At 45.9% G+C, this 72,089-nt stretch overlaps 1 pseudogene; it reads left to right on the forward strand.

Annotated features, from left to right (window-relative positions):
• The first annotated feature begins 28,255 nt into the window (after positions 1-28,255).
• Positions 28,256-30,518, forward strand: LOC141271679 (uncharacterized; annotated as a pseudogene).
• The last annotated feature ends 41,571 nt before the right edge of the window (positions 30,519-72,089 follow it).

Genomic DNA, 72,089 nt, shown 5'->3' on the forward strand with positions numbered 1-72,089 from the left:
AACACTTTGATAAGTCACAAAATATTTTGCTCAAAAATAGTGCAGCACCTCTGCATGTCAGTTGTCAGAGGTGCTGGATTCATTAACCCCTTAAGCCCCGCGGGTGGTTTGCACGTTAATGACCGGGCCAATTTTTACAATTCTGACCACTGTCACTTTATGAGGTAATTACTCTCGAACGCTTCAACGGATCCCCCTGATTCTGAGATTGTTTTTTCGTGACATATTGTACTTCATGATTGTGGAAAAATTTCTTCGATATCACTTGCGTTTATTTGTGAAAAAAACGGAAATTTGGCGAAAATTTTGAAAATTTTGCAATTTTCAAAATTTGAATTTTTAAGCCCTGAAATCAGAGCGATATGTCACACAAAAGAGTTAATAAATAACATTTCCCACATGTCTACTTTACATCAGCACAATTTTGGAACCAAAATTTTTTTTTGTTAGGGAGCTATAAGGGTTAAAAGTTGACCAGCGATTTCTCATTTTTCCAACAAAATTTACAAAACCATTTTTTTAGGGACCACATCACATTTGAAGTCACTTTGAGAGGTCTTTATGACAGAAAATACCCAAAAGTGACACCATTCTAAAAACTGCACCCCTCAAGGTGCTCAAAACCACATTCAAGAACTTTATTAACCCTTCAGGTGCTTCACAGGAATTTTTTGAATGTGGAAGAAAAAAATGAACATTTAACTTTTTTCACAAAAATGTTAATTTAGACCCAATTTTTTTTATTTTCACAGGGGTAACAAGAAAAAATGGACCCCAAAATTTGTTGTGCAATTTCCCCTGGGCACGCAGATACCCAATATTTGGGGAAAAAATACTGTTTGGGCGCACGGCAGGGCTCGGAAGGGAAGGAGCGCTATTTGACTTTTTGATTGTAAAATTTGCTTGAATAATTAGCGGACGCCATGTTGTGTTTGGAGAGCCCATGTGTGCCCAAACTTTGGAGCTCCCCCACAAGTGACCCCATTTTGGAAACTAGACCCCCCAAGGCACCTATCTAGATGCATAGTGAGCACTTGGAACCCCCAGGTGCTTCACAAATTGATTCGTAACAATGAAAAAGTGAAAAAAAAAACACTTTTTCATTTTTATGAATCAATTTGTGAAGCACCTGAGTGTTCCAAGTGCTCACAATGCATCTAGATAGGTGCCTTGGGGGGTCTAGTTTCCAAAATGGGGTCACTTGTGGGGGAGCTCCAATGTTTGGGCACACAGCGGCTCTCCAAACGCAACATGGTGTCGCTAACAATTTGAGCCGATTTTCCGTTAAATTTGTTAGAGGACACCATGTTGCATTTAGAGAGTCCCTGTGTGCCCAAACATTGGAGCTCCCCCACAAGTGACCCCATTTTGGAAACTAGACCCCCCAAGGCACCTATCTAGATGCATAGTGAGCACTTGGAACCCCCAGGTGCTTCACAAATTGATTCGTAACAATGAAAAAGTGAAAAAAAAAACACTTTTTCATTTTTATGAATCAATTTGTGAAGCACCTGAGTGTTCCAAGTGCTCACAATGCATCTAGATAGGTGCCTTGGGGGGTCTAGTTTCCAAAATGGGGTCACTTGTGGGGGAGCTCCAATGTTTGGGCACACAGCGGCTCTCCAAACGCAACATGGTGTCGCTAACAATTTGAGCCGATTTTCCGTTAAATTTGTTAGAGGACACCATGTTGCATTTAGAGAGTCCCTGTGTGCCCAAACATTGGAGCTCCCCCACAAGTGACCCCATTTTGGAAACTAGACCCCCCAAGGCACCTATCTAGATGCATAGTGAGCACTTGGAACCCCCAGGTGCTTCACAAATTGATTCGTAACAATGAAAAAGTGAAAAAAAAAACACTTTTTCATTTGTATGAATCAATTTGTGAAGCACCTGAGGGTTCCAAGTGCTCACTATGCATCTAGATAGGTGCCTTGGGTGGTCTAGTTTCCAAAATGGGGTCACTTGTGGGGGAGCTCCAATATTTGGGCACACAGCGGCTCTCTAAATGCAACATGGTGTCCGCTAACAAATTTAACGCAAAATTGGCTCAAATTGTTAGCGACACCATGTTGCGTTTGGAGAGCTGCTGTGTGCCCAAACATTGGAGCTCCCCCACAAGTGACCCCATTTTGGAAACTAGACCCCCCAAGGCACCTATCTAGATGCATAGTGAGCACTTGGAACCCCCAGGTGCTTCACAAATTGATTCGTAACAATGAAAAAGTGAAAAAAAAAACACTTTTTCATTTTTATGAATCAATTTGTGAAGCACCTGGGGGTTCCAACTGCTCACTATGCATCTAGATAGGTGCCTTGGGGGGTCTAGTTTCCAAAATGGGGTCACTTGTGGGAGAGCTCCAATGTTTGGGCACACAGGGACTCTCTAAATGCAACATGGTATCCGCTAACAAATTGAATGGAAAATCGGCTCAAATTGTTAGCGGACACCACATTGCGTTTGGAGAGCTTCTCTGTGCCCAAACTTTGGAGCTCCCCCACAAGTGACCCCATTTTGGAAACTAGACCCCCCAAGGCACCTTTCTAGATGCATAGTGAGCACTTGGAACCCCCAGGTGCTTCACAAATTGATTCGTAATAATGAAAAAGTGAAAAAAAAAACACTTTTTCATTTTTACGAATCAATTTGTGAAGCACCTAGGGGTTCCAAGTGCTCACTATGCATCTAGATAGGTGCCTTGGGGGGTCTAGTTTCCAAAATGGGGTCACTTGTGGGGGAGCTCCAATGTTTGGGCACACAGGGACTCTCTAAATGCAACATGGTATCCGCTAACAAATTGAATGGAAAATCGGCTCAAATTGTTAGCGGACGCCACATTGCGTTTGGAGAGCCCCTCTGTGCCCAAACTTTGGAGCTCCCCCACAAGTGACCCCATTTTGGAAACTAGACCCCCCAAGGCACCTTTCTAGATGCATAGTGAGCACTTGGAACCCCCAGGTGCTTCACAAATTGATTCGTAATAATGAAAAAGTGAAAAAAAAAACACTTTTTCATTTTTACGAATCAATTTGTGAAGCACCTAGGGGTTCCAAGTGCTCACTATGCATCTAGATAGGTGCCTTGGGGGGTCTAGTTTCCAAAATGGGGTCACTTGTGGGGGAGCTCCAATGTTTGGGCACACAGGGACTCTCTAAATGCAACATGGTATCCGCTAACAAATTGAATGGAAAATCGGCTCAAATTGTTAGCGGACGCCACATTGCGTTTGGAGAGCCCCTCTGTGCCCAAACTTTGGAGCTCCCCCACAAGTGACCCCATTTTGGAAACTAGACCCCCCAAGGCACCTTTCTAGATGCATAGTGAGCACTTGGAACCCCCAGGTGCTTCACAAATTGATTCGTAATAATGAAAAAGTGAAAAAAAAAACACTTTTTCATTTTTACGAATTAATTTGTGAAGCACCTAGGGGTTCCAAGTGCTCACTATGCATCTAGATAGGTGCCTTGGGGGGTCTAGTTTCCAAAATGGGGTCACTTGTGGAGGAGCTCCAATGTTTGGGCACACAGGGACTCTCCAAATGCAACATGATATCCGCTAACAATTTGAGCCGACAATTTGTTAGCGGATATCATGTTGCATTTGGAGAGTCCCTGTGTGCCCAAACATTGGAGCTCCCCCACAAGTGACCCCATTTTGGAAACTAGACCCCCCAAGGCACCTATCTAGATTCATAGTGAGCACTTGGAACCCCAGGTGCTTCACAAATTGATTCATAAAAATGAAAAAGTGTTTTTTTTTTCACTTTTTCATTTTTACGAATCAATTTGTGAAGCACCTGGGGGTTCCAAGTGCTCACTATGCATCTAGAAAGGTGCCTTGGGGGGTCTAGTTTCCAAAATGGGGTCACTTGTGGGGGAGCTCCAAAGTTTGGGCACAGAGGGGCTCTCCAAACGCAATGTGGTGTCCGCTAACAATTTGAGCCGATTTTCCATTTAATTTGTTAGCGGATACCATGTTGCATTTAGAGAGTCCCTGTGTGCCCAAACATTGGAGCTCCCCCACAAGTGACCCCATTTTGGAAACTAGACCCCCCAAGGCACCTATCTAGATTCATAGTGAGCACTTGGAACCCCAGGTGCTTCACAAATTGATTCATAAAAATGAAAAAGTGTTTTTTTTTTCACTTTTTCATTTTTACGAATCAATTTGTGAAGCACCTGGGGGTTCTAAGTGCTCACTATGCATCTAGATAGGTGCCTTGGGGGGTCTAGTTTCCAAAATGGGGTCACTTGTGGGGGAGCTCCAATGTTTGGACACACAGGGGCTCTCCAAACGCAACATGGCGTCCGCTAACAATTTGAGCCGATTTTCCATTCAATTTGTTAGCGGACACCATGTCGCGTTTGGAGAGCCCGTGATGTGCCTAAACAGTGGAGCTCCCCCACAAGTGTCCCCATTTTGGAAACTATACCCCTCAAAGATTTTATTAAGGTGTATAGTGAACATTTTGAACCCAGAGGTACGGCACATTATTTGTTTACATTAGGTCATCATATTGAATAAGTTTTCATTATTCTTGAGCGCAAGTGCTCGCTACTTGAGTTTGCATCGGGTACTCAGGTATGCACCATGTACAGCGTGTGCTCGAGTGACATGCTCGAGTCCCTGCTCCGCATGTTTCACGGTTATTAGACACCCAAAAAAAAACATGCGGGGATCGCTCGTGCATGGCAGGCAATCCCCGTAAAGTTTTTTGGCCGCGAAGCATATGGGGCAGAGACTCGAGCATGTCACTCAAATACCCACGATACTAAATGCATACCAGAGCACCCGATGCAAACTCAAGTAGCGAGCACTTGCTCTCAACACTAGTCGCCATATCGTCATCTTTTTTTCTTACTTTTGAAAAAAATCCCAACCCCAGCCCTAACCCTAGCACAACCCTAGCCCCAGCACAACCCTAGCCCCAGCACAACCCTAGCCCCAGCACAACCCTAGCCCCAGCACAACCCTAGCCCCAAACCCAGCCCTAACCCTAGCCCAATCCTAACTCAAGAGTTTATTTTTGACGCCGTTCCTTGTGCGGTATAAGTGATTAGACGACTTTATTCTTCGGGTCGGTGTGATTACAGCAATGCCAGAATCATATGGGGTTTTTATGACTGACAGCTGTCACACACTAAAAGACGCATTTTTTGTAAAATCTAGTTTTTGCATCGCCATATTTTGAGAGCTATAATTTTTCCAAATTTTGGCAGACAGTCATGTGACGGCTCGTTTTTTGCGGGATGACTTGACGTTGTTATTGGTGCCATTTTCAGGCACGTGACATTTTTTGATCGCTTTCTATTCCGATTTTTGGGAGGCAGAATAAACAAAAACCAACAATTCAGGAATTGTTTTTTTTTTTTTTTTTTTATTCTGTTCCGCGTGTGGTAAAATTGATGAGGCAGCTTTACTCTTCGGGTCAGTACGTTTACAGCGGTACCACATTTGTATAATTTTTCTATGTTTTGGCGCTTATACACAATAAAAGCTATTTTATAGAAAAAAATATTTTTTAGTATCGCTTTATTCTGAGAGCTATAACTTTTTTATTTTTCGGCTGATGGAGCTATATGGCGGCTTGTTTTTTGCGGGACGAGATGACGTTTTCAGCGGTATCATTTTTATTTATATGCGTCTTTTTGATCGCGTGTTATTCCACTTTTTGTTTGGCGGTATGGTGATAAAGCATTGTTTTTTGCTTGGTTTTTTTTTTTTTTTTTTTACCGTGTTCACTGAAGGGGTTAACTAGTGGGACAGTTTTATAGGTCAGGTTGTTCCGGACGCGGCGATACCAAATATGTGTACTTTTATTGTTTTTTTTTTATTTTTTTTATAATAATATTTATTGATGGGTACATTATATTTTTATTTTTGGTGTATTATTTTTTTTATTTTTTTATAATATTTTTGCACATTTTTTTTTTTTTTTTTTTCCACTTTCACACAGTTTATACACTTTATTACTTTGTCCCACTCTGGGACTTTCACTTTTTTTTTTCTGATCGCCTGCATGGCACAGGAATGGAGCACCATCCCTATGCCATGAAGGCTGTCAGAAGTGCACAGTGTGAAGATTGCTTGGAGATGCACTGCGCATGTCCAAGCAATCTTCCTGCTCTCTGGTGACCCGGATGTTGTCATGACGACATCGGGTCGTCATGGCAACACCCGGGAAGCCTTTGCAGACTGCGCTGGAAGCCGGAAGAGGAGGTGAGTATCGGCGATCACCTCCCCTTGCCCCCGCAATGCCGCGATCGACTTCGATCGACTTCGATCGCAGCATCGCGGGGGTTAATGTGCTGGGAGCGGTGCGTGACCGCTCCCTGCACATAGTACCGGGTGTCAGCTGTGACAATCAGCTGACACCCGGCGGCGATCGCGCCCGCACAGCCTGTGTGCGCGCGCGATCGCCATGACGTACTAATACGGGTCTGGCTCTTAAGTCCCAGGGCACAGACGCGTATTAGTACGTCAGATGTTATTAAGGGGTTAAAGGGGTTGTCTGGTACTTTTTTTTAAGTTGCCCAATGTATTCAGCATGTGGGCATAAGTATCTCTGTAAATACCTTGTGTTGCAGATAATGCCTGTGAGCGGCGCTATCACTGGCCGCGCACAGGTATCACATGACCCCGCGCTGACGTCACGACAAGTCCAGGCTGCAGCCGAGGCTCCCTCTTCCACGTTCCACCGGTGGCTGCTGGGTTGTGGGCGGGGTTACCCCCCGCATCACACCCGGCATCCACCCTGCGCTCTCCCTCTCCCCATTCATTGGGAAAGCACGCGGTGGATGTTGGGTGTGACAGAGGGGAATAACCCCGCCCACAACCCAGCAGGCACCGCGGGGACCCCATCACTGAGTCACGCCTCACTCGTCAGCGCGGGGTCACGTGATGCCTGTGAGTAGCCACAGATAGCGCCGCTCACAGGCATTATCAGCAACCCAAGGTATTTACAAATATACTTATGCCCACATGCTGCATACATTGGGCAATTTAAAAAAAAGTACCAGACAACTTCTTTAAGAGGCTTCATCTCTTATTGAATAATCAGGCATGTCTGACTAAAGCTCGCCCCCTCATGGCCCAAGAGCCTATACAGGATCCTGCTATACATTTAGTAGGGATTACTAGGCTCTTCTTTGTGTAGCACACTCCTGAGAATCTCAGCTTTCTTTTAAAGAAAGTGTGACCATTTCACCAGTAGGTTTGGATCACCTGGCATTCCCGGATCATGTTGATAAAAGTGCGTTTTCTGCCCTGGGCTGGTAGGTTTCTAACTTGTTATGGTGTGTGAATAATATCACCCTATTATGTGCCGAATCTACCACTTTCCCTTGCCTGCGCTCCGCCTAAGGCATGCAGTCTCTTATCTTGTCAGTATCATAGTTTCAATGTTCTTGGATTTGGATACGTTTTGCCATTATTAGAACAAGCAGCTATATCAGACAGAATTTTGTTGGTACGAAAAAAAAAAACCTCCCTTTATTATGGATATGCAGATGCACAAATACGCTGGGACCAATATACAACTGCCATTCACTAAGTGTCCAGCTGTATGAGCGCTACTTTGATATCCACAGTTTTTGTAACAAGGTAGAGCACTGATATATGCCCATTTGCCACCTCAGCAGTGTGTCAAAAGGAGGGGTCCTCAAATAAGCAGAGTTCCCCCTGAATGTGAGCCATGGAGTCTGCTATAGTCAGATGACACTAGTTGCCCCATCAAGTATGTCTGTGGGGATAGATTACAGGATTATCTCAAGATATTGAGTAGATCTCATTACTCCATGATCTGCAGGCCATGCTAACTTTTTCTTCCATTCTTGATACACAAATGGAAAAACTTGCATCTAGAAGCTTTTTTTAAAACACATTTTAAAGCATTTCTGCCGTCAAGTTTTATAATACAATGTGCATAAATTATTAAATAGATCTGGTGGTCCTGATGAGGCTGGTGTCTTTACCTTGAAAATCCATGTCAGAATTGTAGTTTAATCCTTATATTAAAATAAGTCCATCTAAGGCTGCGTGCCCACGTTGCGTATTACAAGAGTATATGCTGCGGAATTTCCGCAGCGTAAATGCTTGTAAAACGCATGTATATCCGCACCCCATGGTCCCCAATGGCATTCCGCAATGTCAATGCCCATGCTGCGGATTTTTCCGCAGCGTATATGCTGCGGTCAAAAATCCGCAGCATGTTCATTAATTTTGCGGAAGCGCAGCGGAATCAATGTGCGGATGGTACCCAAGTCTGGATGAGAGGAGACTCTCATCCAGACCTGGGTACCAAAGAACCTATAAAAAAAAGAAAAAATAAAGTTTATACTTATCTTCTGATGTCTTCCCGGTGTTTTCCCGCCGTCGCGCTGTTGTGTGAAGGACCTGCCACGTCATTGAGTCATGTGACCCATCACATGACTCAATGACGTCACCGCAGGTCCTGCACACAACAGCGTGAGCCGCTCAAGACTCCGGACGGGGCAGAGAATGCATCGGAAGGTGAGTATAAACTTTATTTTTTTATTTTTTACCATTCTGATTCTTTTTTTTTTAACTATTACTTGGTCACACTATATAAATCCATGCCGGTTGCATATGCTCAGTAGGAATGTGTCCAACTGTGGCCACTGTCTGGGTGGATGCCTAGGCATCTGTCCAGCAAAGACAGCCATTGCAAAATAAAATGCTTACCGTTTGGTATACATTTAAGTTTTTCCTTATTGACACACTTTGAGTCCACAATGCCTTAGGGTCAGGTTAGTGTGTTTTCCTTAGCTCTACAAAAGAACCATTTGCCTTTTTCTTGCATTTGCGAAGAGACATTTGAACATTGCCTGGCCACATACTGTAAATAGTCAGGCAGTGTTCAAATGTCAAAATAACCACTGGCGCTTATCAAGTCTAACCACAGATCACCTGCTGCAATGTAACCCTCCCAACCACCTTAGCTTAAATTATTATAATCTGCAGATAAATACTTGCTTATACTGATAAAATTGGAACAAATGTATTATAGCACCCACATATATAGCACTGGGTATCCAAGTATTTAAAACCTCATTTGTTTACCACAGATATAGAGCAGTTTGCTTTTAATTAGTAAAAGCCTATTAAGGCAGTCGGACAGACATGGTCAAAATTGTTGATACACCTCGTTTAAGGAAAGAAAAACCCACAATGGTCACAAAAATAACTTGAATCTGACAAAAGTAATAATAAATTAAAAATCTATGAAAATGAACAAATGAAAGTCACACATTGCTTTTCAGCTTCCACAGAATCTTTAAAAAAATTAAACTCATGAAATAAGCCTGGACAGAAATGATGGCACTCTTAACTTAATATTTTGTTGAATAACCTTTTGAGGCAATCACTGCAATCAAACGATTCCTGTAACTGTCAATGAGACTTCTGCACCTCTCGACAGGTATTTTGGCCCACTCCTCATGAGCAAACTGCTCCGGTTGTCTCGTGTTTGAAGGTTGCCTTTTCCAGACGACATGTTTCATCTCTTTCCAAAGATGCTCAATAGGATTTAGGTCAGGGCTGATAGAAGGCCACTTCAGAATAGTCCAATGTTTTCCTCTTAGCCATTCTTGGGTGTTTTCAGCTGTGTGTTTTGGGTCATTATCCTGTTGCAAGACCCATGACCTGACACTGAGACCAAGCTTTCTGACACTGGGCAGCACATTTCTCTCTAGAATCCCTTGATAGTCTTGAGATTACATTAGTACCCTGCACAGATTCAAGACACCTTGCACAGATTCAAGACACCCTGTGCCAGATGCAGCAAAGCAGCCCCATCTGTGAACATAGAGCTGATGTGCCTTGCCAAAAACTTCCATTTTTGTCTCATCTGGCCATAGGACATTCTCCCAGTAGCTTTGTGGCTTGTCAACATGTAGCTTGGCAAATTCCAATTTGGCTTTTTTATGATTTTTTTTCAACAATGATGTTCTCCTTGCTCGTCTCCCATGAAGTCCACTTTGGATCAAACAATAAGTAAGTAGAGAGATGGGGGTGCAATAGCGCTGTTATCCAACAACAATCAGGTAGGTAAAAGAAAATATGCTCACCTTTATGAGTTGTGTAATGCACAACTCATGTAAGAATTTGTAGCAAAGGGCTGCAGCCAGCACAGAATCCCTAGGGATCTTGTAAGGTTATCTGTAATAGGATGAAGTAGGTGCCGGGAAAAAAACCACGCTCCTCCGTGGTGAAGAAATTAGCCGAGAGATTGTGTATAATTAACAATCTTGTAGTTTATTACTAAAAGCTACGATTACTACGCGTTTCGTGGACGTCCCGTCCACTTCCTCAGGTACATAGCTGATGTAGACTGTAGACCGATTCATCAAACGGTCATATATACATAAATCCACACGGGGTAAAAAAGCCCGCTGTTATTCTTGGCGCCAAAAACAACAAACGGTTTACAGAAAAAAAGATTATTGATAAATAGATTAAATGAATTAAATTAAAATAAATATTGATCGACCAGTTACACTTTTATGGATATTTAATAAAAACCATAAAACAAATAATGTAACCTCTGGAATGGAATCATCCAAACACAAAATATAATTACATTTATATTTGAGCACATTAGATAAACTATTGTAGTTAACCATGGACCGCAGTGTATGCAATCCCAAAGTCTTGGCTCTTTTGTATCATGTGTGAAAGATCAGAGCATCCAGACCGCTATGCCAGATCTCACAACTCGTCGGCTGACAGGCAGAAAACCAAGAGCTGAAAGAATGGACAAAAGTGCAATATATTCTCTGTATAAAGGTGCAAGCCTGCTTTTAGTGTATTAGGTATGTGGTCTTTGTCTATAAAAAAGGGGGGGGGGAGAGGGGGGACGGGCATGAGGAGATAACTGTGGACCGCAAGTGTATATGATCCTGAAGACTTAGCCATTTATTACCATGTATTGAAGATCAGAGTTTCCAGACCACTGAGCTGCGCTGGATCTCACACCTCGTCAGCTGACTGACAGAAGACAGTGAACTAAAGGCCCCATCACACTAAGCGAGATAGCTAGCGAGATCGCTGCTGAGTCACAAGTTTTGTGACGCAGCAGGGACCTCAGTAGCGATCTCGCTATGTTTGACACTTAGCAGCGACCAGGCCCCTGCTGTGAGATCGCTGGTCGTGTCGGAATGGTCTGGACATTTCTTTGATCGTTGAGGTCCCGCTGGGTAGCATGCATCGGTGTGTTTGACACCATACCAACGACCTTGTTGACGACTCAGACACAGAAACACATAGGCATGCATCGTTATACAGGTCATTAAGGGAATAGAAGAATATGCAATCTAGTTTCCATGTAAAGTGCTAGTCTACTTTTGATATATTGTGTATGTTATCTGTGTCAGTGTAAAAAAGGGGGGGGGGGGAGAGGACGAGATTGGGGAGATAACTGTGTGAATGCTCAATCATTTCCACTAGCATGCTGAGATGCTCAATTCTTGTTTGCTATGTGCTACGGCATTTCTATGGATTATTAATGTGGAAGACCTCGGGAAATGTATGGAAGGCAATCGTGTGCTGTATTTCAAAGCTTGATAGGGCGTTGATCCAGGGAACTAGTCTGATTGTCGTATGGAGTCGGGAAGGAATTTTTTTCCCCAATGTGGAGCTTAGTGTTTGCCACATGGGTTTTTTTTGCCTTCCTCTGGATCAACAAGTTAGGCTATGGGTTGAACTAGATGGACTTAGTCTTCCTTCAACCTTAAAAACTATGTTACTATATGTTACTATGTTATAATCTAGCTGTTCTTGTATCTTGAATATATTGTAGAGTTACTATATCATGTATACTATGTATGGCAGGAATATGGACGATAGCCGTATTTTGTGTTATAAGAAATGTGGGGTTTGAACCATGTGTCAGAATACGTCGGGAATAATGTCAGAGACTGAAAGATGAATGCAACTGTAGATTTGTAAAAAGGTGGAAAGGAAAAAGGGGGGGGGTGACAATAAGCCAAAAGTAAATACAAGATTGTTAATTATACACAATCTCTCGGCAAATTTCTTCACCACGGAGGAGCGCGTTTTTTTTCCCGGCACCTACTTCATCCTATTACAGACAACCTTACAAGATCCCTAGGGATTCTATGCTGGCTGCAGCCCTTCACTACAAATTCTTACATGAGTTGTGCATTACACAACTCATAAAGGTGAGCATACTTTCTTTTACCTACTTGGTTGTTGTTGGATAACAGCGCTATTGCACCCCCATCTCTCTACTTCCTTAAAGTTACTACTGACTGGCTGGGGACAGTTCAGTCTGGTTGTTCTTGGGAGCAGCATCAGTGGTTCTGTATCCACACTATGGAATATTTCAATAGCCGTATGTCATCTAGAGAACGGCTAATTAGACAAGCCATAGGAATTACCACACACATTCCTGTGGTAACATCTACTGAAAATACTGTAAACTTTAATGAGAATGATACCAGTATTATGAAAAACTTATTTCATGATCTTGAAGCGCTCAAAGACGAACTACGATTGGAGCTTTGGAGGATTTTAGATTCTTACATGCAAAGTTTGCTGAAAAGCATACACACTAAAAGGTTGGAACTATGTGTGACGGATCAACCCCGTACTCCAAGATTTTGCCACATGGGGGTTGTTGTAGTGCCTATGCAGCTAATGGGACATAATGTTATAAATTGGGGTGAATATTGTGGATCACATATTGTTGGACATTTTGTGATGTGACCGAAGCACTCCTGGCCCCCACCTTCCTGTGCTCACTTAGCAGTGGCAAACAGACAATGTGCTGATTAATGGGTTGCTGCGTAACTGCTGTCTGGGAGCCTACTGTGTGTATTATCTGGTGAGAACAATGGGTGCTAAAAATAGCCTGTGTGATTCTCTATAAACCTGCTTGTGAGAATAAAAGTTAAGTTCATCTTGGAGACACTGTGCAATAGTCATATTTTATATATCCCAGTGTAAGAAAAGCCTTTCCATGTCAGGGGCCTACAGAAGAAGATTGGACATCTGCGGATGGGGTAACTCCCATCACACTGGTGGCAGCGGTGGGATTCGGTCCATCTTCTTCAGGAACCAAGGACTGAATGGAAGACATCTACCAGAAGCTAAAGAGGAATACGTTGAAGGACCTTGTGGAAGCTCGAGGGTTAACCGCCAGCAACAAAACAAAAGCGGATTTGATAGCAGTCATTATGGAGCTTGACAACGCAACAACTTCCAACGGGAACGTGGAAGAGACTGAATTCCAGAGGGAGGTAAAGAGCAGACTGGTACTTTATGCTCCCAACCCGGCAGTACAGATCATAGATAAGGTGATGGCTGATGAGCGTACTGATCTGGATAAAAAGATGGAGATGGAGAGGGCAGAGCGGATGGAGCTAGCCAGGATGGAGATGGCAGAGCTGACCAAGATAGAGCTAGCCAAGATGGAGATGGCGGAGTGGAGAGAGGAGATTCTGCGAGCAGGGGGAGCCCTGGCTTCCTCCGCGGTACCAGCACAGGTAAGCCACAAAAAGATCCAATACAATGCCTTCCGACAGTTGGGTGAGGCAGAGGAAGACACTGATGGCTTTCTGCAGGACTTTGAGCGGCAGTGTACCCTTCATAAAGTGGAGCCGGAGGATTGGGTCCAGATTCTGGCCAGTAAGCTGACAGGCTGGGCAGCGGATGTGTGGCGCCCCTGAGAGTTCGGTCACCACAGAGGTATTGCATCTCAACCAAAAGTGTGGTACCTCACTCTCAGGTAAGGAAGGAGTATGGCTCTGGATCCTAACACTACACCACATTTCCAGGGGACAGGGCGAGATTGCTCCTACGAGAGGGCACAGTCCCTGGTCCCTGCCTGGAGTGGGGGGGAACCACCTAGAGAGGGGGAGCTATGTAGTGGCTGGGGTGGAGGACGTAGATCCTGGGAGCACTGGAGTAGAAGTAGATAAAAGGGGAGAGTGCAATCAAGCCAATCAGAGGAGGAGAAGTGAAGGAGCAGGGGCTCTGTAGGAGTTCAGCTCCAGGGGCGGGCCTAGCCTGAGAGGCCCAAGCCTGAGAAGAGAGGAGTGGGAGCAGGAAGGCTCCAGGAACCGAAGGGACCCTAGGGGTACGGGCCGTGCAGAAGGCCACCCGTACGCCCGGTGCTACCAAGAGGTAGAGGGGTCAGGCCAGATAAGGGGAACTGGTCCCTCAACTAGCGGAGAAACAGCAAGGCTCAACTAGAAACCGGAGGCTGCAGCACTTTACGTACCGTAGGTCAAAAGTCCACACCAGTCGCACTAAGAAGGTAGCCACATAGGACCCAGGGGACGGAACACACGTCGCCCGCCAAGGCCCGAGGGTACCGGATAGAAGTGTCACTGGGTGTGAGGTGCAGGGAGAAGGCCAGAGAAATAACACACAGAAGGGGGTCCTGCTAAATACTCCGGAGTTACCTGGCGGTCGGCTGAACCCCTCACTGAGTGAGCACAGAACGACAAGGGCCGTTACATGGGTCCCTGTAACAAGAAATGCAACAACTGTGAGTAAAGATCTTGGGACTGCATCACACGGACTCTGTGTTCATTACTGACTCCCTGCACTACAACCACCATCATCCACCCACACTGCCCTGAAGCTACACTCTTCCTGTGGGGAGTTATAACACCCTTGCTGCCATACCATCAGCTTCAGAGGACTGTTTCGCAGTGGCGGTCTCTATTAACCGCATTCCACAGGTGGCGTAGTCGGACATTATATAAAACCCCTATACACAGATACTACCCTTGGATTGACCGCCCTGGGTCACGAACCGGGTCACCGCCACGGTGACTACAACCCCCAGTGTCTACAGTCCCGGCTCTGGGTACCCCACGGCCCAGGGGGCGTGTCAACTTTGGCGTAGTCGGCAGGATTTCGTGCCCGCTACCACCGGGTACTGTGCGCCTTCACGAACTGTGTTGCATACCGTGGTGAAGTTTTCCCGCCAATTACCGCTGTTTCCCGCCATTGTCCGCCATTTCTGGGTCGCCGCGCGGGAAGAAGAGGGGCGTAACCGTTGGAAGCACGCGAATCCCAAGCTCCGCCCCACACACCGACGCAGCGCCAGGTCCTGGAAGGAGCCCCAGCGAGCGCTGACGTCAGAAGCAAGCGACGCCAGGTCCTAAAAGGAGACCATCGCCTGCGGAACTGCGGCCTACGGAAGCAAGGTGAAAGAAGGTAGGCCACGGTTCACTAGGGGGGAAGAGGATGCCTAACATGGAGGGAACTTCAGCCATAGGCGCGGCCGCTGCCACGGTAATGCCGTTATCAATGGCATACATACCGGGGCGGCGCTGCTAGGAATCGGCGGGGCCCAAGCCCCAGCGGAGCTGCTCATGGATCGGGAGGTGACAGGCCGAGCTGAAGCGGTCGCGGGAGCAGATAGGAGTGATGTCCCTGTCCCGAACGCAGCTAGCGCTGCACCGCCCCTGGTCCTCCTGCCGGAACCGCTTATCCCGGGCGCTCACACCCCAGACCTGTACCCTGGTGATCACGTCATCTAGAAGTGTCACTGGGTGTGAGGTGCAGGGAGAAGGCTAGAGAAAGGACACACAGAAGGGGGTCCTGCTAAATACTCCGGAGTTACCTGGGGGTCGGCTGAACCCCTCACTGAGTGAGCACAGAACGACGAGGGCCGTTACATGGGTCCCTGTAACAAGAACTGCAACAACTGTGAGTAAAGATCTTGGGACTGCATCACACGGACTCAGTGTTCATTACTGACTCCCTGCACTACAACCACCATCATCCACCCACACTGCCTGAAGCTACACTCTTCCTGTGGGGAGTTATAACACCCTTGCTGCCATACCATCAAATTCAGAGGACTGTTTCGCAGCGGGGGGCTCTATTAACTGCATTCTACAGGTGGCATAGTTGGACATTATATAAAACCACTATACACAGATACTACCCTTGGATTGACCGCCGTGGGTCACGGACCGGGTCACCGCCACGGTGACTATAACCCCCAATATCTACAGGCCTGGCTCCGGGTACCCCACGGCCCAGGGGGCACGTGAGATGCCTATCGCACTGTATCGGATAAGGACTGTATGGACTATAAGCGAGTCAAAGAAGTGATCTTGCCCCGGTATACACTAACACCAGAGGCATACCGTCAAAAGTTCCGCAAAACCACAAAATGGGAAATGGATACCCACGCTGAATAGGCCTGAAAACTATGGCGGTCACTGCTACAGTGGGTACAAGGTAGCAAAGCAGGCACGAAAGAGGACGTCCTACAGCTCATCGCGTTAGAACGATTCTTTACTGGGTTAAATCCCGAGACGCAAGAATGGATTCGGGACCGACGACCGACGACTCTTGATTAGGCCGCACGGCTGACCGATGAACATTATGATGCCAGGAGGGCCCAATTGTCAGGGTCCAAAACTGTCTCAAGGGGCCCCCCCACGGGTCTGGAGGCCCCTAAACCACAGAAGCTTGGCGGGGGGACCCACCAATACCCCGGCCTACCAGAGTCCTCCTGTGGTGCGATGCCACACCTGCATCAGCTGGGTCACCTGCAGAGACACTGTCCCAACCGGACCCATTGCACCCAGTGGCCAAAACAGGAAACAGCTACCTTGAACCGGGCCGCTGTACACTGCTACCAAGGCGAAGCCGACCCGGCATCGGTGGCTATGGCTAATTATGGGATGGAAGAGATAGAGGGAGTGCTGCATGAAGTCGACCCTGCTGGGAAATGACTTGGGGCCCATGTTGCCTTCCTTCTCGGTCACCCCCCTGGCTGAGACATATCCTGTGACTACCCGGAGACAAGCTCGAGCTGCGGAGGCGGAATCACACTCAGAGGAGGCCCCGGTAAGACACTACAGCCCTTCGCTAATTCCCATAGCCAGACACATTTCATGGGACACCCCAGCAGAATTTAGGAGGGAGGTACTAGAGGATCCCTCATTGCAGGGGTATCACGGGAAGGCACAGGAGGGGAGAGGGGTACTGGAAGTTGAACAGTTTATATGGCATCAAGGACTCCTCTATAGAGTTACAGAGCAAACTCACTCAGGGACGAGCCCCACTGTAAAACGACAGCTGATAGTTCACAAAAAGTATAGGCAGGAGTTGCTGCGAATCTCTCATGACATACCCTTGGCGGGGCACCTCGGAATCAGCCGCACTAGGCATCGTCTGACACAAAACTTCTTTTGGCCAGGGTTATCCCATAATGTTCGTCAGTACTGCCAGACCTGTGACAGTTGCCAGCGCATTGGCAAGAGGGGAGATCGCTGCAAGGCCAAATTACACCCCCTTCCCATTGTGGAGGAGCCATTTAGCCGAGTAGCGGTCGATCTGATAGGGTCGTTAGCCAAACTCAGTCCGTCAGGGAAAAGGTATATATTGACAGTGATAGATTATGCCACACGGTATCCAGAGGCGGTTGCCTTACCTAACATAACCGGGATATCATCTCGGATCAGGGCACCCAATTTACGGCAGAATTGACCAGCCAACTGTGGAGACTGTGTGGTGTGAAGTCCATTAGAAGCGCCCCATACCACCCGCAAACCAATGGGTTGTGTGAGTGCTTTAACGGAGCGTTAAAACAACTCATTGGGACGTTCAGCCGGACCTACAGGGACTGGGAGAAATTCTTGCCACACCTCCTGTTCGCCTATCGGGAGGTGCACCAAGAATCTACGGGGTTCTCCCCATTTGAACTGTTATATGGGAGGCGGGTGAGGGGACCCCTAGACTTAGTGCGAGAACCCTGGGAAGGGGAGGAAACCATAGCAGGAACCCCCATCGTGCCCTTCATGCTGGAACTTTGGGCGCCAGCGCATATGGTACGATCAGAGGGCTAGAGATCGCACCTTCGAGATAGGAAAGAAGGTCCTGGTACTAGAACCGGTTAGGCAGAACAAATTCCAGGCCGCATGGCAGGGGCCTTACCGGGTACAGTGGGGAAAATAGCCGACACCACCTACAATGTCGCCGATTGTGACGACCCCAGAGTTATCCGCATGTTCCACGTGAATATGCTGAAGCCCTACCTGGAGTACCCTGAAGAGGTAGCTGCCATCTGAGCACCCGAAGCAGAGGATTTAGCCGAACTCCCCTTGCCTGATGTCTTAGGTGAGAGGACTCAGTTGAAAACCTGGGACCAGGTACACTTAGGAGAAAACCTAGGGGCCCAGGAGAGAGAGCAGGCCGAGACATTGCTGAGGCAGCGGCAGAGGATGTTCTCAGAGAGACCGGGGTTCACCCGACTTGCACAACACAAGGTTGAGACACAAGATCAGACCCCCCTGAGACAACCCCCCTTCCGCGTCCCGGAGTCTCTACGAGAAGGGACGCGACAAGAGATACAGGAGATGTTGTGGTTAGGGGTCATTGAGGAGTCAGATAGTCCCTGGGCATCCCCTGTAGTGTTAGTGCCTAAGAAAAATGGGACTACCCGGTTTGTGTAGACTATCGCAAGCTAAATGAGAAAACTGTTTCCCATGCCGCGTGTGGACGAGTTGTTAGACCGGCTGGCTGGGGAAAAGTATTTGACCACCATCGATCTATGCAAAGGCTATTGGAAGATCCCCCTAAGGCCTGAAGCTATTCCCAAGTCTGCATTTGTCACCCCGTTTGGCTTATTCCAGTTTTGGGTTATGCCATTTGGGATGAAGAATGCCCCCGCGACCTTCCAGAGGCTGGCTGACCGGCTTCTGGAAGGTCTCCAGGACTATGCTTGTGCCTACCTGGATGACATCGCCGTCTACAGCGCGACATAGGATGAGCATCTAAATCACCTAGAGACAGTATTGGATAGGATCCACAAAGCCGGAATCACCCTGAACCCCAACAAGTGTCACGTACGCAAAGCAGAGGTTCAGTATTTAGGACATTGGGTGGGGGGTGGACAACAACGGCCGGAACCTGCCAAGATTGAGGCCGTAGTCAAGTGGCCCACCCCACGTACCAAACCAAAGTCATGGCCTTTCTAGGGACAGCTGGGTATTATAGGAAATTTGTCCCTAATTACAGCAGCATTGCCAAGCCCCTCACTGATCTGACACATAAGAACCTCCTGCGCCAGGTAACCTGGACCCCCGAGTGTGAGGAAGCCTTCCGCCAGCTAAAGGACGCTCTCACAAATACCCCGATATTGGCCGCACCCGATCCAACTAAACGTTTCCTTGTTCACACAGACGCATCTATGTTTGGGTTGGGGGCAGTACTGAGCCAAGTCGGGCCGGACGGCCAAGAACACCCAATAGCTTATATGAGTCGGAAATTACTGCCTCGAGAAGTTAGCTATGCGGCCGTTGAAAAGGAATGCCTAGCAGTAGTATGGGCTGCCAATATGTGGATCACATATTGTTGGACATTTTGTGATGTGACCGAAGCACTCCTGGCCCCCACCTTCCTGTGCTCACTTAGCAGTGGCAAACAGACAATGTGCTGATTAATGGGTTGCTGCATAACTGCTGTCTGGGAGCCTACTGTGAGTATTATCTGGTGAGAACAATGGGTGCTAAAAATAGCCTGTGTGATTCTCTATAAAACCTGCTTGTGAGAATAAAAGTTAAGTTCATCTTGGAAACACTGTGCGATAGTCATATTTTATATATCCCAGTGTAAGAAAAGCCTTTCCATGTCAGGGGCCTAGAGAAGAAGATTGGACATCTGCGGATGGGGTAACTAGCTCCCGTCACACTATGTATAGCCACTTCTAATACAGTTTTTGAAACTGCTAGGAATTTATTAGCATTTGAAACACACCCTGAATTTGGGAAGATTAATAACAATATTACCACAACTATTCTGCAAAATGAACATGAAACCATTATAAAAAAAAGCAAAAAAAACTCCAAAGGGATAGGGATAACCGTAAAAGATCTGTTAGTACTAAAATGTACACTAAAACGCCGGTCCATTTAAGAGTAAAGCCAGTGAGCCCTCCTAAGGGGGTAAATTTTCATGGATTACCTAAAAAAATAAGAACAGTTTCCAAAAGCAATTACCACAGGAGAAATAATAATAGCAAAAATAAGCACCATACTCCCATCAGTGCTCGTCAGAAGGAGCAATTTACTTCGGCATACACAGAAGAAACAGCTGTGCCTACTCCATGTCCCTCCATACAGATGGACTAAGTGACTACAGACATTTCCATCACTATTGTCTCTCCTCAGAGAAAGAGCATTAATAGAGGTGAACTTATCCGTTCTTCCCCTATTCACAACACAAAAGTAACAGCAGCCTCAATATTGCCTGGGGATAACATACAGGATAATCCAGTTAATGGCAAACAATCTAGTGTGGACACAGGGGTATATAAAGGTATTAATACCAGTCCAATCCCCACATTAGTCCAGAAACCTGGTTGCACTGGCAAGTGTCCCACCAAAACCCTTAATTCCTTTACAGCATACCAAACACTGGCAAAAACTAAGAAGAATTTAGAGGATATAAAGACACAAATAAATCAAATACAGGAAGAGAGGAGAAAATCCCTCACAATGGTTAACAGTAATATGTCTCAAAATCATATGCCAGCAGACATTGCAGATCTACTCAATCTATCATTACATTGCACTCCTATTACGATCACGTCTTCTCCTTCAGAGTAAATAGAAAAAGGGACTAATTTCATCAGTCCTAAAAATGATCATAGGGTACTGGTGGATAATACAAGGGTTGATAACTCCATTTGTGTCACGGATTTTTTACCCCAGGCTATCCCTTCAGGCCAGGAAACTATAGACAGGTTCTTCTACAGACTGGGAAAAAAAAAATCCCACAGTTAGAGGAGGGACTAAACGTAAAAAGAAAAAGGAGAAAAAACAATAAAGGAAAAAGAAGGGAAATCCAATATTTATAACTTATGATCTTACACACTCAATGAGGATGAGAAAAAATTATTATCCAAGGGTTTGTCCTTCCGCCCTACCTATAAATCAAGAGGTTTTAATATATTTTGGATTTACAGATGTTCATCAGGAAACTAACTCTAGAAAGGCATTTTATTACAAAACCAGACAAATATCCCATAGAGGGAATTAATGATGGTATGGAGTGCTCCCCATCTAATAGGGCATTTCATGTTGACTTAGGAAAAAAATCGAACTTCTATCCTATAGAAAGTAAGAGTCACCAGATAGATACTTTTTGTGACATTACCCTGCAAGATCTCAAAGAAATAATTGCAGCACCACTGCCATTTAGTAATAAAAATTTGATCCGCAATGAAATCACGGCACTAAATAATCTAAGAAAGAATAAAAATATAGTTCTTAGACAAGGGGTGGGGGGTATAGTCATTCAAGACTACAATGTATATGTGGATGAAGCACATCGGATACTAAGTGACAACAATTATTACAGAGAAGTTTTATTCAATCCACTTTTAAACATGATCCCCATATATAAGAAACTTATCTCCAAAGCATTAGATGAGAATATATTAAATGATAATGAAAGGAAGTTTCTGACTATCCAGAGCCCATGCATGCTATTTTTTTATCATCCTAAAATACACAAGGATGCCAGAAACCCTCTCGGGAGACCCATTATATCGGGGATAGGCTCTCTTACATCCAATTTGGCTGAATACTTAGACGTGCTTCTACAACCCCACGTAAGAAAACTTAAAAGCTATCTTCAGGATTCTGGACACCTTTTCAAATTAGTTCAAACCATCAGATGGGAAAAATCATATATCTTTTTAAGCCTGGATGTATCTTCCTTTTATACTAACATTGACATAGATATTGGTCTGTTGTGCGTGGAATATATCATTTCCAGAGATACTCGGCTGTCCTCCAACCAAAGATCCTTTATTTTAGCAGGGCTTACTTTTATCTTGAAAAATAATTATTTTAATTTTCTGAAAAAAATGTATGAACAGATTAAGGGAGTGACAGTGGGCTCTAAAGTAGCACCGACCTTTGCCAACATTTTTATGGGATTGTTTGAGCAAGTTTTTATCTTCCAGGGGATTTTTAATAAGGGGATCATCTTCTATAGAAGATATATAGATGATCTAATCTTCATCATTGACAGGAAAATTATAGACCCCACTATGTTTTTCTGGTTTCTCAACAATAATAATTGGGGTATTTCTTTTAATAAATATAGTGGTGAAGAATCCATTAATTTTTTGTATCTTGTTTTATATGTAAAGGATGACAGAATTTTTACTAAGACTTACTTTAAATCAGTGGATACTAATAGTTAAATCCATTTTTCCAGTGGACATTACAAAAAATGGCTTACTAATATTCTGCACAATCAATTCCAAAGAATCCATAGAAATTGTACTACTGAAATAGACTATGACAAACAATCAGAAGTTCTTAAACAGAGATTTATACAGCAGAAATATCCCAAAGATTTGGTATTTAATTCATTCAAACAGGTCAAAGAAAAAAATAATCCAAGTTCATTACTGGGGAAACAAGCACGAAAAAGAATGAGAATTTCGAGCATTCATCACCACATATAATCAACAACTTAGGGAAATCAGAGAAATTCTTAAAAAAACTTGGCATATTCTTCAAAATGACCGTTTACTAAATCAGATTTTACAGAGAAATCCCTCCATAATATTCAGGAGAGCACCTACATTAAGATTGGCTCAGAATAAATTACGCAGGCAGGAACCAAATATTGTTGTAGATGGAAGAAAAAACATAGTTACTAAATGTGGTAAGAAGAGCTGCATGTGTTGTAAATCTATTATACACTCCACTGATAATTTTACGTCGGTGGCCACAGGTGAAAATTTTAAAATTTCATCTCCCATGTCAAGTGAAACAGATTATGTGATATACGTTAATGAATGTAGTTGCACGAAACAATATGTGGGCAGGACGACTCAGGCACTACACAATAGACTCAATTCACATAGACATAATATAACCACAGGATTTATGAAACATGGGCTGTCCCGACATATGGTCCTGCAACACAAGCAGGATCACAGGGATCTTAAGATCTTACCTATCGAGCACGTCTTGCCCGACACCCCCAATAAGGTGCAATGTCTAAATCACAAAGAAATTTATTGGATGTATAAAATCAATACTCTGAAGCCCCAAGGGTTAGATTAAATCACAGAGGTTTTTCTATGAATTTTGGGGTCGGTAATTACAAATACCCATTACTATATATCATTTTTTAATCCAATTATTTATTTATTTTGGCTTGTTGTCACCCCCCCCCACCCTTTTTCCTTTCCACCTTTTTACAAATCTACAGTTGCATTCATCTTTCAGTCTCTGTAAAATACAGTAGATTCGCTATTTTACACTTTTCGGTACCATTTCATGATACTTTAGACAAGTAGTGGCTCTTGTTCCAGACTTGCTGCAAGCCCTTACTGACCACCTACCAGCGCCACTGCTCCTTGCATTATCTTTCAGTCTCTGACATTATTCCCGACGTATTCTGACACATGGTTCAAACCCCACATTTCCTATAACACAAAATACGGCTATCGTCCATATTCCTACCATACATATTATACATGATGTAGTCAATATATTCAAGATACAAGAACAGCTAGCAAATACTTTACCTTGACATGCCAGAGCTGATATGTCACTCTCCACAAGGAAAAATGTTACCCCTTAGACCTCAGTCCAGAGCCTCTCATCTAGCCAAATCAGTTCTCATACTTTACACTGATGAGGGCCGACAGCCCGAAACACCATGTCTGCAAATTGAGATTCTGATTTGGCTTTTATCCTAAGTTATATTGCATGACTCGTTAAAGGGTTGATTTTGACTTGTAGGATTGCGGCTTCCAATAGGTGGCACCAGGGCCGGCGTCAGCACCCGGCGCAGCCGGGAAAGTGCCGGGGCCCTGAGCAAGTGGGCGCGCTATGGGACCCGTGAGCAGAGGAGAACGGTGCCAGCGTATCCTCCCTCCGCTTGCTCAGTGCCCCGGCAGCCAGCACAATACTTACCTCTCCTCTTGCCTCCACAGATCCGCTGTCTTACTGCTCTGCGCTCCCTGTGACGTCTCAGGTCAGAGGGTGCGGTGACGTCTTTCCACCGCGCCCTCTCGTGAGCCGTCACATGCAGCGCAGAGCGGGAAGACGCCGGCGACGCTGGAGTCCGGACCTGAGCAGCGGCAGCAGGTGAGGAGGAGTGAGGTGAGTATTTGATTTTTTTTTTAATGTATGGAGGCATGGGTCATTAAAAAGGAGGGGGGGTGACATCCTGCATGGGACATTAAAAAGGGGGGAGTGACATACTGCATGGGGCATTATAAATAGGGGGGGGGGTGACATCCTGCATGAGGCATTATATGGGGGGGAGTGACATACTGCATGGGGCATTATAAAGAGGGGGGAGTGACATCCTGCATGGGGCATTATATGGGGGGGTGACATCCTGCATGGGGCATTAAAAAGGGTGGGGGAGTGACATCCTGCATGGGGCATTAAAAAGGGGGGGTGACATCCTGCATGGGGCATTATATGGGGGGAATGACATCCTGCATGGGGCATTATATGGGGGGGTGACATACTGAATGGGGCATTATAAAGAGGGGGGGAGTGACATCCTGCATGGGGCATTATATGGGGGGAATGACATCCTGCATGGGGCATTATATGGGGGGGAGTGACATACTGAATGGGGCATTATAAGGGAATGGGTGTGTGACATCCTGCATGGAGCATTATAAGGGAGGGGGGGTGTGTGACATCCTGCATGGGGCATTATATGGGGGGGAAGTGACATCCTGCATGGGATATTATAAGGGAGGGGGGTGTGTGTGACATCCTGCATGGGGCATTATATGGCGGGGAAAGTGATATCCTGCATGGGGCATTATAAAAGAGGGGGAGTGACATCCTGCATGGAGTATTATAAGGGGGGGTGACATAATGCATGGAGCATTATATGGGGGGAACACCCTGCATGGGGCATTATATGGGGGGAGCAGCCTGCATGAGGCATTATGTGGGGGGAACAGCCTGCATGGAGCATTATGTGGGGGCCAGTATTCTGTATTGAGCGTTATATGGGGGCCAGTATCCTGTATGGAGCGTTATATGGGAGCCAGTATCCTGTATGGAGCATTTTATGGGGGCCAGTATCCCGTATGGAGCATTTTATGGGGGCCAGTATCCTGTATGGAGCATTTTATGGGGGCCAGTATTCTGTGTGGAGCGATTTGCCGGTTTCTGAGCTATTGTGGAATTTACAATAGATATTGGTCATGTAATGTAAGAAGTGAAATCTTTAGCATTGTACTATATATATATTTCTCTGCGGTATCTGTGCATCATGAATCGTGGTATGTGTTAAGGGGGCCCGCTGAGACTCTTTCGCCCAGGGCCCACAAAAACCTGGAGCCGGCCCTGGGTAGCACTATAGAGTTCAAGTCTTCTTTTCTCTGAAGACTAGAAGCAATTTGCATATAAACGTATTGCAATCAATAATATATTGCACTTCACTTCCACTGGAGAAATTGTGGATTTTTCTAGAAAAAACTTTGATGCTTCACAACCCCTATTATTTTCTATAATAGTATATAGGGAGGTTACATCTAACGTACCTAGAATATAACTAGATGTCTACTCAATATGATTTAAAATCTGTAGGATCTGTTTTGTGTCCCTTAGGTAGGCAGGGTAGGGACTGTACACAATTGTGCAGCTGAATGTCAACGTATCTGTATAGGTTGGAAGTTAAGCAGTCTATCCCAGATATGATAGGTCTGCCAATTTTGGGTTGCGCACAATAATGTATTTTGCTTCATAGCGAGTTAGTATCTCTTTTTCCAAGACATTTTTAGTGAGATTTAGTAACTCCTTTTCATATCTATGGGTAGGATCTTCTACTACTTTTCTATAGATTTTAGTATCTTCTAATAATCGTGAAGACTGAAGATGGTATTTTTCATAGTCTATTACCACTATAGTCCGCTCCCCTTATCTGCTGGACACATAACTATATCCTTATTACACTGGAGACTAATAATAACCTTCTTTTCTCCTATTGTAAGGTTATAAGGTTTGTAATAATGTTTTTCTTTATATTTATCCTGTATATATATCTAATTACCTGGTTCTGAAAGATTTACATAGTTACATAGTTACATAGTTTATAAGACCGAAAAAAGACAAGCGTCCATCCAGTTCAGCCTATTTCTTGTGCACTGCAGCTATTCCGCAGCGTTGATCCAGGGGAAGGCAAAAAAAAAACATGCGGTATAGGCCAATTTACATCATTGAGGAAAAATTCACTTCCCGACACCAATCTGGCAGTCAGATTAAATCCCTGGATTAATTAACTATCACTAAGCATAAGATGTCATTTTATTGTTCTCAAGAAAGGCGTCCAGGCCTCTCTTGAACTCATTAAGTGAGTTGGACATCACCACTTCCTCTCCCAGAGAGTTCCAGAGTCTCACGGCTCTGACCGTAAAGAATCCCCTTCTATGCTGGTGCAGGAACCTCCTTTCCTCCAGACGCATAGTGTGCCCCCTCGTCTTTGTCACCATCCTTGGTATAAACAGGTCATGGGAGAGATCTCTGTACTGCCCCCTGATGTATTTAAACATGTTTATGAGGCCTCCCCTAAGCCTTCTCTTTTCCAACGTAAATAGGCCTAATTTTGACAACCTCTCTGGGTATTCTAGTCCCTCCATTCCCTTTATTACCTTAGTCGCCCTCCTTTGTACCCTCTCTAGCTCCAATATGTCTTTCCTGAGCACCGGAGCCCAGAACTGTGCACAATATTCTAAGTGCGGCCTTACCAGCGCTTTATACAGAGGAAGAACAATGTTCTCATCATATGCCCCTATTCCTCTTCTGATGCATGCCATGACTCTATTTGCCTTCGCAGCTGCTGCCTGACACTGGGCACTCCAATTTAATTTGCTATTAACCAAGACGCCAAGGTCCTTCTCCATGTCAGATTTCCCCAACGGTTTCCCATTTAATATGTATGCATGACTGCTGTTTTTCTTTCCCATGTGCATGACCTTACATTTATCGGCATTGAACCCCATTTGCCATTTTTTGGCCCAACTCCTCAATTTATCTAAATCCTCCTGTAGCTGTGTCCTATCCTCATCAGTATTAACTAGTTTACAAAGTTTAGTATCATCTGCAAATATTGCTATTTTACTATGCAACCCTTCCACTAGATCATTAATAAATATATTAAATAATATAGGGCCCAAGACAGACCCTTGAGGCACCCCGCTAGTAACCCTGACACACCCTGAGCTTACTCCATTGATAACCACCCTCTGCTTTCTATCACTCAGCCAGCTATTTACCCACTTGCACACATTATATATATTAAACATCTCAGAATATTCCTGCTGTGGATTAAAGTTAGATTTACTCTTTAGTTCTGTATGTCGGAAACCATTTTTAATGTTTAAATGTCTCTACGCAAATAGAAGAAGAAGTCAAAATGATTTTTTGTAAAGAAAACATATAAACCTGACCCTAAAGGCATTTTGGACTCAAAGTGTGTCAATAAGGAAAAACTTAAACGTATACCCAACGGTAAGCATTTTTTTGCAATGGCTTTCTATGTTGGGCAGATGCCTAGGCATCCACCCAGACAGTGGCCACAGTTGGACACATTCCTCCTGAGCATATGTCTCTAATAGTGGCCACAGACTCAGTCTGCATCCAGTCAAATTAACTGTCACTGGGTCAAAAAGTTCATAGAAGGTATCTTCAGGATCTGAAGAGTGTTTGTGTGTAAGAATGGGCCAAAATCACACCTGAGCAATGAATGCAACTAGTTTCTCCATACAGGAGGCATATTAAAGCTGTCATCGCCAACAAAGGCTTTTGTTCGAAGTATTACATTTCAGTAAGCGTGTTTAATACTTTTTCCAGTTATTTCTCATTATTACACATAACTTAATTTATGTACAACTATGGTTTGATTTCTTTGCCTGCATGGATTTGATGGGTTGTTACTGACATCTGGTGAGATTTTCATGTCAATAGCGACCTTTAAAAATATATTTACTTAGAAAACTGGTGACGTGATCAATACTTATTTCACCCACTCTATATGCTTGGATGTCTTTGACTATCTTCTCCGCTCCTTTCCCATATCATACATTAGAAAATAATGCAGTGTCTGCACCTCAATATTTGTCGTGCACAAGCAATTATCACTCCTTTTCTTTCCTTCCCGGTGTGTCCACTGTAGGAGCTACTAGTTGTTCGTATTTTTCTAACATATCATTGTCATCTGTGTGATTGCCTCAGCAGGATGGATATTAACGACATGTATGAAATATCTGAGAGACTATTAAATCTCACCTTGGAGATCATCTACTTGCTTACTGGAGAGGTGATGGTTCTGGTAATCATGTCCCAAGATATAAAACTGGAAAGGCTATGTATAGTAATATTTATCAGTGTATCCTTTCATACACAGGCTTGCTTAGTAGTGAATAAGACATCAGGTGAGAGTGTAAAGCCCAGCAGTCATGCTACTGTGCTGGAAGGATTGCATAGTACCAAGAGCCCCATCATCATGCCCCATACTTACTCTGTAGGACACAAAGGAAACAATGAGCAGAAGATCCTAGAAATCACTAACAAGATCACTGAGCTGCTGACTGGAGAGGTGAGATCTACTAGAAAGACTGGGACATTACAAGATGCCACATGGTTTGAATAATGATTTTCTCATTCTGTCAGGTTCCTGTAAGGTGTCAGGATGTTGCTGTGTATTTCTCCTTGGAGGAGTGGGATTATTTAGAAGAACACAAGGAGGATCGCTACAGAGACCTAATGTTGAAAAATCATCAGATTGTTACATCACCAGGTATACATATCTAGATAAATAAACTAATAAACTATTGTAGTCACTAAGGGAGATTTATTAATCTAATGTGCTAAATTGCATTACAATATGGAAGAAATGTGCACCGTTTAAATTAACCCCTTTCTGATGTGTTTTGTAATAGAAGCCGCACAGCCAGTGCAAATTAAGTAATTCTTTTAGTGGCAGATAACTGTACCAGAAGCTCTGAAGAACATCTCCTATTGCTGTCAGATTACAAATTAGAAGATAATATTGACAGAGAATATGCATATGAAGAGCATGACATTATCTCAGACATACCCTCAACTCTTCACATGAGAGATTTATTATCTGGCACAATGAAACTTGAGGTTTCGTCTACTGATATATCACAGCTCACTGATCAAAGTTCAGATCATACAGAGATGATAAATAGTAGAGTTCTAAGCGATACAAGACTGTTTTTTTGTGAAGATTGTGGCAAATTTTTTTCCCAGAGATTGATTCTTGTAAAACATAAAAAATACACACAGGAGAATGACCATTTTCATGGTCAGAATGTGGGAAATATTTCACTAGGAAGCCACATCTTTTTCAGCATCTAAAAACTCACACAGGTGAGAAGCCACTTTATTGTTCAGAATGTCAGAAAGAAATTTTTTACCAAGAGATCAGAACTTGAAAAACATCAGAGACTTCACACACGGGAGAAGCTATTTTCATGTTCTCAGTGTGAGAAGAATTTAGCATTAAAATTGAGCCTTTGTAAACATCACAAAGTTCACATAGAAGAAAAGTCATCTTTTTATTCCCATTGTGGGAAACGTTACAGCAGGAAATTGGCATTTGTTGAAAATCAGGTGAGAACAGCGAAGAATCTAGATAATGCTCGGAATGTAGCAAATGCTTTACCCCAGGCCTGGAGCTCATTTGAATCTTTTATTCTTGAGACATGTCTCCTGATCTCTCACAGACTATGAAGTCAAATATAGGGCACAGAGATAATAAGAGCATGCAGATTCAGAGGCAGTTTTCTTGTTCAGAATGTGGAAAATGTTTCTCCCAAAAATCAGATCTTGTTAAACATCAAAAACTTCATACCACAGAGAGGCCATCCGTATTCATGTTCAGAATGTGGGAAATGTTTCATGAGTAAATCACAGCTTGCTCAACATCTAAAAACTCATACAATGGAGAAGCCGTATTCATGTTCAGACTGTGAAAAGTGCTTTACGCAGAAATCAGATCTTGTCGAACACCAGAAAATGCATATTAGGGAGAAGCCATTTTTCGTGTTCTGAATGTGGGAAATGTTTCTACAGGAAATCACATCTTACACAACATCTAAAAATTCATACAGGAGAGAGACCATTTTCGTGTTCAGAATGTGGAAAATGTTTTACCCAGAAATCAGATCTAATTAAACACCAGAGAGTTCACACAGGGTAGAAGCCGTTTTCATGTACTATATGTGGTAAATGTTTTAACCAGAAGTTAGCTGTAATCGATCATCAAAGAATTCATACCGGGGAGAAGAGATTTTCATGCTCAGACTGTGGAAGACGTTTTAATCAAAGGTCAATTTATCTTCAGCATGAAAAAATTCATACCGCAGGATGTGGGAATTCATTCCTCTGTTCAGAATGCAGGAAATGTTTTAGCAAAAAAACCTGCACTTGTTAAACAACAGAAAGATCACGCAAGGGACAAATTCAGTTACTGAATATATAAAACATTGTGAATTTCCATCTAAAAGTACTGAACTGTGTGGATAACTGGACGATAGCTTCCTCTGGTGATTCCACCTTTGTGTGACTTAATTTTCTTCTCAATTGGTATTTACCTAATAAAGTGTCATTTTTTATGTTTTCCATTAGTTGTATTTATTTCTCTTTCCGACAATAGGTGTTAATTTACTTCCCATCATATCATAAGCAAGGTAGTTAAAATATAACGTTTATTAGATATATATTAAAATTTCTTTATATAAAAAAAAAAACAAAGAGCCATATAATGAACCCTGGGTCATCTGAATTACCATCAACAGCTTATAGCTGTATATACATGCAAACCACACCTCAGAATGCAAAGTACCAAGTATATAGGGTTTAGAAGAGTCAGCCTCAGTTCATCCAGAACATAGAGGATCATATAATTAAATGTTACCCTTACTAGTGTTGGTTGACATTTTTAGTAACAATCATATAGAGATACCATGCATGTGCTCAAAAAGTTGTATAATAGGTCAAGATAATATTCACCAACCTAGCACATATATAAATCCTGCGACTCATCTGACAGGAGTGTGCAATACATTATCAATACATTATCAATAACCTTAGGTATACAATAAAATCCCACATGCCCTTTAACAAAAAGGTACCATGGACTATACAGTGAAATCCCACATACCCTTTATACAAAAAAGGTACCGTGGACCATGTCAGGGAAAATCAACAAAGCCTCACTAAAAATATCCTTCGGGTTATTGTTGTACAAAGCATAATGAAACAATCTCACCCAATCCTATAGTGCATCATGGCTTGATTCATCCTGGTATAATGTCATCCTATTATTCAAGACCAAGAAGTATTGGAGGTAGCCTGCTCCCAACACTTTTCCTCCCAAATAGATTAATCAGGGGAGACTGAAAACAGGGCTGAGGGTCTCCACCATTACAATCAACCCTTATCCTCCTCTCAGAAGACCCAGGGTTCCACCTCTCACTTCCTACACGATGTCTCCTTTAAACGGCCGCGCTAACAACACGCCGCTACGTCATATCCGGTCACGTGGGCTGGTATATCCAGTATTTGGAAGCATCCACCATCCAGGTGGAACGCATACAGCATCTCGCTGACATCACATCCGGTGACGCCCTCCCTATTTCCGGTAACTGGAACGCATATATGCATTAATGAAGCGCATCCTGAACACTACACTGGCGCTTCATAGAAACCAAAACCGCCGATCCTAATCATGATTTTACAGAGCAGTGGTTGGGGAGTGAGGAGGAAAAAAGCAATCCACTACCAAAGTAAAAAAAATGGGGGATATAGTACACCTCCTCACCTCCATTCAGATATATTTGCCACTCTTATCACGCAGCAAAATATCAAATAATGGGACCAACTTATTTATAGCAAATCGACTTTTAAGAAAAAGGAAACATCCGTCGTCCCACCCCTTAAGGGTTAAGCATGGCCTCACACCATAGGGCTATCTTCACCAGACAGCTAAGCAGGCATAAATAGAAGGCTAAAACCCATATATATTTGTCCACAAAGAACAATTTGGAACATTACCCAAAAGGTTAAACCAAAGGTCAGCATATGAAGTACGGGGTAGAGAAAAAAACACACACAATAGGGCAGGCAAATAAATGGTATATTTCTAAAAAATTAAGGAATGGAAACCCTATATAAAGAGGCCAAAAGGATAAAGAATGGTTCAAATTGAATAAAATAAAAAAAGCGGTCTATAGGGCGCTAAAAGAATGAACACTAGAGGTGAAAAAATTTCCACAACGCGTTTCGATAGTAAACTATCTTCCTCAGGTGGTACAAGGGTATGAGCACAAACATAAAATATATATAGACAAAGATTCACAGTGATTGGTTGATACTAATTAGTTAACCTGGGTCCAAACAAAGGAAACCCTTCATGTGCTGGTGCGAAGTGTCCACATTGGTTTCACATAAGCCACCTTCACATGAATACAAAGCATCAAAAACATATTGGATAAGGTATAGAATATGGCAATACATGTTGATAAACAGTTATGCAAAAATACATCTGTAGTGCCTACATCAATTTCATAGAAATCACCTACACATAAATACAAAAAAATTGAAACATATTAAGTGAAATATAGAATGAAGTAATACATGTCAAAAAACAGTTATTCAAAACTGCATCATAAAAAAGAGAAAAAAAAAACATTTAACCCCTTTACAACCCAAGGTGGTTTTCACGTTAATGACCAGGCCAATTTTTACAATTCTGACCACTGGCACTTTATGAGGTAATTACTCTGGAACGCTTCAATAGATCCCCCTGATTCTGAGATTGTTTTTTCGTGACATATTGTACTTGATGATTGTGGTAAAATTTCTTCGATATCACTTGCGTTTATTTGTGAAAAAAACGGAAATTTGGCGAAAATTTTGAAAATTTCGCAATTTTCAAAAATTTCAATTTTTATGTCCTTAAATCAGAGAGATATGTCACACAAAATAGTTAATAAATAACATTTCCCACATGTTTACTTTACATCAGCACAATTTTGGAACCAACATTTTTTTTGTTATGGAGCTATAAGGGTTAAAAGTTGACCAGCGATTTCTCATTTTTCCAACAAAATTTACAAAACCATTTTTCTAGGGACCACATCACATTTGAAGTCACTTTGAGAGGTCTTTATGACAGAAAATACCCAAAAGTTACACCATTCTAAAAACTGCACCCCTCAAGGTGCTCAAAACTACAATCAAAAACTTTACTAACCCTTCAGGTGCTTCACAGGAATTTTTGGAATGTGGAAGAAAAGAATATCATTTCACAAAAATGTTACTTTAGACCCAATTTTTTTTATTTTTGCAGGGGTAACAGGAAAAAATGGACCCCAAAATTTGTTGTGCAATTTCCCCTGGGCACGTAGATACCCCATATGTGGGGAAAAAACACTGTTTGGGCGCACGGCAGGGCTCGAAAGGGAAGGAGCGCCATTTGAATTTTCGATTGTAAAATTTGCTTGAATAATTAGTGGACGCCATGTTGCGTTTGAAGAGCCCCTGATGTGCCTAAACAGTGGAAACCCCCCACAAGTGACCCCATTTTGGAAACTAGACCCCCCTGGGAACTTATCTAGATGGATGGTGAGCATTTTGAACCCCCAGGTGCTTCACAAATTAATCCATAAAAATGAAAAAGTATTTTTTTTCCAGTTTTTCATTTTTATGAATCAATTTGTGAAGCACCTGGGGGTTCCAAGTGCTCACTATGCATCTAGATAGGTGCCTTGGGGGGTCTAGTTTCCAAAATGGGGTCACTTGTGGGGGAGCTCCAAAGTTTAGGCACATAGGGGCTCTCCAAACGCGACATGGTGTCCGCATACAAATTGAATGGAAAATCGGCTCAAATTGTTAGCGGACTCCATGTTGCGTTTGGAGAGTCCCTGTGTGCCTAAACATTGGAGCTCCCCCACAAGTGACCCCATTTTGGAAACTAGACCCCTCAAGGATTTTATCAAGGGGTATAGTGAACATTTTGAACCCAGAGGTACGACACAGAATTTGATAACATTAGGTCATCATATTGAATAAGTTGTCATTAGTATTGAGCGCAAGTGCTCGCTACTTGTGTTTGCATCGGGTACTCAGGTATGCACCATGTACTGCGTGTGCTCGAGTGACATGCTCGAGTCCCTGCCCCGCATGTTTCACGGTTATTAGACACCCAAAAAAAAAGATGCAGGGATCGCTCGTGCATGGCAGGCAATCCCCGCAAAGTTTTTTTGGCCGCGAAGCATATGGGGCGGAGACTCGAGCATGTCACTCAAATACCCATGATACTCAATGCATACCAGAGCACCCGATGCAAACTCAAGTAGCGAGCACTTGCGCTCAACACTAGTCGCCATATCATCATCTTTTTTTCTTACTTTTGAAAAAAATCCCAACCCCAACACTAACCCCAACCCCAGACCTAACCCTAGCAAAACCCTAACCCTAGCACAACCCTAAACCGAGAGTTTATTTTTTACGCCGCTCCTCGTGTGGTATAAGTGATTAGACGACTTTATTCTTCGGGTCGGTGCGATTACAGTGATACCAGAATCATATGGGGTTTTTATGATTGACAGCTGTCACACACTAAAAGACGCATTTTTTGTAAAATCTAGTTTTTGCATCGCCATATTTTGAGAGCTATAATTTTTCCAGATTTTGTCCGACAGTCATGTGATGGCTTGTTTTTTGCGGGATGAGTTGACGTTTTTACTGGTGCCATTTTCAGGCACGTGACATTTTTTGATCGCTTTCTATTCCGATTTTTGGGAGGCAGAATAAACAAAAACGAACAATTCAGGAATTGTTTTTTTTTTTTTTTTTTTTATTCTGTTCCTCGTGTGGTAAAATTGATAAGGTAGCTTTATTCTTTGGGTCAGTATGTTTACAATGGTACCACATTTAAATTGTTTTTCTATGTTTTGGCGCTTTACACAGTAAAAGTTATTTTATAGAAAACATTATTTTTTTGCATTGCTTTATTCTGGGAGCTAAAACTTTTTGATTTTTTGGATGATGGAGCTGTATGGTGGCTTGTTTTTGGCGGGACAAGATGACGTTTTCAGCGGTACCATTTTTATTTATATTTGTCTTTTTGATCGCGTGTTATTCCATTTTTTGTTTGGTGGTATGATGATAAAGCATTGTTTTTTGATTTGTTTTTGATTTATTTTTTTTACCGTGTTCACTGAAGGGGTTAACTAGTGGAAGAGTTTTATAGGTCAGATCGTTCCGGACGTGGTGATACCAAATATATGTACTTTTATTGTTTGTTTGCTTTTTTTTATAATAATATTTATTGATGGGTACATTATATTTTTATTTTTGGTGGATTATTTTTTTTATTTTTTTTTTTATATTTTTACAATTTTTTTTTTTTTTTTTTTTTCACTTTCTCAGAGTTTTTACACTTTTATACTTTGTCCCACTCTGGGACTTTAACTTTTTTTATTCTGATCGCCTGCACAGCATAGGGATGGAGCACCATCCCTGTGCCATGCAGGCAGTCAGTGCTGCACAGTGAGAACATTGTGTGGTCATGCACTGCGCATGACCAAACAATGTCCCTGCTGCCTGGTGACTCGGATGTTGTCATGACGACACCCGGGAAGCCGTGGCAGACAGCACTGGAGGCCGGAAGAGGAGGTGAGTATACCGATCACCTCCCCTTGCCTCCGCAATGCTGCGATCGACATCGATCGCAGCATTGCGGGGGTTAATGTGCCAGGAGTGGTGCGGGACCACTCCCTGCACATAGTACCGGGTGTCAGCTGTGATAATCAGCTGACACCCGACGGCGATCGCACCCGCACAGCCTGTGTGTGCGCGCGATCGCGATGACGTACTAATACGGGTCAGGCTCTTAAAGCCCAGGGCACAGATGTGTACTAGTATATCATGGGCTGTAAAGGGGCTAAACATAGCAATAATAATTCCATTAGAAAGGAGAAGGAAATGATCTTAAGAGCTGGTTACATTTTCAAGGGCCAAATTCAGACCCTCAGGGGCCAACGTGCCCAACTTGAAGATCCAAAAACTTTCTTTATTAATCAAACTCACTAATCGGTCGGGGACAGAATCAGGTATGTGGTCTATAACAGTAAGCCTCATATCTCCTGGATCTTTTTGATGAACAATGCTAAAATGTTTGGATACACTGTGTAATTGATAACCTTTCCGAATGTTATGTCTATGTTTATTTAGACATGCGTGCATAGTTTGTATCGTTCGACCCACGTATTGGAGGTTGCAAGTGCACTCAAGTAAATAGATCACATGTGTCGACTGACAATTCACATTGTGTTTGATAGAAAAAAATTTTCCTGTGGTATATGATGAAAAATTCTTTTGATTACCATTTTGAATGACTCTACAACATAAACATTTAGGCATATTACATGGAAGACACCCCGAACAGATGCCCTCTTGTGAGGGTTGTTGTGATGAACCCGTAGCCGCCATCTTGGTAATGATAAATCATATCCAGGGATGGCCACACTTCAGCAGCCCCCACCCTTGGGACCTTCTGTTAAAACGTCAACTAGATAGTTTCCCCCATCCAGGCTCCTGTGAGATAAGAAGCCCCAGGGCCTACTTAACACTTGAATGCTAGGAGCTTCAAAGACTTCGAGAGGAAACACAGCTAGCAGGGGGGGTGCGTAGTCCATGTGTAACTCTGACCATTTGTCCCATAGGACTAGTTTCTTTGTCTGTCACAAGCATGGAGGCATAATATATAGAAACATGAATAGTACACGCATGTTGCGTGGAATGGGCCAATAAAAAATATCACGGCGTCCCGGAGCCATTGCGCACACAAGCCTCCGCGGTAGATGTTTGTACGTGCTCTGGAAGCCAAGATATAGCGCTGAGCCATACCTGAGGACCGCATGGTATCATAATTGATATCAAAAGGTCGGTTACGGTGGCCCGAATCGATGGGAACCCCTGGGGGTATCATGAGACCATCCCAGAAGAAGTTATTGGGTTCCTTAGAATTGGGGCTTCTGATCGAAGTTAGACCTGAGGGTGGAGACTGAGCCAGCTGACCTCACCAGCAGTGGGCGGGACGGGGCAGGTAAGATAGCAGGACAGACAAGAGATAACTCAGTCTTGACCCAAGACCTGGGTGCTGAACATCTGAGCACCAGCTGAGGCCACCAAGGGGAGGAGCAGTTTGACCATGCGGTGGTAGGCCTCAGCCTGTAACAAAGGACCGTGCCTGCGACCGCAGAATCCTCTCCCTGCGTCACAAGAAAATCAAGAAACCGGTAACTGATATGCTGTGGTGATTCTGTGTGTTGTATTCCATTGTTGTATCGTTTAGCCTGACCTTATACCTGTGCATATTTAATTGTATATCGTGTATCTAGTGTATTATTATAATCAATTACCTCAAGTAATTGTGGGCCTGCCTTTTATTCTGCATAACAAACGCACGTCCGTGTGAGCTCGGCTCAAGCCAAAAACGCTACCCAGGGTTGGTTCCTGACCCGATATAGGCCCATTCACGGACTGGGCGTATATATAAAATAGGGACTGGTGGCAGCATACCAACTGGGGATTGGGGAAGGCTGGTAGTGACGGTCGGAGGTTCAGATATATATATATTCCTGGCGCGGCCAAGGAAGATATATATACCGCCCTCACTACAGAGGGCCCCGATACCCAGTAGGTTACAGGACAGTCTCTCTGGCGACCGCTTATCCTAGGTGCAGTTCCCTGACTGACCTGAGGCTAAGAGGGCACTAGCGGGTTGTGCTGTGTAGTGACGTTACGATTTAGTGACGTTGAAGGGATAACACTCTACCGTGTTCCCTGCGCTGGTTGCAGCTTCCTGGCACTACTTTCTCTAGGTGCAGTACCTTGACTGACCTGAGAGGTAAGGGGGCGCCAGAGAGCTGCACCCACCGGCCGGCTTTCCTCACATTGGTGGCAGAGCGGTGGGATTGCAGAATAATAGTGTTGTGGGACCCCTACTCCCAGGCACTAAAGACTGCCAGTGGTAACTTCCACTGCTGGAGTCTTAAGGTCAGCCCAACGCTAGACGATCAGGCTAAAAGTATAACAAGGTGTGTGCAAACTCAGGGTTGCAGCGGTGTCGGTTACCAAGATGGCAGAGGGCACCAGGAGCAAGACCCTGCAGGAGGCTAATGCTACGGTCCGTGTGGCAGGAGGGGAGGACAATGTTACGCATGGCGAGGAGTCCAGCCCGGGCACCTCAGGGAGCCAGTCCCCAGTATACGGTCCCGCAGTGGGCTGCCCACCACCTACCCAGCCCAGCCTGTCCAGATCACAAGCCCTTTTACAAGCGGCTATGGCAAGTCTCCGGTCTCATGGCGATGCCGTCAACAAAACCCTCCTGGCAGCATCAGAGAAGGCAGCGGAGGAGGAGCGCAAGGCAGCGGAGGAGGAGCACGAAGCTGCGGAGCGCCGGGAGGCTGAGGAGCGCGCAGAGCGGGAAGCTGCAGAGCGCCGGGAGGCTGCGGAGCGTGCAGTGCGAGCTGCGGAGCGCCAGCACCGACTGGACCTGGCCCAGCGGGGGCTTCCGCTAGAGCAACCCACCCATCAGGAGACCAAGTCGTCCAAAGTCCGAGCTGAGGACTTCCCTCTACTGGAGAAGGATGGGGACCTGGACTCCTTTCTGGTGGCATTTGAAAGGACCTTTCTTCAGCACCATCTGGCCCGGGATCAGTGGGCCAGATACCTGACCCCCCATTTGAGGGGTAAGTCCCTGGATGCCTTGGGGGACTTACCTGCCGGGGAGGTACAGGACTACGACTGCATCAAGCGGGCCCTGATCCGGCAGTACAACCTCACTCCCGAGTCGTACCGCCAGAAGTTCCGGAGCCTGCTGCGTGGCCCCAAGGACACCTGAACCGATCATATGCGGGCGCTGTTGAGAGCCGCAGAGCACTGGACCACGGGTCTAGCGCTTACTACCCGCCAAGAGGTCCAGGAACTGTTCGTCACGGAGCAGTTCTTGTGGAACTGCCCAGAGGACCTCCGACAGTTCCTCCGTGACCGAAAACCAACAAGGGCTTCTGCTACAGCCGCCCTGGCAGATGAGTATGCCAATAACAGGGCGCCTGAGCTGAAGAAGTCTGCCAGCAGCACCTGGAGATGGGGTAAGCCCAATCATGCCCCTGTTTCCCCGGCCCCTAGAACACAAGGGGTGTATCCCCCTGTTGCCCTCTCCAGGCAAGGACCAGACGTAAGACGTTGTCATCTATGCAACAAACCAGGACACTTTAGGGCTGAGTGTCCCCAGCGCCAAAAGACCCCATCCCAGTCCCAGAGAGCGCCCAATGTTTTGTGTGTGGGAGGGGGTGGTGGTAGGTCCCTGGACAACATCCAACCCATCACCATAGGCCGTTCTGCGGTCATGGGACTGCGGGACACTGGCGCTGAACGAACACTGGTACGGCCTGAGGTGGTGTCCCCCCAGGACTTGGTACCAGGAAAGACTCTTTCCGTCTCCGGGGTTGGAGGCGTGGAGCCGGCACTTCCCATTGCCATGGTGTATTTGGACTGGGGTGCCGGGAGGGGGATGCGGGAGGTGGGAGTAACGCCAAATATTCCCGCGAATGTTTTATTAGGGACCGACTTGGGCCATCTAGTATCGCAGAATGTACCCTCTGAACCCCCAAGTTCGGCCCCCCAAGAGTGTATTGATTTGTCTGCTGCTAATGCCAACCAAGTTGTATGTAGTGTGCGTCCTGCTGAGGAGGAGGGAGTGAAACCTGAGGGTAACACCTGCACAGACACAACACAAACAGGGTTAGTGAGAGCAGGTGGGGAGTGTGGGGATGCCCGCAGAGGTGCTCAGCCGGCGTGCCGTGACCTCTTGTCCTCCGGTGAGGGAGGGGGCGGGCAGGATTCTGTAGAGGGAAGCTCAGGGATGGAGAGGGGGGCAGCTACCGGCAGTGTAGGGCTCCCAGGGGTATCCAGGCCGCTGAGTATAGGCCCACTGCAGGGGGAGGAACAGGCCATGGGGGGTGGGGGTGTCCCAAGAGAGGAGCCGCCAGGTAAGACCCCAGGGCAGGAGTTCCCCACATCTGAGATGTCCAAAGGCCTAGGAAGCCTGCCTGATCGGGCGGCTTGGTCAGAAACAGAGGGGAAGCGGGCACTACCCACGGTCACAGCGGTCATAGCCGCTGTCACCAGGAGTGGGAGCGCCGGAGCCCAAGGAGCCTTGCAGAGGTCCGACGGCTTCCCCACTTCTGACCAAGTGGCTGCCGGGTCAGACAGCGGCCAGGTGACATGCCCGGAGGGGCTGACGGAGGATGTGGCAGTTTTGTCGATTCTGGCCACATCGAGTCAGGAATTTCAGGCTGCGTTGGAAGCAGACGACAGCCTGAAAGCTCTCAAGGAACAGGCGGCACAGCCTCCCATGGAGTCAGACTGCGAGCGTGTGGTCTGAGACCAGGGACGGCTGTACCGGGTAACGGTCCAGCAGGGTTCACCGGAGGTGTGGCCCAGGGACCGACAGTTAGTGGTACCCTATCCGTTCAGGGCGGAATTGTTGCGGATCGCACACGAGATTCCGATGGCCGGACACCTAGGGATCGCTAAAACCAAGGCCAGGATAGCTCAGCATTTCTACTGGCCTGGGATGGGAGCCGCGGTGGGTGCCTACTGCCGTTCGTGTGACACCTATCAGAGGGTGGGAAAGGTGGGGCCGCGCCCCAAAGCCCCACTGGTAACTCTGCCAATCATCGAAGAGCCTTTCTCGAGGGTCGCTGTGGATCTTATTGGACCTCTGTTCACTCCTAGCCACTCCAGGAAATGCTTCATACTCACGGTAGTGGACTATGCCACCCAGTACCCGGAAGCGGTAGCTTTGTTGTTTATTCGGGCCGACAAGGTGGCTACCGCCTTACTGGAGATCTTCTCCAGAGTGGGGTTCCCCCAGGAAATGCTCACCGACCGAGGGACCCAGTTCATGTCGCGGCTGATGGAGTCCCTCTGTAAGCAAATGCAGGTGCAACAACTGGTGGCCAGCCCATATCACCCACAGACTAATGGCCTGTGTGAGCGGTTCAATGGCACCTTAAAGCAGATGCTTAAGATGTTGGTCGACTCCCACGGGAGAGACTGGGAGCGTTATCTCCCACACCTCCTATTTACTTACTGGGAGGTTCCGCAGGCCTCAACGGGGTTCTCCCCCTTTGAGCTCCTGTACGGGCGACGGGTACGGGGCCCCCTGGCTCTGGTGAAGGAAGCATGGGAAGGGGATTTGGCCACCCCCGAGGTGTCGGTCATCGAGTATGTCGTGCGCCACCGGGACAGTATGATGGCCTTGGCAAAGCTGGTGCAGGACAATATGGCCCAGGCCCAGGCCGACCAGAAGCAGTGGTACGACCAGAATGCTTGTGAGAGGACCTACCAGGTGGGTCAAAAAGTGTGGGTACTGGTCCCCATACCACAGAACAAGCTTCAGGCAGCCTGGGAAGGTCCATACTTCGTGCACCAGAAACTCAACGCCGTCACCTATCTGGTCACCCTGGATCACGCCCGTGGAAGGAGGAAGGCCTTCCACGTGAACATGATGAAGGCTCATCATGAGCGGGAAGCGAATGCCCACCCAGTGTGCAACCTTCCCGAGGAAGGAGAGGTAGAAACCCTCCTGGATCTGCTCACCCAAGCCAAGGCGGGTGGGTCCATCGAGGATGTGGGGGTTGGCCACCAGCTCACGGAGGACCAACGGTCCCAGCTGGGGGCCACCCTGCACCCCTTCCGGGGGCTGTTCAGCAGCCTGCTCGGAAGGACTGAGATGGCTGTCCACGACGTGGACACTGGCGATCACCCGCCGATCCGGCGTTCAGCATATCGGGTCTCTTTAGAGGTGCAGGGAAACATGCGCCAAGAGATAGACGAGATGCTGAAGCTGGGGGTGATCCAGGCATCCAACAGCGCGTGGGCCTCGCCTGTAGTCCTCGTTCCAAAAAAGGACCGAACTACACGGTTCTGCGTGGACTACCGGGGGCTCAACGCTGTAACGGCCACCGATGCGTTCCCCATACCACGCATCGATGACCTGCTCGATCGGATGGCCGGGGCTAAGTACCTGACCATCATGGATCTGAGCCGGGGGTACTGGCAGATTCCTCTGACCCCCGCGGCAAGGGAACGCTCTGCCTTTATCACCCCTTTTGGACTGTACGAGTCCACAGTGAGGCCATTCGGCATGAAGAATTCCCCTGCCGCTTTTCAGCGCATGGTCAATACGCTGCTTGAGGGACTTGAAGGGTACGCGGCTGCGTACTTGGACGATATTGCAGTCTTCAGTCCCACCTGGGAGGATCACCTAGAGCACCTGCGGCAGGTGCTCGGTCGGATCCACCGGGCAGGCTTGACGATCAAGCCGGAAAAGTGCCAGCTGGGCATGAGTGAGGTCCTCTACCTGGGTCACCGGGTAGGCGGGGGGGTTCTGAAGCCAGAACCTGGGAAAGTGGATGCCATCGCATCCTGGCCCACTCCTAGGACCAAAAAGCAGGTGATGTCCTTCTTGGGGACCGCCGGGTACTATAGGAGGTTCGTCCCACACTATAGCACCCTGGCCAAGCCCCTGACGGACCTCACCAAGAAGAAGCTGCCCGTCGCAGTCGACTGGACAGTCGCCTGAGAGACAGCTTTCGGGGCACTCAAGGCCGCCCTAAGTAGCTCCCCTGTACTGCAAGCTGCCGACTTCGACTGCCGTTTGTGGTACAGACCGACGCCAGTGACTTTGGCCTCGGTGCTGTGCTAAGTCAGGTCAACACGACAGGCCAGGAACATCCTGTCTTGTACCTGAGCAGGAAGCTACTGCCCCGGGAGGTGGCTTACTCCACGGTGGAAAAAGAATGCCTGGCAATTGTATGGGCCCTGCAGCGTCTGCAGCCCTACTTGTACGGGAGCCATTTCACCGTGGAGACAGACCACAACCCCCTCAGCTGGTTACACACGGTCTCTGGGTCGAATGGCAGGTTGCTACGCTGGAGCCTCGCTCTCCAGCAGTACCATTTCTCCATTCGCCACAGAAGAGGCCGTGACCACGGTAACGCTGACGGGTTATCCCGGCAAGGGGAGGGTGCAGAAGGACGCATGGGGGAACACAGGAATGTGCTACCCCCTCGCGCCCTCGTATAGGGGGAGGTGTGATGAACCCGTAGCCGCCATCTTGGTAATGATAAATCATATCCAGGGATGGCCACACTTCAGCAGCCCCCACCCTGGGGACCTTCTGTTAAAACGTCAACTAGATAGTTTCCCCCATCCAGGCTCCTGTGAGATAAGAAGCCCCAGGGCCTACTTAACACTTGAAAGCTAGGAGCTTCAAAGACTTCGAGAGGAAACACAGCTAGCAGGGGGGGTGCGTAGTCCATCTGTAACTCTGACCATTTGTCCCATAGGACTAGTTTCTTTGTCTGTCACAAGCATGGAGGCATAAGATATAGAAACATGAATAGTACACGCATGTTGCGTGGGATGGGCCAATAAAAAATATCACGGCGTCCCGGAGCCATTGCGCACACAAGCCTCCGCGGTAGACATTTGTACGTGCTCTGGAAGCCAAGATATAGCGCTGAGCCATTTCTGAGGACCGTATTGTATCATAATTGATATCAAAAGGTCGGTTACGGCGGCCCGAATCCATGGGAACCCCTGGGGGTATCATGAGACCATCCCAGAAGAAGTTATTGGGTTCCTTAGAATTTGGGCTTCTGATCGAAGTTAGACCTGAGGGTGGAAACTGAGCCAGCTGACCTCACCAGCAGTGGGCGGGATGGGGCAGGTAAGATAGCAGGACAGACAAGAGATAACTCAGTCTTGACCCAAGAGCTGGGTGCTGAACATCTGAGCACCAGCTGAGGCCACCAAGGGGAGGAGCAGTTTGACCATGCGGTGGTAGGCCTCAGCCTGTAACAAAGGACCGTGCCTGCGACCGCAGAATCCTCTCCCTGCGTCACAAGAAAATCAAGAAACCGGTAACTGATATGCTGTGGTGATTCTGTGTGTTGTATTCCATTGTTGTATCGTTTAGCCTGACCTTATACCTGTGCATATTTAATTGTATATCGTGTATCTAGTGTATTATTATAATCAATTACCTCAAGTAATTGTGGGCCTGCCTTTTATTCTGCATAACAAACGCACGTCCGTGTGAGCTCGGCTCAAGCCAAAAACGCTACCCAGGGTTGGTTCCTGACCCGATATAGGCCCATTCACAGACTGGGCGTATATATAAAATAGGGACTGGTGGCAGCATACCAACTGGGGATTGGGGAAGGCTGGTAGTGACGGTCGGAGGTTCAGATATATATATATTCCTGGCGCGGCCAAGGAAGATATATATACCGCCCTCACTACAGAGGGCCCCGATACCCAGTAGGTTACAGGACAGTCTCTCTGGCGACCGCTTATCCTAGGTGCAGTTCCCTGACTGACCTGAGGCTAAGAGGGCACTAGCGGGTTGTGCTGTGTAGTGATGTTACGGTTTAGTGACGTTGAAGGGATAACACTCTACCGTGTTACCTGCGCTGGTTGCAGCTTCCTGGCACTACTTTCTCTAGGTGCAGTACCTTGACTGACCTGAGAGGTAAGGGGGCGCCAGAGAGCTGCACCCACCGGTCGGCTTTCCTCACATTGGTGGCAGAGCGGTGGGATTGCAGAATAATAGTGTTGTGGGACCCCTACTCCCAGGCACTAAAGACTGGCAGTGGTAACTTCCACTGCTGGAGTCTTAAGGTCAGCCCAACGCTAGACGGTCAGGCTAAAAGTATAACAAGGTGTGTGCAAACTCAGGGTTGCAGCGGTGTCGGTTACCAAGATGGCAGAGGGCACCAGGAGCAAGACCCTGCAGGAGGCTAATGCTACGGTCCGTGTGGCAGGAGGGGAGGACAATGTTACGCATGGCGAGGAGGAGTCCAGCCCGGGCACCTCAGGGAGCCAGTCCCCAGTATACGGTCCCGCAGTGGGCTGCCCACCACCTACCCAGCCCAGCCTGTCCAGATCACAAGCCCTTTTACAAGCGGCTATGGCAAGTCTCCGGTCTCATGGCGATGCCGTCAACAAAACCCTCCTGGCAGCATCAGAGAAGGCAGCGGAGGAGGAGCGCAAGGCAGCGGAGGAGGAGCGCGAAGCTGCGGAGCGCCGGGAGGCTGAGAAGCGCGCAGAGCGGGAAGCTGCAGAGCGCCGGGAGGCTGCGGAGCGTGCAGAGCGAACTGCGGAGCGCCAGCACCGACTGGACCTGGCCCAGCGGGGACTTCCGCTAGAGCAACCCACCCATCAGGAGACCAAGTCGTCCAAAGTCCGAGCTGAGGACTTCCCTCTACTGGAGAAGGATGGGGACCTGGACTCCTTTCTGGTGGCATTTGAAAGGACCTGTCTTCAGCACCATCTGGCCCAGGATCAGTGGGCCAGATACCTGACCTCCCGTTTGAGGGGTAAGTCCCTGGATGCCTTGGGGGACTTACCTGCCGGGGAGGGACAGGACTACGACTGCATCAAGCGGGCCCTGATCCGGCAGTACAACCTCACTCCCGAGTCATACCGCCAGAAGTTCCGGAGCCTGCTGCGTGGCCCCAAGGACACCTGGACCGATCATATGCGGGCGCTGTTGAGAGCCGCAGAGCACTGGACCTCGGGTCTAGCGCTTACTACCCGCCAAGAGGTCCAGGAACTGTTCGTCACGGAGCAGTTCTTGTGGAACTGCCCAGAGGACCTCCGACAGTTCCTCCGTGACCGAAAACCAACAGGGGATTCTGCTACAGCCGCCCTGGCAGACGAGTATGCCAATAACAGGGCGCCTGAGCTGAAGAAGTCTGCCAGCAGCACCTGGAGATGGGGTAAGCCCAATCATGCCCCTGTTTCCCCGGCCCCTAGAACACAAGGGGTGTATCCCCCTGTTGCCCTCTCCAGGCAAGGACCAGACGTAAGACGTTGTCATCTATGCAACAAACCAGGACACTTTAGGGCTGAGTGTCCCCAGCGCCAAAAGACCCCATCCCAGTCCCAGAGAGCGCCCAATGTTTTGTGTGTGGGAGGGGGTGGTGGTAGGTCCCTGGACAACATCCAACCCGTCACCATAGGCCGTTCTGCGGTCATGGGACTGCGGGACACTGGCGCTGAACGAACACTGGTACGGCCTGAGGTGGTGTCCCCCCAGGACTTGGTACCAGGAAAGACTCTTTCCGTCTCCGGGGTTGGAGGCGTGGAGCCGGCACTTCCCGTTGCGATGGTGTATTTGGACTGGGGTGCCGGGAGGGGGATGCGGGAGGTGGGAGTAACGCCAAATATTCCCGCGAATGTTTTATTAGGGACCGACTTGGGCCATCTAGTATCGCAGTATGTACCCTCAGAACCCCCAAGTTCGGCCCCCCAAGAGTGTATTGATTTGTCTGCTGCTAATGCCAACCATGTTGTATGTAGTGTGCGTCCTGCTGAGGAGGAGGGAGTGAAACCTGAGGGTAACACCTGCACAGACACAACACAAACAGGGTTAGTGAGAGCAGGTGGGGAGTGTGGGGATGCCCGCAGAGGTGCTCAGCCGGCGTGCCGTGACCTCTTGTCCTCCGGTGAGGGAGGGGGCTGGCAGGATTCTGTAGAGGGAAGCTCAGGGATGGAGAGGGGGGCAGCTACCGGCAGTGTAGGGCTCCCAGGGGTATCCAGACCGCTGAGTATAGGCCCACTGCAGGGGGAGGAACAGGCCATGGGGGGTGGGGGTGTCCCAAGAGAGGAGCCGCCAGGTAAGACCCCAGGGCAGGAGTTCACCACATCCGAGATGTCCAAAGGCCTAGGAAGCCTGCCTGATCGGGCGGCTTGGTCAGAAACAGAGGGGAAGCGGGCACTACCCACGGTCATAGCCGCTGTCACCAGGAGTGGGAGCGCCGGAGCCCAAGGAGCCTTGCAGAGGTCCGACGGCTTCCCCACTTCTGACCAAGTGGCTGCCGGGTCAGACAGCGGCCAGGTGACATGCCCGGAGGGGCTGACGGAGGATGTGCCAGTTTCGTCGATTCTGGCCACATCGAGTCAGGAATTTCAGGCTGCGTTGGAAGCAGACGACAGCCTGAAAGCTCTCAAGGAACAGGCGGCACAGCCTCCCATGGAGTCAGACTGCGAGCGTGTGGTCTGGGACCAGGGACGGCTGTACTGGGTAACGGTCCAGCAGGGTTCACCGGAGGTGTGGCCCAGGGACCGACAGTTAGTGGTACCCTATCCGTTCAGGGCGGAATTGTTGCGGATCGCACACGAGATTCCGATGGCCGGACACCTAGGGATCGCTAAAACCAAGGCCAGGATAGCTCAGCATTTCTACTGGCCTGGGATGGGAGCCGCGGTGGGTGCCTACTGCCGTTCGTGTGACACCTGTCAGAGGGTGGGGAAGGCGGGGCCGCGCCCCAAAGCCCCACTGGTAACTCTGCCAATCATCGAAGAGCCTTTCTCGAGGGTCGCTGTGGATCTTATTGGACCTCTGTTCACTCCTAGCCACTCCAGGAAATGCTTCATACTCACGGTAGTGGACTATGCCGCCCGGTACCCGGAAGCGGTAGCTTTGTCGTCTATTCGGGCCGACAAGGTGGCTACCGCCTTACTGGAGATCTTCTCCAGAGTGGGGTTCCCATAGGAAATGCTCACCGACCGAGGGACCCAGTTCATGTCACGGCTGATGGAGTCCCTCTGTAAGCAAATGCAGGTGCAACATCTGGTGGCCAGCCCATATCACCCACAGACTAATGGCCTGTGTGAGCGGTTCAATGGCACCTTAAAGCAGATGCTTAAGATGTTGGTCGACTCCCACGGGAGAGACTGGGAGCGTTATCTCCCACACCTCCTATTTGCTTACCGGGAGGTTCCGCAGGCCTCAACGGGGTTCTCCCCCTTTGAGCTCCTGTACGGGCGACGGGTACGGGGCCCCCTGGCTCTGGTGAAGGAAGCATGGGAAGGGGATTTGGCCACCCCCGAGGTGTCGGTCATCGAGTATGTCGTGCGCCACCGGGACAGGATGATGGCCTTGGCAAAGCTGGTGCAGGACAATATGGCCCAGGCCCAGGCTGACCAGAAGCAGTGGTACGACCAGAATGCTTGTGAGAGGACCTACCAGGTGGGTCAAAAAGTGTGGGTACTGGTCCCCGTACCACAGAACAAGCTTCAGGCAGCCTGGGAAGGTCCATACTTCGTGCACCAGAAACTCAACGCCGTCACCTATCTGGTCACCCTGGATCACGCCCGTGGAAGGAGGAAGGCCTTCCACGTGAACATGATGAAGGCTCATCATGAGCGGGAAGCGACTGCCCACCCAGTGTGCAACCTTCCCGAGGAAGGAGAGGTAGAAACCCTCCTGGATCTGCTCACCCAAGCCAAGGCGGGTGGGTCCATCGAGGATGTGGGGGTTGGCCACCAGCTCACGGAGGACCAACGGTCCCAGCTGGGGGCCACCCTGCACTCCTTCCGGGGGCTGTTCAGCAGCCTGCTCGGAAGGACTGAGATGGCTGTCCACGACGTGGACACTGGCGATCACCCGCCGATCTGGCGTTCAGCATATCGGGTCTCTTTCGAGGTGCAGGGAAACATGCGCCAAGAGATAGACGAGATGCTGAAGCTGGGGGTGATCCAGGCATCCAACAGCGCGTGGGCCTCGCCTGTAGTCCTCGTTCCAAAAAAGGACCGAACTACACGGTTCTGCGTGGACTACCGGGGGCTCAACGCTGTAACGGCCACCGATGCGTTCCCCATACCATGCATCGATGACCTGCTCGATCGGATGGCCGGGGCTAAGTACCTGACCATCATGGATCTGAGCCGGGGGTACTGGCAGATTCCTCTGACCCCCGCGGCAAGGGAACGCTCTGCCTTTATCACCCCTTTTGGACTGTACGAGTCCACAGTGAGGCCATTCGGCATGAAGAATGCCCCTGCCACTTTTCAGCGGATGGTCAATACGCTGCTTGAGGGACTTGAAGGGTACGCGGCTGCGTACTTGGACGATATTGCAGTCTTCAGTCCCACCTGGGAGGATCACCTAGAGCACCTGCGGCAGGTGCTCGGTCGGATCCACCGGGCAGGCTTGACCATCAAGCCGGAAAAGTGCCAGCTGGGCATGAGTGAGGTCCTCTACCTGGGTCACCGGGTAGGTGGTGGGGTTCTGAAGCCAGAACCTGGGAAAGTGGTTGCCATCGCATCCTGGCCCACTCCTAGGACCAAAAAGCAGGTGATGTCCTTCTTGGGGACCGCCAGGTACTATAGGAGGTTCGTCCCACACTATAGCACCCTGGCCAAGCCCCTGACGGACCACACCAAGAAGAAGCTGCCCGTCGCAGGCGACTGGACAGTCGCCTGCGAGACAGCTTTCGGGGCACTCAAGGCCGCCCTAAGTAGCTCCCCTGTACTGCAAGCTGCCGACTTCGACCGGCCGTTTGTGGTACAGACCGACGCCAGTGACTTTGGCCTCGGTGCTGTGCTAAGTCAGGTCAACACGACAGGCCAGGAACATCCTGACTTGTACCTGAGCAGGAAGCTACTGCCCCGGGAGGTGGCTTACTCCACGGTGGAAAAAGAATGCCTGGCGATTGTATGGGCCCTGCAGCGTCTGCAGCCCTACTTATACGGGAGCCATTTCACCGTGGAGACGGACCACAACCCCCTCAGCTGGTTACACACGGTCTCTGGGTCGAATGGCAGGTTGCTACGCTGGAGCCTCGCTCTCCAGCAGTACCACTTCTCCATTCGCCACAGAAGAGGCCGTGACCACGGTAACGCTGACGGGTTATCCCGGCAAGGGGAGGGTGCAGAAGGACGCACGGGGGAACACAGGAATGTGCTACCCCCTCGCGCCCTCGTATAGGGGGAGGTGTGATGAACCCGTAGCCGCCATCTTGGTAATGATAAATCATATCCAGGGATGGCCACACTTCAGCAGCCCCCACCCTGGGGACCTTCTGTTAAATCGTCAACTAGATAGTTTCCCCCATCCAGGCTCCTGTGAGATAAGAAGCCCCAGGGCCTACTTAACACTTGAATGCTAGGAGCTTCAAAGACTTCGACAGGAAACACAGCTAGCAGGGGGGGTGCGTAGTCCATCTGTAACTCTGACCATTTGTCCCATAGGACTAGTTTCTTTGTCTGTCACAAGCATGTTGGCATAAGATATAGAAACATGAATAGTACACGCATGTTGCGTGGGATGGGCCAATAAAAAATATCACGGCGTCCCGGAGCCATTGCGCACACAATCCTCCGCGGTAGACATTTGTACGTGCTCTGGAAGCCAAGATATAATGCTGAGCCATTCCTGAGGACCGTATGGTATCATAATTGATATCAAAAGGTCGGTTACGGCGGCCCGAATCCATGGGAACCCCTGGGGGTATCATGAGACCATCCCAGAAGAAGTTATTGGGTTCCTTAGAATTTGGGCTTCTGATCGAAGTTAGACCTGAGGGTGGAGACTGAGCCAGCTGACCTCACCAGCAGTGGGCGGGACGGGGCAGGTAAGATAGCAGGACAGACAAGAGATATCTCAGTCTTGACCCAAGAGCTGGGTGCTAAACATCTGAGCACCAGCTGAGGCCACCAAGGGGAGGAGCAGTTTGACCATGCGGTGGTAGGCCTCAGCCTGTAACAAAGGACCGTGCCTGCGACCGCAGAATCCTCTCCCTGCGTCACAAGAAAATCAAGAAACCGTTAACTGATATGCTGTGGTGATTCTGTGTGTTGTATTCCATTGTTGTATCGTTTAGCCTGACCTTATACCTGTGCATATTTAATTGTCTATCGTGTATCTAGTGTATTATTATAATCAATTACCTCAAGTAATTGTGGGCCTGCCTTTTATTCTGCATAACAAACGCACGTCCGTGTGAGCTCGGCTCAAGCCAAAAACGCTACCCAGGGTTGGTTCCTGACCCGATATAGGCCCATTCACGGACTGGGCATATATATTAAATAGGGATTGTTGGCAGCATACCAACTGGGGATTGGGGAAGGCTGGTAGTGACGGTCGGAGCTTCAGTTATATATATATTCCTGGCGCGGCCCAGGAAGATATATATACCGCCCTCACTACAGAGGGCCCCGATACCCAGTAGGTTACAGGACAGTCTCTCTGGCGACCGCTTATCCTAGGTGCAGTTCCCTGACTGACCTGAGGCTAAGAGGGCACTAGCGGGTTGTGCTGTGTGGTGACGTTACGGTTTAGTGACGTTGAAGGGATAACACTCTACCGTGTTCCCTGCGCTGGTTGCAGCTTCTTGGCACTACTTTCTCTAGGTGCAGTACCTTGACTGTCCTGAGAGGTAAGGGGGCGCCAGAAAGCTGCACCCACCGGCCGGCTTTCCTCACAGTTGTATTCTAGATTTCAGGGATGTATTACTTGGTGCTATTAAGTTTCGCAAATTTCTGTTCTTCCGATAAATAATGCTCAGCTTGTTAGGTATAAAGGGTTCTAAAATGGGGTCACCCTTCAAGATAAACCAGAATTTATCCAAAATATTATGGATGGTAACCCTAGATTGACTAAATGTGGTGACCATGCTCCATCTAGTCAAATCTGAGGCTAATTTATTTTTACTCTTATTTTTATCGGTGAATGACTCAATCCTATCAAGACACATATCCTGTGTAAGGGTTTTAGTTCTGGAGAAAGCATCCATCAATAACTTCTTGGGGTAGCCTTTCTGTAGAAATCGTTCTTTCAATATTTTAGATTCCACTAAAAATTCAGAATCTCTGGTGCAGTTTTTTCGGACCCTCCAATATTGCCCATAAGGGACATTGGTGATCCATTTCGTGAGATGTCCACTATCGAACCTTAAATAACTGTTAACATCCACAGGTTTAAAGAAAGTTGATGTGAGCAATCTTCCTGTTAGATCAAACTGCACCATAAGATCCAAAAACTGTAAGGCAGTTTCAGAAAAGGTCGCTGTAAATGATAGACCCCATGGATTGGCATTGAGTTCCTCAACGAATTTCAATGCACTCTCGCTAGTTCCCCTCCACAGGAAAAATAAGTCATCTATGAAGCGGCGATAAAACACCACATGGTTGGCCGCTAGGGGGGACTGCGCGATGAAGACGGACTCAGAAACTCCCATAAACAAATTTGCATAACTTGGGGCGAACCTCGTCCCCATCGCGCAGCCCTTTATCTGACGGTAAACCACCCCTTCAAATGTGAATACATTATTATTTAATATAAATATAATAGATGTTTTAAGGAAATTCCTTTGCTCAACTGGAATATTAGTGTCCATCGACAAGAATTGATCGATTGCTTGCAACCCCAAGTCGTGGGATATATTGCTATAAAGAGCACTAACGTCAAGGGTCAAGATGAGGCAATCATTCATAGGGGGGAGGTTTCTCAAAAGTTTAATTAGTTGGGAGGAGTCTCTCAGGTGGGAATCAAGCTTAAGAACATATTTTTGAAGAAAAAGGTCGACATAATGGGAACGGTTACTGGTGATGGAACTAATTCCCAAAATGATTGGGCGGCCCAGGGGATTGATGGGGTTTTTGTGTATCTTAGGGAGGAAATAGAAAAAAAGGAACCCTGAATTTAGTTATAGGCAAAAAAAATTTCTCTTTTTTGCTTAGAAGGCCCTTTGCATGTGCGGTCCTAATATGCTTCTTATATTTTAAAAATATAGAAACCGACGGGTCCTGAGATAGCATTTCGTAGTAGTCATGATCATCCAGAATTCTCTTTCCCTCCCCAATATACAAGCCTCTATTCATGAGTACTACGCCACCCCCTTTGTCTGCATTCTTGATAATCAGATTTTGGTTGTCTCTAAGTGAGATGACGGCTCGTCTCTCACCCGGACTCAGATTATCCCTAGTTTTTTGATGTTTAAAGGACCGAATCTCCTTTAAAATAAGTTGTTGAAATGTTTCAATATGGGAACCTTTATGATGCAGTGGGTAGAATTTACTCGAATGTCCATGCACATCTACTTGCATCGGTTCAGTCTCTAGATTGGTGACCAGGGAGGGGCTTTGTGGAGGTGGAATTATAGTTTTTCCTCTCCTTTCTTCTAATAAAAAATGTCGTTGTATAGTTAGTTTTTTTTAAAAAATCATTGAGATCAAGATATAAAGAAAACACATTAGTAGGAGAATTAGGGCAGAAGGACAGACCTCGTTCAAGTAATCGGATCTCATCATCGGTTAAAATATGGTCCGACAAATTAAAAATTCCTAATTTCCCATTCGTACTATTGTGCTCTAATCTGCCTTTGTCCTTTTTTGGGATATATCCAGTAGAGGTACTGGGTTTGCAGTGGGTTCGTCCTCTCCCTCTACAACCCCATTTTCTCTTTTTCTCTTTGGGTGACGTCCGGGGGCAACCCGAAAAAAGTGTGTGATTTTTGAATCCCTCATATTGGGATTCTGAATATAAGTAGCATTTTTCTCATTCAGAGAAGCCGAAAAATGGGCTCTAGTTGACGATTCTTGTACAGATGGGGTAAAGTCAATTGTCGAAGACACATTTCGAAAAGCAAGTAAAGGAACTACAGGATGAGTGATGTTGGTGGTATTAGATTCCTTAATCAGAGAAGTGCAGATCCCATCCACAACCGGTGATTCAAACGAAGGGTCACCGTTGATTGGATGGAGATCAGTTTGAGAAAGTGTATAGTTGTGCACTGTCAACAAGGATAAATTCTTGGGGTCAACATGGACCTCCATTTGTGTAGATATGGCTCTGAGGGAGGAGTTGATTTCAAGGTCTGATGGAAACTGGACTGGATCTTTATATATGGAATGAACTATTGGGGCTATATCCAAAGATGTAGGATTTAAGTCCAAAAAGGACTGCATCGTCTGAATAGTGTCTAAATTTTTTGTATCAATTGAAACCCTTTTGCTATTTTCTGACCTGTTTTTATCTACCATAGATTTCATAACTCCCATTTTTGTAGAAACAGTTGGTAAAATTTTCTTGCGCTGTTCATAAAAATTCTTTTGTTTAATAGAATCAGCTGGGCATGAGTGAGGTCCTCTACCTGGGTCACCAGGTAGGTGGGGGGGTTCTGAAGCCAGAACCTGGGAAAGTGGTTGCCATCGCATCCTGGCCCACTCCTAGGACCAAAAAGCAGGTGATGTCCTTCTTGGGGACCGCCGGGTACTATAGGAGGTTCGTCCCACACTATAGCACCCTGGCCAAGCCCCTGACGGACCTCACCAAGAAGAAGCTGCCCGTCGCAGTCGACTGGACAGTCGCCTGCGAGACAGCTTTCGGGGCACTCAAGGCCGCCCTAAGTAGCTCCCCTGTACTGCAAGCTGCCGACTTCGACCGGCCGTTTGTGGTACAGACCGACGCCAGTGACTTTGGCCTCGGTGCTGTGCTAAGTCAGGTCAACACGACAGGCCAGGAACATCCTGCCTTGTACCTGAGCAGGAAGCTACTGCCCCGGGAGGTGGCTTACTCCACGGTGGAAAAAGAATGCCTGGCAATTGTATGGGCCCTGCAGCGTCTGCAGCCCTACTTATATGGGAGCCATTTCACCGTGGAGACGGACCACAACCCCCTCAGCTGGTTACACACGGTCTCTGGGTCGAATGGCAGGTTGCTACGCTGGAGCCTCGCTCTCCAGCAGTACCACTTCTCCATTCGCCACAGAAGAGGCCGTGACCACGGTAACGCTGACGGGTTATCCCGGCAAGGGGAGGGTGCAGAAGGACGCACGGGGGAACACAGGAATGTGCTACCCCCTCGCGCCCTCGTATAGGGGGAGGTGTGATGAACCCGTAGCCGCCATCTTGGTAATGATAAATCATATCCAGGGATGGCCACACTTCAGCAGCCCCCAACCTGGGGACCTTCTGTTAAAACGTCAACTAGATAGTTTCCCCCATCCAGGCTCCTGTGAGATAAGAAGCCCCAGGGCCTACTTAACACTTGAATGCTAGGAGCTTCAAAGACTTCGACAGGAAACACAGCTAGCAGGGGGGGTGCGTAGTCCATCTGTAACTCTGACCATTTGTCCCATAGGACTAGTTTCTTTGTCTGTCACAAGCATGGAGGCATAAGATATAGAAACATGAATAGTACACGCATGTTGCGTGGGATGGGCCAATAAAAAATATCACGGCGTCCCGGAGCCATTGCGCACACAATCCTCCGCGGTAGACATTTGTACGTGCTCTGGAAGCCAAGATATAATGCTGAGCCATTCCTGAGGACCGTATGGTATCATAATTGATATCAAAAGGTCGGTTACGGCGGCCCGAATCCATGGGAACCCCTGGGGGTATCATGAGACCATCCCAGAAGAAGTTATTGGGTTCCTTAGAATTTGGGCTTCTGATCGAAGTTAGACCTGAGGGTGGAGACTGAGCCAGCTGACCTCACCAGCAGTGGGCGGGACGGGGCAGGTAAGATAGCAGGACAGACAAGAGATATCTCAGTCTTGACCCAAGAGCTGGGTGCTAAACATCTGAGCACCAGCTGAGGCCACCAAGGGGAGGAGCAGTTTGACCATGCGGTGGTAGGCCTCAGCCTGTAACAAAGGACCGTGCCTGCGACCGCAGAATCCTCTCCCTGCGTCACAAGAAAATCAAGAAACCGGTAACTGATATGCTGTGGTGATTCTGTGTGTTGTATTCCATTGTTGTATCGTTTAGCCTGACCTTATACCTGTGCATATTTAATTGTATATCGTGTATCTAGTGTATTATTATAATCAATTACCTCAAGTAATTGTGGGCCTGCCTTTTATTCTGCATAACAAACGCACGTCCGTGTGAGCTCGGCTCAAGCCAAAAATGCTACCCAGGGTTGGTTCCTGACCCGATATAGGCCCATTCACGGACTGGGCATATATATTAAATAGGGATTGTTGGCAGCATACCAACTGGGGATTGGGGAAGGCTGGTAGTGACGGTCGGAGCTTCAGTTATATATATATTCCTGGCGCGGCCCAGGAAGATATATATACCGCCCTCACTACAGAGGGCCCCGATACCCAGTAGGTTACAGGACAGTCTCTCTGGCGACCGCTTATCCTAGGTGCAGTTCCCTGACTGACCTGAGGCTAAGAGGGCACTAGCGGGTTGTGCTGTGTGGTGACGTTACGGTTTAGTGACGTTGAAGGGATAACACTCTACCGTGTTCCCTGAGCTGGTTGCAGCTTCCTGGCACTACTTTCTCTAGGTGCAGTACCTTGACTGACCTGAGAGGTAAGGGGGCGCCAGAAAGCTGCACCCACCGGCCGGCTTTCCTCACAGTTGTATTCTAGATTTCAGGGATGTATTACTTGGTGCTATTAAGTTTCGCAAATTTCTGTTCTTCCGATAAATAATGCTCAGCTTGTTAGGTATAAAGGGTTTTAAAATGGGGTCACCCTTCAAGATAAACCAGAATTTATCCAAAATATTATGGATGGTAACCCTAGATTGACTAAATGTGGTGACCATGCTCCATCTAGTCAAATCTGAGGCTAATTTATTTTTACTCTTATTTTTATCGGTGAATGACTCAATCCTATCAAGACACATATCCTGTGTAAGGGTTTTAGTTCTGGAGAAAGTATCCATCAATAACTTCTTGGGGTAGCCTTTCTGTAGAAATCGTTCTTTCAATATTTTAGATTCCACTAAAAATTCAGAATCTCTGGTGCAGTTTTTTCGGACCCTCCAATATTGCCCATAAGGGACATTGGTGATCCATTTCGGGAGATGTCCACTATCGAACCTTAAATAACTGTTAACATCCACAGGTTTAAAGAAAGTTGATGTGAGCAATCTTCCTGTTAGATCAAACTGCACCATAAGATCCAAAAACTGTAAGGCAGTTTCAGAAAAGGTCGCTGTAAATGATAGACCCCATGGATTGGCATTGAGTTCCTCAACGAATTTCAATGCACTCTCGCTAGTTCCCCTCCACAGGAAAAATAAGTCATCTATGAAGCGGCGATAAAACACCACATGGTTGGCCGCTAGGGGGGACTGCGCGATGAAGACGGACTCAGAAACTCCCATAAACAAATTTGCATAACTTGGGGCGAACCTCGTCCCCATCGCGCAGCCCTTTATCTGACGGTAAACCACCCCTTCAAATGTGAATACATTATTATTTAATATAAATATAATAGATGTTTTAAGGAAATTCCTTTGCTCAACTGGAATATTAGTGTCCATCGACAAGAATTGATCGATTGCTTGCAACCCCAAGTCGTGGGATATATTGCTATAAAGAGCACTAACGTCAAGGGTCAAGATGAGGCAATCATTCATAGGGGGGAGGTTTCTCAAAAGTTTAATTAGTTGGGAGGAGTCTCTCAGGTGGGAATCAAGCTTAAGAACATATTTTTGAAGAAAAAGGTCGACATAATGGGAACGGTTACTGGTGATGGAACTAATTCCCAAAATGATTGGGCGGCCCAGGGGATTGATGGGGTTTTTGTGTATCTTAGGGAGGAAATAGAAAAAAAGGAACCCTGAATTTAGTTATAGGCAAAAAAAATTTCTCTTTTTTGCTTAGAAGGCCCTTTGCATGTGCGGTCCTAATATGCTTCTTATATTTTAAAAATATAGAAACCGACGGGTCCTGAGATAGCATTTCGTAGTAGTCATGATCATCCAGAATTCTCTTTCCCTCCCCAATATACAAGCCTCTATTCATGAGTACTACGCCACCCCCTTTGTCTGCATTCTTGATAATCAGATTTTGGTTGTCTCTAAGTGAGATGACGGCTCGTCTCTCACCCGGACTCAGATTATCCCTAGTTTTTTGATGTTTAAAGGACCGAATCTCCTTTAAAATAAGTTGTTGAAATGTTTCAATATGGGAACCTTTATGATGCAGTGGGTAGAATTTACTCGAATGTCCATGCACATCTACTTGCATCGGTTCAGTCTCTAGATTGGTGACCAGGGAGGGGCTTTGTGGAGGTGGAATTATAGTTTTTCCTCTCCTTTCTTCTAATAAAAAATGTCGTTGTATAGTTAGTTTTTTTTAAAAAATCATTGAGATCAAGATATAAAGAAAACACATTAGTAGGAGAATTAGGGCAGAAGGACAGACCTCGTTCAAGTAATCGGATCTCATCATCGGTTAAAATATGGTCCGACAAATTAAAAATTCCTAATTTCCCATTCGTACTATTGTGCTCTAATCTGCCTTTGTCCTTTTTTGGGATATATCCAGTAGAGGTACTGGGTTTGCAGTGGGTTCGTCCTCTCCCTCTACAACCCCATTTTCTCTTTTTCTCTTTGGGTGACGTCCGGGGGCAACCCGAAAAAAGTGTGTGATTTTTGAATCCCTCATATTGGGATTCTGAATATAAGTAGCATTTTTCTCATTCAGAGAAGCCGAAAAATGGGTTCTAGTTGACGAATCTTGTACAGATGGGGTAAAGTCAATTGTCGAAGACACATTTCGAAAAGCAAGTAAAGGAACTACAGGATGAGTGATGTTGGTGGTATTAGATTCCTTAATCAGAGAAGTGCAGATCCCATCCACAACCGGTGATTCAAACGAAGGGTCACCGTTGATTGGATGGAGATCAGTTTGAGAAAGTGTATAGTTGTGCACTGTCAACAAGGATAAATTCTTGGGGTCAACATGGACCTCCATTTGTGTAGATATGGCTCTGAGGGAGGAGTTGATTTCAAGGTCTGATGGAAACTGGACTGGATCTTTATCTATGGAATGAACTGTTGGGGCTATATCCAAAGATGTAGGATTTAAGTACAAAAAGGACTGCATCGTCTGAATAGTGTCTAAATTTTTTGTATCAATTGAAACCCTTTTGCTATTTTCTGACCTGTTTTTATCTACCATAGATTTCATAACTCCCATTTTTGTAGAAACAGTTGGTAAAGTTTTCTTGCGCTGTTCATAAAAATTCTTTTGTTTAATAGAATTGCCCCCGGACGTCACCCAAAGAGAAAAAGAGAAAACGGGGTTGTAGAGGGAGAGTACGAACCCACTGCAAACCCAGTACCTCTACTGCATATATCCCAAAAAAGGACAAAGGCAGATTAGAACACAATAGTACGAATGGGAATTTAGGAATTTTTAATTTGTCGGACCATATTTTAACCGATGATGAGATCAGATTACATGAACGAGGTCTGTCCTTCTGCCCTAATTCTCCTACTAATGTGTTTTCTTTATATCTTGATCTCAATGATTTTTTTTAAAAAAAACTAACTATACAACGACATTTTTTATTAGAAGAAAGGAGAGGAAAAACTATAATTCCACCTCCACAAAGCCCCTCCCTGGTCACCAATCTAGAGACTGAACCAATACATGTAGATGTGCATGGACATTCGAGTAAATTCTACACACTGCATAATAAAGGTTCCCATATTGAAACATTTCAACAACTTTTTTTAAAGGAGATTCGGTCCTTTAAACATCAAAAAACTAGGGATAATCTGAGTCCCGGTGAGAGACGAGCCGTCATCTCACTTAGAGACAACCAAAATCTGATTATCAAGAATGCAGACAAAGGGGGTGGCGTAGTACTCATGAATAGAGGCTGGTATATTGGGGAGGGAAAGAGAATTCTGGATGATCATGGTTACTACGAAATGCTATCTCAGGACCCGTCGGTTTCTATATTTTTAAAATATAAGAAGCATATTAGGACCACACATGCAAAGGGTCTTCTAAACAAAAAAGGGAAAAAAATTTTTTGGGATATAACTACATTGAGGGTTCCTTTTTTCTATTTCCTCCCCAGGATACAAAAAAACCCCATCTATCCCCTGGGCCGCCCAATCATTTCGGGAATTAGTTCCATCACCAGTAACCGTTCCCAATATGTCGACCTTTTTCTTCAAAAATATGTTCTTAAGCTTGATTCCCACCTGAGAGACTCTTCCCAACTAATTAAACTTTTGAGAAACCTCCCCCCTATGAATGATTGCCTCATCTTGACCCTTGACGTTAGTGCTCTTTATAGCAATATATCCCACGACTTGGTGTTGCAAGCAATCGATCAATTCTTGCCGATGAACAATAATATTCCAGTTGAGCAAAGGAATTTCCTTAAAACATCTATTATGTTTATATTAAATAATAATGTATTCACATTTGAAGGGGTGGTTTACCGTCAGATAAAGGGCTGCGCGATGGGGACGAGGTTCGCCCCAAGTTATGCAAATTTGTTTATGGGGGCTTTTGAGTCCGTCTTCATCGCGCAGTCCCCCCTGGCGGCCAACCATGTGGTGTTTTATTGCCGCTTCATAGACGACTTATTTTTCCTGTGGAGGGGAACTAGCGAGAGTGCATTGAAATTCGTTGAGGAACTCAATGCCAATCCATGGGGTCTATCATTTACAGCGACCTTTTCTGAAACTGCCTTACAGTTTTTGGATCTTATGGTGCAGTTTGATCTAACAGGAAGATTGTTCACATCAATTTTCTTTAAACCTGTGGATGTTAACAGTTATTTAAGGTTCGATAGTGGACATCTCCCGAAATGGATCACCAATGTCTCTTATGGGCAATATTGGCGGGTCCAAAAAAACTGCACCAAAGATTCTGAATTTTTAGTGGAATCTAAAATATTGAAAAAACGATTTCTACAGAAAGGCTACCCCAAGAAGTTATTAATGGATGCTTTCTCCAGAACTAAAACCCTTATACAGGATATGTGTCTTGATAGGATTGAGTCATTCACCGATAAAAAAAAGAGTAAAAATAAATTAGCCTCAGATTTGACTAGATGGAGCATGGTCACCACATTTAGTCAATCTAGGGTTACCATCCATAATATTTTGGATAAATTCTGGTTTATATTGAAGGGTGACCCCATTTTAGGACCCTTTATACCTAACAAGCCGAGCATTATTTATAGGAAGAACAGAAATTTGCGAAACTTAATAGCACCAAGTAATACATCCCTGAAATCTAGAATACAACCCTCACAAGAGGGCATCTGTTCGGAGTGTCTTCCATGTAATATGCCTAAATGTTTATGTTGTAGAGTCATTCAAAATGGTATTCAAAAGAATTTTTCATCATATACCACAGGAAAAAAATTCTCTATCAAACACAATGTGAATTGTCAGTCGACACATGTGATCTATTTACTTGAGTGCACTTGCAACCTCCAATACGTGGGTCGAACGATACAAACTATGCACGCATGTCTAAATAAACATAGACATAACATTCGGAAAGGTTATCAATTACACAGTGTATCCAAACATTTTAGCATTGTTCATCAAAAAGATCCAGGAGATATGAGGCTTACTATTATAGACCACATACCTGATACTGTCCCCGACCGATTAGTGAGTTTGATTAATAAAGAAAGTTTTTGGATCTTCAAGTTGGGCACGTTGGCCCCTGAGGGTCTGAATTTGGCCCTTGAAAATGTAACCAGCTCTTAAGGTCATTTCCTTCTCCTTTCTAATGGAATTATTATTGCTATGTTTAAATGTGTTTTGGTTTTTTTTCTCTTTTTTATGATGCAGTTTTCAATAACTGTTTTTTGACATGTATTACTTCATTTTATATTTCACTTAATATGTTTCGATTTTTTTGTATTTATGTGTAGGTGATTTCTATGAAATTGATGTAGGCACTACAGATGTATTTTTGTATAACTGTTTATCAACATGTATTGCCATATTCTATACCTTATCCAATGTGTTTTTGATACTTTGTATTCATGTGAAGGTGGCTTATGTGAAACCAATGTGGACACTTCGCACCAGCACATGAAGGGTTTCCTTTGTTTGGACCCAGGTTAACTAATTAGTATCAACCAATCACTGTGAATCTTTGTCTACATATATTTTATGTTTGTGCTCATACCCTTGTACCACCTGAGGAAGATAGTTTACTATCGAAACAGTATTGTGGAAAGGGCTCATTAAATTTATTTTTTAGCCCTAAAAAATTTTTCACCTCTAGTGTTCATTCTTTTAGCGCCCTATAGACCGCTTTTTTATTTTATTCAATTTGGACTACTTTCAGTCCCTCTTTGGGGTTAGCGGCAGGAGCAGCTTCTAGTTAATCATTCTCAAATCCCCCCACTATAAAACTCCCCTTTGGCTGCTCAACTCAGGACCTGCGGTTGGGGGCTGCACTCTCCTAACTTTCAGGACCTGTGGTGATGCACATCTGATCCTGGGTCACGTGATCTGTGGGCGGACACGTGGCCTGCAATTTTGGAACCTGGAAGCGGTGAGCACGAGCGGCGGTCTGCAGCACATGGCACGTGGTGTGCCAAGCTACCTATACCTTGCGGTGAGACGTGCCTGCTCCTTCCATCCTCACACTAACACCGGAGTTGTGCAGGGGTGCACAACTCCAATAGGTGAGTGGCCTTTTGGCTGTTTCCATCACATCTACCTATCAGGTCCTTCACATAGCGCGCTTTTTCTCCCTTTCTCTTCCAAAAGGATAAAGATTGGCACAACAGATCTTTTCTACACTGACCCTAGGTCCTCATCCCTACCTAACAGCGGAGGTTGTCACCCTAGACCTGCGCAGCGGCGCCCCCACTCAATGGCGGCTGTCCCTACACTCCTTTCCCTAGATTGTCCGTCAACGTATAGGAAACATTTATATGAGATTTGTTCATTAAGTCCACTAGGTGCCAGCGTACATAGATTATGTATCCATTTGGCCTCTCTTTGAAGTAGAGCTTTATCCCAATCCCCACCTCTCTGTGGAAACTTGACCTTATCAATACCTATGAACCTGACCGAATCAACTTTGCCCTCATGCATGGTGTTAACATGTTTAGTTAAGGGTGTGTCCTTTTTATTAGTGATATCACGCAAATGTTCACCTATACTCCTCCTGAGTTTTCTTTTCGTTTTACCCACATATTCTATAATACACTGACATGTGGCTTTGTAAATAATCCCTTTAGATCTGCAATTTATGAAGGAATTAATATAGTGTATTTCTCCAGTCAGCTTACTCTCAAAAGTTTTACTCTGTGTGATCACCTTACATGCTGCACATCCACTACATTTAAAGCACCCCTTGCCAGTTGATCTAAGCCATTCGGTACCTGCTCTACCAATGTAGTGGCTGTGTACAAGCCTACCTCGAAGGTATCTACCCCTACGGTATGTAATCTGTGGGGTGGACTTGACATAGCTCCCTATATCTTCATCCATCTGAAGGATCTTCCAGTGTTTCTGGAGAATTTTTCTGACCTCATGTGTCTTATTTGAATAGGTAGTAATCACTCTACATGTGTCATCTATTTCCTGATCCTGTGGAGATGGATAAAGGAGAGTTGTACGATCCTTCGCCAGGGTTACCTCATAGGCCTTAGCTAGAACTTTTTTGGGGTATCCTCTTTCAATGAATCTATCCCGTAATTCAGAGGCCTGCTGATTAGAGATGAGCGTTGTTCTACTCGAACTGTTCGCCAATCTCAAATTCGAGCTGTTTTGGGCGGTGTTCGAGCCGTTCGGCGAACACGAACAATTTGAGAAAAATTCGGCTGTTCGAGGTTATGTTCGATAACTGTTCGTGCACCAAAATCATAACTGGATTTTTTCTCAGTAATGATGAAAATTAATGTTAATACGCAGTTTAAGTGTACAGCGGGGTTGGGGGCGGGGCAGGGGATGGATCTCTGCAGGAACAATGAAGATCTCCATTTCTTTTTCTCTTTCCCGCATTTGCAGTGAGGAGGTGCAATCTGTCAGCCTATCAGCAGCGCACACACGGAGCGAAGTGCTTTCTTTCACACAAGCAAGGGCATGTGTCATTGGCAGTGTATGTCACATGTCCTTGCCCTATAAGACCAAGCCATTTTCCCCGTCGCCACCATTTTCTCACTGCTGCAGCTGCGTGTTAGACGGCACCGCTGTTGCTGTGTGCGCTATACCTTGTTAATTTCAAGCCAATTTTCGCACAAATATACAGATAGCTTGGGAGTAGGGAATAGTTGTGATTGCAGTCCTTTTAAGGACTAGGTTACAGCATTTCCTACGACTTTTATCAGGGAGGTCTGTGCTCTTAAATAGATAGATTGTGGGAGTAAAGACTAATTGTAATTGGAGTCCTTTTCAGGACTAGGTTACATCAGTTCCTATCAGTTTTTGAGAGGCAGGTCTGTGCCAGTGCTGTGCAAGTTTTTTTCACAGCATTTGGCTGAATCTAGCAAAGCTAATCCTTTTTGGGATATTGCAGAGTGTGTTAGTCAGTGGAGTAGCCTATATGTGTTGCAAGATATACCACCTGTGTATAGAATACCAATTTTTTTACTGCACCTAGTGAAGTAAAATCTTTTGGGCATAGCATCATTCTATTAGTCCATCTATACTGACCTCCATCAGGTTGCAAATTCAAAATAATTTTTATCTGCATCTACAGTACCTCTGAAAAAATATTTGGGCTTCTAGCTGTGTGTGGGACTTGTTGTATTAGTCCATCTATACTGACCTCCATCAGGTTGCAAACTGAATATATTTTTTTCTGCATCTACCTCTGAAAAAATATTGGGCTTCTAGCTGTGTGTGGGACTTGTTGTATTAGTCCATCTATACTGACCTCCATCAGGTTGCAAACTGAATATATTTTTTTCTGCATCTACCTCTGAAAAAATATTGGGCTTCAAGCTGTGTGTGGGACTTGTTCTATTAATACATCTATACAGACCTCCATCAGGTTGCAAACTGAATATATTTTTTTCTGCATCTACCTCTGAAAAAATATTGGGCTTCTAGCTGTGTGTGGGACTTGTTGTATTAATCCATCTATACAGACCTCCATCAGGTTGCAAACTGAATATAATTTTTTTCTGCATCTAGCTCTGAAAAAATATTTGGCCTTCTAGCAGTGTGTGGGACTTGTTCTATTAGTCCACCTATACTGACCTCCATCAGGTTGCAAATTCAAAATAATTTTTTGTATGCATCTAGCTCTGAAAAAATATTTGGCGTTCTAGTAGTGTGTGGGACTTTCTCTGTTAGTCCATCTATACTGACCTCCATCAGGTTGCAAACTGAATATAATTTTTTTCTGCATCTAGCTCTGAAAAAATATTTGGCCTTCTAGCAGTGTGTCGGACTTTCTCTATTAGTCCATCTATACTGACCTACATCAGGTTGCAAACTAAAAATAATTTTTATCTGCATCTACAGTACCTCTGAAAAAATATTTGGGCTTCTAGCTGTGTGTGGGACTTGTTGTATTAGTCCTTCTATACTGACCTCCATCAGGTTGCAAACTGAATATATTTTTTTCTGCATCTACCTCTGAAAAAATATTGGGCTTCAAGCTGTGTGTGGGACTTGTTCTATTAATCCATCTATACAGACCTCCATCAGGTTGCAAACTGAATATATTTTTTTCTGCATCTACCTCTGAAAAAATATTGGGCTTCTAGCTGTGTGTGGGACTTGTTGTATTAGTCCATCTATACTGACCTCCATCAGGTTGCAAACTGAATATATTTTTTTCTGCATCTACCTCTGAAAAAATATTGGGCTTCTAGCTGTGTGTGGGACTTGTTGTATTAGTCCATCTATACTGACCTCCATCAGGTTGCAAACTGAATATATTTTTTTCTGCATCTACCTCTGAAAAAATATTGGGCTTCTAGCTGTGTGTGGGACTTGTTGTATTAGTCCACCTATACTGACCTCCATCAGGTTGCAAATTCAAAATAATTTTTTGTATGCATCTAGCTCTGAAAAAATATTTGGCCTTCTAGTAGTGTGTGGGACTTTCTCTGTTAGTCCATCTATACTGACCTCCATCAGGTTGCAAACTGAATATAATTTTTTTCTGCATCTAGCTCTGAAAAAATATTTGGCCTTCTAGCAGTGTGTCGGACTTTCTCTATTAGTCCATCTATACTGACCTACATCAGGTTGCAAACTAAAAATAATTTTTATCTGCATCTACAGTACCTCTGAAAAAATATTTGGGCTTCTAGCTGTGTGTGGGACTTGTTGTATTAGTCCATCTATACTGACCTCCATCAGGTTGCAAACTGAATATATTTTTTTCTGCATCTACCTCTGAAAAAATATTGGGCTTCAAGCTGTGTGTGGGACTTGTTCTATTAATACATCTATACAGACCTCCATCAGGTTGCAAACTGAATATATTTTTTTCTGCATCTACCTCTGAAAAAATATTGGGCTTCTAGCTGTGTGTGGGACTTGTTGTATTAATCCATCTATACAGACCTCCATCAGGTTGCAAACTGAATATAATTTTTTTCTGCATCTAGCTCTGAAAAAATATTTGGCCTTCTAGCAGTGTGTGGGACTTGTTCTATTAGTCCACCTATACTGACCTCCATCAGGTTGCAAATTCAAAATAATTTTTTGTATGCATCTAGCTCTGAAAAAATATTTGGCCTTCTAGTAGTGTGTGGGACTTTCTCTGTTAGTCCATCTATACTGACCTCCATCAGGTTGCAAACTGAATATAATTTTTTTCTGCATCTAGCTCTGAAAAAATATTTGGCCTTCTAGCAGTGTGTCGGACTTTCTCTATTAGTCCATCTATACTGACCTACATCAGGTTGCAAACTAAAAATAATTTTTATCTGCATCTACAGTACCTCTGAAAAAATATTTGGGCTTCTAGCTGTGTGTGGGACTTGTTGTATTAGTCCATCTATACTGACCTCCATCAGGTTGCAAACTGAATATATTTTTTTCTGCATCTACCTCTGAAAAAATATTGGGCTTCAAGCTGTGTGTGGGACTTGTTGTATTAGTCCATCTATACTGACTTCCATCAGGTTGCAAACTGAATATATTTTTTTCTGCATCTACCTCTGAAAAAATATTGGGCTTCTAGCTGTGTGTGGGACTTGTTGTATTAGTCCATCTATACTGACCTCCATCAGGTTGCAAACTGAATATATTTTTTTCTGCATCTACCTCTGAAAAAATATTGGGCTTCTAGCTGTGTGTGGGACTTGTTGTATTAGTCCATCTATACTGACCTCCATCAGGTTGCAAACTGAATATATTTTTTTCTGCATCTACCTCTGAAAAAATATTGGGCTTCTAGCTGTGTGTGGGTCTTGTTCTATTAATCCATCTATACAGACCTCCATCAGGTTGCAAACTGAATATAATTTTTTTCTGCATCTAGCTCTGAAAAAATATTTGACCTTCTAGCAGTGTGTGGGACTTGTTCTATTAGTCCACCTATACTGACCTCCATCAGGTTGCAAATTCAAAATAATTTTTTGTATGCATCTAGCTCTGAAAAAATATTTGGCCTTCTAGTAGTGTGTGGGACTTTCTCTGTTAGTCCATCTATACTGACCTCCATCAGGTTGCAAATTAAAAATAATTTTTATCTGCATCTACAGTACCTCTGAAAAAATATTTGGGCTTCTAGCTGTGTGTGGGACTTGTTGTATTAGTCCATCTATACTGACCTCCATCAGGTTGCAAACTGAATATATTTTTTTCTGCATCTACCTCTGAAAAAATATTGGGCTTCTAGCTGTGTGTGGGACTTGTTGTATTAGTCCATCTATACTGACCTCCATCAGGTTGCAAACTGAATATATTTTTTTCTGCATCTAACTTTGAAAAAATATTGGGCTTCTAGCTGTGTGTGGGACTTGTTGTATTAGTCCATCTATACTGACCTCCATCAGGTTGCAAACTGAATATATTTTTTTCTGAATCTACCTCTGAAAAAATATTGGGCTTCTAGCTGTGTGTGGGTCTTGTTCTATTAATCCATCTATACAGACCTCCATCAGGTTGCAAACTGAATATATTTTTTCCTGCATCTACCTCTGAAAAAATATTGGGCTTCTAGCTGTGTGTGGGACTTGTTGTATTAGTCCATCTATACTGACCTCCATCAGGTTGCAAACTGAATATATTTTTTTCTGCATCTACCTCTGAAAAAATATTGGGCTTCTAGCTGTGTGTGGGACTTGTTGTATTAGTCCATCTATACTGACCTCCATCAGGTTGCAAACTGAATATATTTTTTTCTGCATCTACCTCTGAAAAAATATTGGGCTTCTAGCTGTGTGTGGGTCTTGTTCTATTAATCCATCTATACAGACCTCCATCAGGTTGCAAACTGAATATAATTTTTTTCTGCATCTAGCTCTGAAAAAATATTTGGCCTTCTAGCAGTGTGTGGGACTTGTTCTATTAGTCCACCTATACTGACCTCCATCAGGTTGCAAATTCAAAATAATTTTTTGTATGCATCTAGCTCTGAAAAAATATTTGGCCTTCTAGCAGTGTGTGGGACTTTCTCTGTTAGTCCATCTATACTGACCTCCATCAGGTTGCAAACTGAATATAATTTTTTTCTGCATCTAGCTCTGAAAAAATATTTGGCCTTCTAGCAGTGTGTCGGACTTTCTCTATTAGTCCATCTATACTGACCTCCATCAGGTTGCAAATTAAAAATTATTTTTATCTGCATCTACAGTACCTCTGAAAAAATATTTGGGCTTCTAGCTGTGTGTGGGACTTGTTGTATTAGTCCATCTATACTGACGTCCATCAGGTTGCAAACTGAATATATTTTTTTCTGCATCTACCTCTGAAAAAATATTGGGCTTCTAGCTGTGTGTGGGACTTGTTGTATTAGTCCATCTATACTGACCTCCATCAGGTTGCAAACTGAATATATTTTTTTCTGCATCTACCTCTGAAAAAATATTGGGCTTCTAGCTGTGTGTGGGACTTGTTCTATTAATCCATCTATACAGACCTCCATCAGGTTGCAAACTGAATATATTTTTTTCTGCATCTACCTCTGAAAAAATATTGGGCTTCTAGCTGTGTGTGGGACTTGTTGTATTAGTCCATCTATACTGACCTCCATCAGGTTGCAAACTGAATATATTTTTTTCTGCATCTACCTCTGAAAAAATATTGGGCTTCTAGCTGTGTGTGGGACAAAATATTGGGCTTCTAGCTGTGTGTGGGACTTATTCTATTAATCCATCTATACAGACCTCCACCAGGTTGCAAACTGAATATATTTTTTTCTGCATTTACCTCTGAAAAAATATTGGGCTTCTAGCTGTGTGTGGGACTTGTTGTATTAGTCCATCTATACTGACCTCCATCAGGTTGCAAGCTGAATATATTTTTTTCTGCATCTACCTCTGAAAAAATATTGGGCTTCTAGCTGTGTGTGGGACAAAATATTGGGCTTCTAGCTGTGTGTGGGACTTGTTCTATTAATCCATCTATACAGACCTCCATCAGGTTGCAAACTGAATATATTTTTTTCTGCATCTACCTCTGAAAAAATATTGGGCTTCTAGCTGTGTGTGGGACTTGTTGTATTAGTCCATCTATACTGACCTCCATCAGGTTGCAAACTGAATATATTTTTTTCTGCATCTACCTCTGAAAAAATATTGGGCTTCTAGCTGTGTGTGGGACTTGTTGTATTAGTCCATCTATACTGACCTCCATCAGGTTGCAAATTGAATATAATTTTTTTCTGCATCTAACCCAGCCAATAGTTTTGGCCTAATACCACAGTTTGGCCACTCAGCTCTGCTCGGTTACCATCCATTGTTTTTTTGTGCAAACAACTCCAGAGTTGTGAATTAGTTAACCACCAAAATGAGTGGAAAAAGGCCTGCTGCTGGTGGAAAGGGGAATAGGCATGTTGGGAAGGGGAAAAACGGTTGTGTCCGTGGGGTAGGTGTTAAAGCAACAGTAACATCTGCAGAAGAAAGACCATCTTCCAGCCAAACTAAAATGTCTACTTCTTTTAGCGGACAATGTGATAAGATCCCTTTCTTACGGCCACGCCAATCGCTACAAATTCCAGATGAGGCACAAAAACAGCAGGTGCTTCAACGGATATCAAGTGCTCCTTTAAGTGGGCTCTCCTCCACATCAACTTCAACATCACAAATACTCCAGTCCTCAAAGGTGTCACCCCAATCGCACTTGCTTCCTCACAGCTCCCAAATCTCCAGCTGCCCGTCTGAGTATGAGGTAGAACAGATGGTTGAGTCTGCAGAGCTGTTTACTCATACTATAGCCTGGGAATCAGAGGTCGACTCCAGCGCTTCTGTGAATCCAGACGAGGAAATGATCTGCACTGATGCCCAGAATCTTTATGAGTCGGATCCAGGACCAGACGCAGAAGGTTCTGACCATAATGTAGACCCTCATTCCCAAACTGTAACTCCTGTTGGTGGAGACAATGAGGAAGACGATGATAAGACTCAAATACCTGATTGGAGCGACAACTTTAGTTTTTTGTCAGGGCAGGAACAGGTTGGCTCTGAGGACGACGGGTGTGATAACGCACAGGGTGATGATGATGAGGTTGGAGATCCCACTTACTGTCAACCCACAGTCAGCCAAGAGATGAGGTCAGCAGAGGAGGTGGAGGAAGATGCTAGTGACGATGAGGTCAGGTTGCGCCTTCCTGGACAGAGACGTAGTACTGGAAGCACGTCAACAACTGCATCCTCAAACACAACTCTGCCTCTCACCACAAGTCGTGGTGGCTCTTCAGGTCGCATGGGTGCTAAGCCTTGCATAACCTGGGCATTTTTTCAGATCGATAAAGATGACCCAACTCGTGTTATCTGTAACATTTGTCAGCAAAAGCTAAGTAGAGGCCAAAAAATACATAGTTTGAGTACTTCATGCATGAACCGGCACATGGACATGAAGCATAAGTTGCAGTGGGAAGCTCAGTGTGCTACAATGCGGCCTAGCCGGCCGGGCCAACCACCGTCTGCCATATCTTGTGCATCCGCGGCCTCTTCATCCTCTGTGACTGGGGGGACAGCAGTCACACCTGTTTTGGGGCGCAGACCTGCCACCTCTTTACCCACAACAGCCAGCGTGATTGGCAGGTCATCATTTTCTTTGGAGGTGGGAACACCAGCTGGTGTTGAGCGCTGTCCGACATCGATAGCACCACCTTTGGATCAAGGCAACCTAACATGTCCGCCTGCATCTTCCTCACAGACCGGCAGTTTGCCGGGGACACCCTTATCAACCCCGTCTAAGCACAATAGCCAGCCCTCGGTCCCTCAGATGTGGACAAGTAAAAGACCATTTCCTCCTAGCCATGAGAAAGCTAAGAGGTTGAATTTCACCATCTGCAAGCTCTTGGCTACAGAAATGCTGCCTTTCCGCCTGGTGGACACAGAGGATTTTCGAGACCTTATGTCCGTCGCAGTGCCCCAGTACCAGATGCCCAGTCGGCACTACTTCTCAAAGAAAGGTGTGCCTGCGCTCCACCAGCATGTCGCACACAACATCACCGCTTCTTTGAGAAACTCTGTGTGTGACAGGGTGCATTTCACCACAGACACTTGGACGAGTAGGCATGGACAGGGGCGTTACATGTCGCTGACTGGGCACTGGGTAACTATGGTGACAGCAGGACAAGGGGCTGCTGTCCAAGTCTTGCCGTCCCCACGAGTTGTGCGTCAATCCTCTTTATGTCAAAGTTCCTCCACTGCTTCTGCCTCCTCAACCTCCTCTCGGTCTTCCACCTGCACCCAAAGCCTGTCTGGTCATGCCACAAGCTTTCTAACTGCGCAGAAGGGATCCTGCACACCTCCTTACTATGCTGGCAGTAGGGCTCAACGTCATCAGGCGGTTTTTACATTGAAATGTCTGGGAAATGTGAGTCACACAGCTGAGGAGTTGTGGTCAGCTCTGGAGAACCAATTTCATGAATGGTTGTCTCCACTGGACCTGAAGCCAGGGAAGGCCGTGTGCGACAATGCTGCAAACCTGGGTGCGGCCCTTCGCCGGGGCAATGTCACACACGTGCCTTGTATGGCTCACGTGTTGAACCTGGTTGTCCAGCAATTTTTAGCCCACTATCCCAGACTAGATGGCCTTCTGCAGAGGGCACGGTCGCTGTGTGCTCACTTCCGCCGTTCGCATCCCGCAGCTCAGCGACTTACATCTCTACAGAAGTCGTTGGGCCTGCCACTTCACCGGCTAAAATGCGATGTGCCTACCCGGTGGAATTCAACTCTGCACATGTTGCAGCGACTGTGGCAGCACCGACAAGCCCTGGTGCAATACGTTCTGACGTATAGCCTGGGCCAACGAGATTCAGAGGTGGGGCAAATCAC

The sequence above is a fragment of the Phyllobates terribilis genome, unplaced genomic scaffold, assembly GCF_046119375.1.
Source record: "Phyllobates terribilis strain yellow unplaced genomic scaffold, ASM4611937v1 Scaffold_5__5_contigs__length_657084704, whole genome shotgun sequence".
NCBI lineage: Eukaryota > Metazoa > Chordata > Amphibia > Anura > Dendrobatidae > Phyllobates > Phyllobates terribilis.